A 72,089-nucleotide genomic window follows, 5' to 3' on the forward strand; every position below is an offset into this window, starting at 1 on the left:
GTACTGTATAGCTACTCCATATTGGACTACAGTATGCAGTTAGTACTGTCAAACTAGTCTATACTGGAACTACTCTCAGGAAAGAAAAATCTGTGCCATTCTTACCTGTATCATACTGTACTTACAATACTACAGTACAGTACTATACCATACTACCTTCCTGATGCTTGCCCATTACGCGCGATCACAATGTGCAACACTGTCGCAATATGGTCAATATATTTATTGCATCATCCACGGTGAGTACATCGTTCCAAAAACTCAGTATGCCTTGCGCCAACTCATCCTTTTTGGAGGGGCTCACGACTTTTCGGATATGGTCCTTCAGCTGATGCCAGACCATTTCGATAGGATTGAAGTCTGGCGATCTGTCATTGGAGGGGGAAAAAAATTACAATTAGTTAAAGAGATACAGTACACAGTAAAAACAGTGGGAAAAAATGAGACACGTTACCGCACTTACTCCGCTGGCGTCTTCACCCAGTTGATACCGTGCTCAAGAATATGCGCTGCTGACGCGGTGTGCTTCGGATCGTTGTCCTGGTAGAAACAGTGACCATCTGGGAACTCACGTGTGATGTATTCCACAATCTCAGGCACAATTTGCTCTTGGAAGAAAGCTTTATTCATGATTCCTATAACAAGAAAAGAAAAGTGCTGAAAAAACTGCACACTAGTACAGTACAGTGCATAACGGCAAAAGCGTGTGACTTATTTTACCTTCAAAGATGACAATGCATCCTGGTCCACGCCTAGAGATGGCACCCCACACATGCATCTTCACTGGGTGTTTTGGACACGGCTTCATAGATATGCGACCTTTTTTGTGGAATGCAAAGGTGGCAAATCTCTCCAGCGATACAGTAGACTCCTCAGTGAAGATGTAATCCTGGAAAGTTTCTCCACTGTCGATCCATGCCTAGGCCTGGACCACTCTCTTGATCTTGTTATCGTCCCTTATCATAGGGTACGCTCTGTAATGACAAGGAATAATTTTATAGGTAGAGTACAGTTTCTTAAACAACACTTTTACCTCCTGTACTGTCCAGTACTAACCTCACACGTCCATATTTCCATCCAATGCTGCGTCTCATCTTTTTTATGCTGGTCTCGGATACAGTGAGATTGTGATTTTGCTGCTGAGTGTATTTGACCCTTAAGGCACTCTTCTCAACATTCTCTTCACTTATTTTGTCGACCAGGCGAGTTGTCTCCCTACAGTGTACAGAAAAACAACAATCCGGTAAGTTACAGTGCAGTAGGCCACAAGTACAGCCCATCATTTACAGTAAAAATAGTATAAAATGAGATAGATCTACACAATATATAGTTCTATTAATATGCAGCAATATAAACAATAGATATACAGTATTATATACTGTAGTTATATAAATATACCGAAATAACTATAAAATGAGATAGATCTAACCAATATATAGTTCAATTAATATGCAGCAATATAAACAATAGATATACAGGCATACTCCGCTTTAAGGACCCTCACTTTAAGTACACTCGCGAGTAAGTACATGTCTCCAATAGGCAAACGCCAGCTAACGCATGCGCCTGTCAGCACGTCCTGAACAGCAATACCGGCTCCCAACCTGTACCGAAGCTGTGCGCAAGCAGGGAGACTATAGAGTCTGTTACAAATGCGTTATTTACATCAGTTTTGCACGTATATTACGATTGCAGTACAGTACATGCATCAATAAGTGGAAAAAAGGTAGTGCTTCACTTTAAGTACATTTTCGCTTTACATACATGCTCCGGTCCCATTGCGTACGTTAATGCGGGGTATGCCTGTACAGTATTATATACTGTAGTTATATAAATATACCAAAATAACTATAAAATGAGATAGATCTACACAGTATATAGTTCTATTAATATGCAACAATATAAACAATAGATATACAGTATGATATACTGTAGTTATATAAATATACCGAAATAATTATAAAATGAGATAGATCTACACAATATATAGTTCTATTAATATGCAGCAATATAAACAATAGATATATACTGTATTATATACTGTAGTTATATAAATATACCGAAATAACTATAAAATGAGATAGATCTACACAATATATAGTTCAATTAATATGCAGCAATATAAACAATAGATATACAGTATTATATACTGTAGTTATATAAATATACCGAAATAACTATAAAATGAGATAGATCTACACAATATATAGTTCTATTAATATACAGCAATATAAACAATAATAGATATACTGTATTATATAGTTATATAAATATACTTACGCGTTAGTTACCGTTGGTGTCCTCGGATGTTGTTTGGTTTTTCCGTGTGCATGATAGCACACGATGGTTGATGGCACAACGAGGCCAGAAGCAGCTACACTGGCGACACATTTAATTGCACTGCGGCCAGATCCGCAAGCCGGGAGATTTCCCGGCTTGCTAGTGGCCGCCCCTCGGCGTGCCGCGCGTCATAGACGCGCGGTCACGTGTCTTCGGGAGCGTGCGCCCCCTGCACGCACGTCCAGGGGCTCCCCGAGGGAGCCCTGGTGTCCCGCGATCGCGGGACAGCGGCAGGGGGTTCCGGGGGACCCGGCGGACCCGGCAGCGGGAGGGAGAGCGCCCCGATCGGAGGGCGCTCTTCCGCTGCTTCGGCGCGCGCCCGTCACACTCGGGCGCGCGCCAGGCTACTGCTGCGGCACAGAACGGGCAAATGCTCGAATAAACTGTGCCGCAGCAGTAACCAGCGTTGGATATCTGCAATTCGGTGTCTGCTCGTGTACATCTCCTTAATTCTCATGCTGAGATCATTTGAAATCTTTTTAACAGGCATTGCTGCGAGTAGAAAGAAATACAAACACAAGAATGTATATTCGATGTTTAGTCGATGTGTATTCAATGTGCAGTGAATCCACAAAATGGATGGTGTATTTATACGGTAATGACCCACATTAGAGTACGCCCACTTTCAACACCTCTACCTCGTCGCCATGCATAAAAGGTTACACACTTTGCATAGCCCACTACTCGATAATCTTTATCTGAACTTGCCCTTGTCCAGATACTCCATTGTGCCATCTGCTTCCGTGGATCAACCCCAATTCTACGGACGCAAGAAGCCACTCGCCTCTGCCGTGCCTATAACACAGAAAAAGCGAAAGGCGGCAGATGTTTCCAAGCCAAGGCCAAAGCGACAGGCTAAGGCCAATAAAGAAAACCTTCTGCTGACCCCAAAGGCTAAGGGTTTTAATACACGTAAGCATTATTATGTCAAGAAGAAATTTGGTGATGTACACTCAACGCAAAACAAATGGCAGCCAACCCATCGAACCCGCAGGCCACTTCCTCGTTTATGCTTCGATGACTCTGCTGCCGCTCTCCCGGAAATCTACAGCCATACTTCTCCACTACTCATCCACGACGCTGCCGCCGCTCTCCCGGAAACCCACAGCCCATCTTCGCCACTGCTCTTTGACGCCGCTGCCGCTGGTGCCCCTGAAATACACGGGTCACCTTCTCTATTACGCTTAGACGACTCTGCCGCTTCTCTCCCGGAAATCCACAGGTCACCTCCTCCATCCTTCTTCAACGACGCTGCCGCTTCTCTCCATGGAACCCCCATCTCATCCTCTGTAGCACCCATCCACCCAGATGTCCACAGCACGCCATGCACAAGAACCAGCTCGTTAGACCGCATTCTGAATGGGTTAAGTGTGGATATCCCCGGGAACTCTACTGTGCTGGTAAAGATAGATCTGCTTTTAGAGACTATGCTAAATAGGGATTAACAGATGCAGAAGATGGATCAACGGATGGAGAAGATGGATCGACGGATGGAGAAGATAGAGACTGACATAGCGGGGATACATAATTTTCTCGGTGTTCATGCCCCTGTATCCCCGACACCGGAGCAGGAGGGTGGCATGGATGTGATGAATGGGACCTTCGACCACCTTCCAACACCAAGCGCACCCCCTCCACTAGAAGAATTTGTGTACATGTATGCTGTTGAGGAGGAGGATAACATGACAACCGACAACCGTCAAGACCATGCCAGGAGACAACACGGCGACCAAGACAGGAGGAAAGCTTCCTCCCAGACAACCTACCCTCGCCTGCCGCCACAAGCACACCCGCTCACAGAAGAACACCCGCTTCCAGAACCCAACCTACATACGCTTGCATCGATACGATGCCCGACATCATCCTGCGCGAACTGCCACCAGCACTCAGGGAGAAGTAAAGGGTGATGAGTGCTGGTTTACCCCAGAAGTATGCCATGTTAATTTTTAAGCACCACGCGTCCTACTTAGTGTACTGCGGGTGGGCCAAAAATGTGAACTCCGAAGGAAATCGCGAAAAAAGGGCGCTTTCTGAAAAATTAAGAACGACTATTGTGGAGGAATTGTGGCGCTATTTTTCAATTTCAGATCCTTTAATGAAAATCGTTCGAGACTCCATTAATGGCATTTTGCGCCATACAAGGCATCGGCCCTGGAAGGACAATCTGGTGGGGATTGAATTTGCGTGACTGTTCAACTGTTGTTTATTTTTTGTAAATGTTTTTGTAATTGTTTTGACTTTCTGTACTTTAATAAAGGAGATGTTGCGTTTTTTAAATTTTATGAATAAAGATTTTTTTTTAATAACACCATACTGTTGTGCTGTACATGTTTTGACTTTCTGTACTTTAATAAAGGAGATGTTGCGTGTTTTAACTTGTATTAATAAAGAAATGTTTTTCCTTACTGTACACAGGACCTGCACAATTCCAGTCCCAGAGGGCCGCAAACAGGCCCGGTTTTCAAGGTTATCCTTAAAACCGGGGCAGCTTGCGGCCCTCGAGGACTGGAGTTGTGCATGCCTGACTGACTGTAAATGTTTTGACTTTCTGTACATAAATGTTTTCACTAGCAGTAAACCATACACCTGTTGATGTTTTGAATTGCTGTATACTTAAAATGTTTTTACATTTTATTTGTAAATAAATGTTTTTGTACTTACTCCACCAATAAAAGAAAATGTTGATTTGTTTTAAATTGTTCCATTGTCTCCTTTTATACTGTAACAAAATACAGTGTTTCTAGCACATACAGTACAGTACTGTCCAGGCATACTGTACTGTATACTGTAGGCATGCTCAGTACTGTACATCACAAGAGTATTACAACATTACATGCTGTACGGGTATAGAATACACATATGTACTGGAATACATGTAGAATAAATGCATACTTTTTATTTTTTGGGGTTTATTATACAGTATATATAAAAAAAGTATTGTATACGGTCTTAAAACAACAGCATACTGTTTCAGGTTTTCTATGAAGCTGTCAGTTACAGTATTCTATCCTAATCAATAACAACGGCCACTAAACTGTAGACTCCGGTACGTGGTTTTTAAAATCCTATTCAGCAATGTGCAGGCATTGTTACACAAAGAGATATTATCCATCGAAATCCCTCCATTTGCCTTTTTCCGCATGAGATGACAACGTTTTCTTTTCTGAGGAAAAAAAAAAAGTTAAAGTTTTACTGTAATGGTCAGTCCGTTCCCTAAAGAAGTTCCCAAGGTCAGTCCCACCAATAATTTTCTTGGGGGGGCATCTCCTGTTCACATGCGCATGCGCCTACCGTCGATGTGATGACACGCATATGCGTTTCAAGATGGTTCCAATGCGCATGCGCCTAGCTTTTCACCAATTGTGCAGTATTTACTGTAGAAGCTGCTCAGGCAATGATATTGCTTACAGGAGAATCGCTTGACTTTTGAATCGCACTGATATTGATATTTCAAAAACAGAATAAAATACGGCAACATTACTCACCGTAGACTTTGCCAATCAGCTGGCACCGAGCCACTGCCAGTCCCGTATTCTTGATCATACACGTCGTTGACAGGTGACAGTGGGACTACTACACCTGTAGTCAGCTGATGAGGCTGGAAATCGCTTAGGTACATGCAAGCTTGCTCGAAACTGTACGCGAAATCCGGCTCAGGCTGCAGGTATCCGGGCGGGGACAGACAGCAAGTGTTGCCAGTCACCAGGTTTTCACTGACGGTTGGACCGTTATTGGAAGCTGCCGCTGTCACTGTCGCATTGCTTGCCAGCGACTGATGTTTCTTAGTTTGTTTTAACACGACCTTTCGCCTTTTGCAGTCTCCATGATCATAGATACGGGAAAAACCCGGTGATACACACCAATACCCTCCAATAACATCGGGATCAATATGAAAAAAACATGGATCGCTACATAACTTTTTCCTTATTGTACGCTTCCACACATGAGCATCTGGCGAAAATTTGTAAAAGTCATAGTTTTTCGATAAAATACTGATAAATTTGAACAACTGTTGCCATCTTATCATCTGTTGCATTAATCGCGGCCCAAATTAAATAAGCGTACGTTCTGTCGGGTTTTTGGAACACAGACTGCAGTTGTGCACTCATGGTGGGACTCTCAGGACAATAACCAGACCAGAAACTGTGCTTGTCTTTTTTTAATATGAAAAGCCTAAATTGATACATTATTGTAACTTCTTCAGTCCCAAGGCCAATTTACAATGGACCACTGTCGTATTTTTTTAAACACCTGCAAGTCGAGACATTACTGAAGCGCATGCTCATTACAATTCATGAAGAATTGCAACCAATTAAATCCGAACCATTATCAATAAACACATCAACCGCGGGTGTGAATGCAACATGAATGCGGTTTAAATGCGGTCAGAATGCGGCATAAACATGGTGAAGTGCAGTGAAGTGCGTGGCATTCGGAAAAAAATCCCGAAAAAATTCGGAGATGTTGGAGAATAAAATGGGGCGCGGCTGTTTGCTGCTCCTCTCGTCCCTCAAACTCGGCTTGTACCTCGACCTCCTGGATCACTCTATTCTCTGACCTCAGCAACGGCATTCACTACGGCTCTTCTATCCTCCGGAACTGGCAAGTACTATAGCTATAGTCTCCTGCCTGGCAATGCAAATACCACACTCCGGACATGCTCCTTCTGCTGCGGGTGCGTGTATACTTATGTCCCACTTCAGTGGTAGGGACAGGTCTGGTCTGCGGGCAGCACTGCCGTAACAGTTTCGCTCGCGGACGCGCGCACACATTTATTTGGCTACTCTTGCCGACCTCCTGGAATCACCAGCAGCTGTCCTGCACCCAGCCTCGGCCTATCAGTGGTCCACTTACCTGTGACCTTACACCATGCCTTCTCATTGGTTCCTCATTGGTTTTTAGTTCAATCAGTCCTAGGCTGATTGCTGAGCATAGTTAGTTCTTAGTTGTGCTTGCTACAAGCCACTTCGTTACATTCGTCTTGTCTCCTTATACTTAGATCCCAGCTTTGTATCCGGACTCCTGACCTCTGGCACCCTTGGACTCGGCTCTCTCATCGGACTTCTATTCTCTCCTGCCCACGACCCTGGCTTTGGACTCTGATTACTCTCGACTTCTCCAACCCTGATATGGCAAGTAAATACAAAAAAGACACAGCGCACAACGCTCATAGTGCAATTACAAAATTATATTAACATGAACAAATTATTAGGTGAGTATTGTGCGTACATCAGTGCAGTTAAAACAAGCAGTTTCGGGATATGTTACCCAACGCCTCAAATGACTGGAACAGATGTCCTCACAGGGGTAGAATCGCTGATGGCTCTGTGGCAGGATTTCAGTAGGACAGATGGAAAGCCTCTGTGCGTCCTTGCTCCCCAGAGCATGAGTCGAACGGGAGCTGCTGGCCCATACAGTGTTTGTTCAGAGAATGGCTGAACACCAGTTGAGTACTCTCACTCCCCTCCGTGTGCAGCATTCCTGGTGGATGACGTCACCGCGGGGAGTCGCCGATTTCGGCGCCGTTCAGTCTGTCAGCTCGCGCAGTAGAGTACTGGTTGGAAGGTAGAGCTATTAGCAAGAATGTCCTACGCGTTTCGAAAACAGCAGTTTTCTTCATCAGGCAAGTACCTTCTAAGATCCTACCCTCTCCTGGCCGGACCCGGCCTGCCACGACCACGAGCTGCGCAACCCGGACCCGGCTTCGCGGCCTAGGTCGGTGTTTTCCTATCCCCACCTCAGCCTCGCGGTCTGGTCCTGGTTTGTGGTGAGCACCCGTGACAGCTACCAAATCAATAGGCACGAATCGAAAAGTAGGTAGCTGATACTTAGGTTACTGTATTACTTCATGCTGTACATTCAACAAAATGCGGGGCAACAGGTTGATGTTTAAGACCGTAATTTGTGTATTTTGACAACAGTTCTTGTTTAATAGAGGATCTTTGCTGTGAGATCCTTTCTTTAAGTATACTGTATGCTTAGTCTTTCAAATCTACAGCAAGTCACGGGGACATTGGATCAAGTAAACTACATACCTAGACTCGCATGTTATCTGATATTTATGGCCTCATGCAGTAAGCGCCGAAAAGCAGTTTTTCGCCATTTTTATGCCAAAAATGCCTCGGCGATTCAATAAGCGCCGATAAGCTGCCGAAACCTCAAAAAATCGGCATTTCGTTTTTGCCGAAAACAAGTTTGCAGCGGCCGCGTGGCGATAAGCCACTTTTCAGCACTCATCGCCACTTTTTCAAACACGCTCAATTCTAGAAGCCCCGAGCAGCTTTTCGCAGCTGATCGCCACTCTAGAATTGAGATTTGCTCGCCAATCCGTCCTGGCAACTAAAGTTGGCAAGATGCTGGGGAGAAGTATCGGCACGGGCAGCGGGACGGCACTTAGACAATATTTTGGCCTTTTTCCTGCCTTGGATTGAGGGTCTCCGGAGCTGATATCCATTAGTACCAACACCGGAGACCCCCGGCATGCATCCGAGGCAGGAAAAATGCATTTACAGGCTACTTCATTAATTTAGCGACTAACCGCTAAGGCAATGAAGGGGTTACCCACCCGTGCCAGGTTTATTGTGGCTAGCGGGGGTGGTTGAAGGGGTGTTTGGCCCTAGGTGGGTGTTTAGGGCTTGCGGGTGGACTTAACCCCTTCATTATCATAGCGGTTAATACCGCTATGGTAATGAATGGGGTTAACCCCTCCCGCTACTCACCCGCAAGGCCTAAACACCCACCGTTGGGGCTAATACCCCCTTCACCCACCCCCGCTACCCACAATAAAAAAAACTACACACTACAGCCCCACAATAAACATATATATATATATATATATATATATATACATACATACATACATACATACATACATACATACATACATACATATATATACATACATACATATATAATATATATATATATATATATATATATATATATATATATACATACAGGAAAAAGAAAAGACTGTGCCTAGTATATCTGGATGTAATGACTATTATGGTGTATAATTGGATGTTGATTATATACAGTATGAAACACCTCTAGTGTGTTAAAGAATAACCATAATATGATGTTAAATACTGACAAGTCTAAAGTGCACTAGATCAATATATACTGTAATGTATTACAATACATATACCAAAATAAAAAAATGTATGGATAAAAATAAAAAACAAAATAAATGGTTAAAATTCAAGTGATTGAAAAAATGTCCATTTGAAACAATCAGATACCAAACCAATGATGTGATCTGGAAAAGTCTGACAATGATTTGTCAAGATACTGGCAGCCTTCTTCTTGGGCACAACAACCTCCCTTGACAGACCTAACAGAAAAGAAGAAAAAGCGCCAGATCTTACCACGGGGCAGCAGTGGGCCACAGGAGAAAGTCTTACGGCGAAACGGGCGTCGGACTATCTATACCACTCACTTTCCTGTGGCCGACTGCTACCCCGTTCTGACCACCTCTCTGACTGGAGCTTTATTGCTGACACTGCTCTATCTGGTCTGTGTGACTGCTGTGTGACTGCTGCCTGCTGTATACAAGGAGCGGGATGCCGGAGGCTCACACTGCCTCTTACTTACCTTAATTTTGGACTCCCCTTCTCCTCTGGATATCCTGTGCAGCGTCATAGCAAGTATCTGGACAGTATTATGCTCCACGGAGCCCTTGGGCTACTACACACCTTGTCTGCCTTTGCTTATATTGCTTGTTTGCAGTATGATTGTGATAAATCTAATACAGAGTGCTTTTCCTGGTAATGTACAGGTTAATAAAAGCTTCAATCAGACTTAGAACTATGCAACTAATTTTGACAGATATATTATAAATCATTCTTCCTGGTAATGCACAGGTTATTAAGAATTTATATTAGTGTTAGGGACCCTTGAGATGTGGTCTGCCGTGTAGTGGCTCAGGGGCTTACAACACTTTGGCCAAAATGTTAAACTAAAAGACCATTTTATGTAATAGATATCTATACATATATATTTAGGCACTGTACCGTGTATAGGTTTCACTGGATGTGCACTGAGCTCTGTCTGTGTTTCATGTTCTGTCTCTGGTTTTAAATATATATCGCACTCCTCTGTGACACTTATATGCATATATATGTTGTGGTTATTTTGGGGGTTCAATATGAGCTTGCAGGTGTCCTGTATGTTTTAGCTTATATAGCCATGCATAATAATGGTATATTGCTTTCCTCTCTGTTGGCAGTAAGTCCTGGTAAGAACAGGTATGCCAGCAGTAGTTATGGAGGTTTTCCCTCATCCAATGGTGAGGTGCCCTATGTATGGAGGGGAGTGGCTGGATGCTCTGAGTCCCCGAATAGTGACATCAGGGACTGCGCCTGCCTCCTGAAGTATATAAGGCACAACACAGTTAGTTAGTGAGTTAGTGCTCGGAAAGTGTTCTGCAAGTGTTGGACTGAGAGTTCTACAGTGTTCTCTACAGTGGAAGTATGGTATGGCCGGCATAAGGGATTGTGGGAACACTTTGTGACCCTAGTGAAGTAACTAGCGGTCCAGGTTGACCAATCAGCCTGTCTAGCCACTCTGTGTCCAGGGACCTGGCACAGAGAGGGTCTCCCGAGGAGAATAGGGAACCCCACTTCAATTCAGGAGGGCGTACCTGGCGAAGGGACAGCACGGAAGAATGTGCGGCTAGAGCCGGTAGCTGCATGTGGCAGTCTGCCACATCACCGTCTGCAATAAAGATGCCCTGTTTAAAGATACCCCCACTGTGTGAGTGTGAAATTACTCGCAAGTGGATGGCACCACGAGAAGGAGTTCCTCACCAGGACCATCTCCCTGCGGAAGCATAGACCCTGATGAGGTGGAGGCGCTGCACATGATGTAAGTTGAACTCGCACCCACTACCTCAGCTACCTGCCTGTTGAAAATCCCCTACTAACATCAAGCGGGAGACTCAGGAGTTCTGTTGCCTACAGGTGCACCACCAGACACATACACGTAATGGGGGTTGGTTAATAGAGTACCCGGGCCAATGTGAGATTGAGGGGGGATAAACCCGTTACAATTGGAGGCGCTGCTGAGATACCTATCAACAGGACAGGCTTTTGCTAGACACGCTAGGAAACAGGGAAAGTGTATACTGCCACTTTGTGCTGCGTTGGGCAGGGACCGCAGGGATGGTATACCCTGGGAACCTGAGAGGAGTGAGTGGGTCTGGAGAGGGACTATAGCTGTCCGAGTCACCTTGAGGTCACGCTAGGGGTAGGATGCCTGAAGGGGTAGACTGTTAACTAATTGTCAGGAATCCTGGAGAGGGTCTGCACTAGGCTGACTAAGAGAGGTAGACGCCCAAGTACTGCATGGAAGCCCCAGAGTACTCTAGTCCATTCCAGATCACTTACCGAAGGGAGCACAGACTGGGAGGAAGGAGATACAGTAGACACTGAGAGAGTGAGCCTAGCCTGAGGTAGTGCAGATACGATTTTCACATATGTTAGGTACACGAGGTGGTGCACAAGGCATGTTTATTGTACGGATGTGGTAGCTGCCCAGCAGAGCGGAGCTCCATGTACAGTAACCCAGTATACCGTGAGCAAGAAGTGACCGTCGGAATGGAGGATCTACAAGGAGCAGAAGGTCCAGGATGTCGGGAAGAGGAAGGAGAACAAGCTACGGGAGAGACTCTTGTGTGTTTGCTATGGAATGGCGTGAAAGCCGTGGCTGCGCCGTGTTTGTCATGCTTTTGTTCTCAGGATGATACCCCTGTGAATAGTGAGAACGACAGTCTTGCGCGATGGGAGGAACGAAATGGACTTTGTTACACACCAATTAACAAACAGCCAGACGCTACCTCAAATGCAAAAAAGGACAGTACTTACCAAAATGGCGGTTCCCGCGTTCCCGGGACACCGCGTGGGCCAGCTGCAGAAAGCCTTGCAACTCTGCAGTTTGCAAATTGTTGGCCAGGATTGGCGGCAACGAGGAAACTCCACCCAGTTGAGGAGTTTGGCGCGAAAGCTGGAGCCGCGCCCTCATGGACAATGACTCACTCAGCCCCAGTGCTGGGTCAGCCTACAAAGAGGAGAGACATCCCCCTAGTTTCAACCAGGGGGAGTGGTCTAAAGTTCCACCGGATGCTGATGGAGGAAGTGGGGGGAAGGACAGATCACCCATCCCCTGCACTTCAGTTGCGAAGAGCCATCGATCACTACAGACCACTAGGAAGAGTGCTGCCGTTGGTGACTATGGCTGAGCAAGCGGAGAAAGTGTAACAGAGTCCCTTAATATCCACCCATCCCTACTCGGCTCCAGGAGGCTTCCTGATCATCCGAGTGGAAGGTGTGGAGACAGTGGTCTGTCTCTGCCTGCAGTGCAGACTGCCTGGTGGAGCCGTGGGCAGTGAGGCCCGATGCCCTCACTGTAGCCTGCAGTATATGTGGCCCATGACAACCTTTGTGCCGATACAAACTGTGGGGGTGAAACATCCTACCCCGACGTCGGCAGCGGAGCTTCCAGGTGCCCTGTGGAGGGAGAATACCGATTCCGTGGAGCCGGAACCCGACCGGGTTCTCCAGCAGGGGAAGCCCAGTCATCGCAAAGGTGATCGGAAAGGAGCCCATAGACGGTCCCCTACCGGAATACCCCGACCGAACTGCAAAATAGAGTCCTCGGACGAGGAGTGTGCCAGGCTGGCAGAGGCACAGGACTTGCTAGAGGAGTACCATGCTACTGGTATTCCGTGGCGAGATGCCATTCCCCGTGGTGTGGAGACACGAAGCCGTGTGTCTCCAGTGCCGCGACAACCCGATCGCCGGAGTTCCACTGCCGTGGTGACTAGCAGATCGGAAGGAGGTCAATCCACCCCGACCCCGCGGAGCAGTAGGTTAACTCTGTGCCCACTGCAGATCCCGGAGTTGGAAGCGTGCGTAGAGCGGAACCATGGTCAAGCTGGACCGCACAGCAGAAGGGCGTTGCCGGATATCCTCGTGGAGGAAGAGGTCTCGCTTGGGGACCCAACCCAAGATGGCGTCACAGCACGTGCGGATCCCGAGGCATTTCCGGACGACCTGGGCGGTGTCGAGCGGGAGGCAGTGGCGCCTCTACAGTCGACCAGGGGGAGTCGATCCTCTACGGACAGTCGACGGAGCGGGCGCTTGAATCGGAACTCGAGAGGACCCGTTACCGAAGGATCGAATGGACATTATGGTGCATGTGAGTCTGGTGTTGCGGAGGAGCAGGCCGTGACCCTGCCGGCAACTACCGCCCATTCCCGTCCCCCAACCCCGTCCATTCCCAGGGTTAGCCCCCAGGCCCTAGTTCAAACCCCCGTCCCTGTCACCTGTCCCTTTGGGTCGACATCTAGTCTGGGTATGTCAGGGGATTCCCGGGGTCCTATCCCCGAACGGACTGGAAGCCTGGACTGGGGAACATCTGATGATGGATCGGAGGGTGGAGGGAGAGTTTCACCAAGAGGTTCCATTGTTAGCGCGCTGAGTCGTGAGGGCGGACATTGGTCGCAAAGAAAGGAATGGGTTGGGCGATCTGAGGGTACTTCAGGGGTATCCTCGCGCGGCCCTGATGATGATGAGGAGCCGATAGAACCTAGTTCTGAGGAAGCGAGGGAGACTAGGTGGTGGGCACCGTTATACGAGGGGTATGTCACCTGGATCGACCGCACCCATTTTCTGTTAGAGAGGGAGGGGGTGGTTGATCACTGGTAGGCTCCCGGAGATTTTGATGATGAGGCATACCTTAGAGTCCTAAGGGTAAGGTGGGATCGCATCCAGGAAGGCCTTATTACCCCAAAGGGATCAGCAGGGTTGGATGACCCAGTAGAATCGGATGAGCCCCTGTCATGGGTGTTGCCAGGAGCGGCTGGGAAAAGTAAATTGACCAGGACTTGCCGAGCCGAACGGGCTATCGCAGCTCAGTATAAGCGATCACATGGGCTCGAATACCCGTATGTACCCGAACCTCTGAGAGAAATTGAGGAGAACCGAGAAAGGTGGCTCAAAAACGATATTGAGTACTATATTGTTAATAAGGGAGGGGCCATTAAGGGGATTCAGGCCGAGCAGAGGGTTTCCCAACTCATGCGGGTCTGGAAGATAGGACGTAGTGTGTATATGCACAAGGTGCTATACTGTAACGAGCGGGGGTTACCACGAGAATACAGTGTAACCGTTCATGATGCAGCGGGGCGGGAGGTGAAGAAGCCAGACCCTCGACACTATTATTAGGTCCGCAACGAGTGGTCTGCCTTTATTCTTTGCTGCTTACTGCTGGTCGGGAGCGGGTGTTATATCATTATTATGTGAAGTGATAATGTTTAAATACTAAGTTGTGTGTTCTTTTTCAGTGTTTCCTGGAGCAAGGTACACTAAATTTAGGACCCAGCCGGGACGGTGGGGATTCACCAGGGGGAGTATATAGCCATGCATAATAATGGTATATTGCTTTCCTCTCTGTTGGCAGTAAGTCCTGGTAAGAACAGGTATGCCAGCAGTAGTTATGGAGGTTTTCCCTCATCCAATGGTGAGGTGCCCTATGTATGGAGGGGAGTGGCTGTATGCTCTGAGTCCCTGGATAGTGACATCAGGGACTGCGCCTGCCTCCTGAAGTATATAAGGCACAACACAGTTAGTTAGTGAGTTAGTGCTCGGAAAGTGTTCTGCAAGTGTTGGACTGAGAGTTCTACAGTGTTCTCTACAGTGGAAGTATGGTATGGCCGGCATAAGGGATTGTGGGAACACTTTGTGACCCTAGTGAAGTAACTAGCGGTCCAGGTTGACCAATCAGCCTGTCTAGCCACTCTGTGTCCAGGGACCTGGCACAGAGAGGGTCTCCCGAGGAGAATAGGGAACCCCACTTCAATTCAGGAGGGCGTACCTGGCGAAGGGACAGCACGGAAGAATGTGCGGCTAGAGCCGGTAGCTGCATGTGGCAGTCTGCCACATCACCGTCTGCAATAAAGATGCCCTGTTTAAAGATACCCCCACTGTGTGAGTGTGAAATTACTCGCAAGTGGATGGCACCACCGAGAAGGAGTTCCTCACCAGGACCATCTCCCTGCGGAAGCATAGACCCTGATGAGGTGGAGGCGCTGCACATGATGTAAGTTGAACTCGCACCCACTACCTCAGCTACCTGCCTGTTGAAAATCCCCTACTAACATCAAGTGGGAGACTCAGGAGTTCTGTTGCCTACAGGTGCACCACCAGACACATACACGTAATGGGGGTTGGTTAATAGAGTACCCGGGCCAATGTGAGATTGGGGGGGGGGATAAACCCGTTACACTTATATTAGTTACATCTAGCTCTGGCATTAGAGAGTCATTCTTATATGTTTTCTCCCTTGTATTCCCTGCTGAACTCACTGCTATACACTCCATATCTATGGTGGACACAACTTTTGCATATCCTAGACATTTATCATTTGTCTCTCTCTGGTTTATTACATTTGCCAGGGTCTAGCTGCCATCATTTGGCTGTACAGCATTTAGGGTATATAACTATTACATTATTTATTTTTGCTCTTTTTCTGCTCATACTTGGGTTTTGTGTAGATGCTGGTAATCATTCAGTCATTTGTACTATTCTATTTTGTTGATCGGCCGATCTTCACTGCATTTCCAGGGTGTAAGGAATCTGGTGTCTAAGCGCCGTCAGCGCGACCATTACTCACCTCCCATCGGTACTCAGGCGTCCAAGCATCTGCAGCGCAATTCCCACATACCTCCGTTGTCTGCCACTGGCACTCTGGCTCCTCGCCATCACAGGATTGCACCAACCGAAGAGGTGCCTTTTGAACCACAGCCTCTGCGTGTGTCCCCAGCTCCGCGCTCTATGAGCACACGTGCATCTGTCTCTGTCCCCATGCGCATACGTGCGTCAGCCACCGAATCCACGCACACACGCACGCCAGCCCCAGACGTTATGTGCATGCATTCCCAGCTTACAGAGCACACGCCTAACAGTGCACTTTTAACCACTGCTCCTGCAGTGAGGCGTCGCCCCCAAGCATCACACAGTTCCATGCAAATCAATGATTACACTCAGCTGGGCTGTAACACCGCCCTCCTATCAGGGAGGACTCCTTGCAGTACTCCAGGCCTGCCCCCTTTTCCCATTGGCCTGCCCAGCTTTATTATGCCTGTGCTTCCCATCACTCGTCGCTCGACATAGTTCTGTATGGAAGCATTTGACTACTCTCTCAGTGACTCCTCAGATATTGACGCGGATTGGACGACTACCCCCTCTGGCTCTCGACTTCGGCTCTACTTGGACTTAGTGACTTCTGGCATCCCTGTAACACGGCTTATACCTTCGACCATCCGCAACTCTCCTATCCCTGATCTTGGCAACGGCAATAACTACTCCTCCTCTACTACCGGTACCGGCAAGTATTGTCTTCATTACTATACCTGGCCTGGCAACACTAACACCACACTCCGGACACGCTCCCTTTGCTGCGGGTGCGTGTATCCCTACGTCCCACCTCAGCACAGGGGACGAGCCTGATCTGCGGGCAGCACCGGCGTAACACAGGGGAATTTTCTTTCCTCTGGATTTGCATTATTATACCCACGTATATTGCATGCTACATATTTTGGGTCTCTACATATATATTGTGTATCTCTTGGATCAGCAGTGTTCATTTTGTATGTGTTTAGGTATATTTTAATATTTTTTGTGTTTTGTGTTGCTAATAAAATCCATTTTGTATTTTCACATATTTTTGTTGTGCTTTCAACAGACCCTCTTTTTTTATTTTTGTGTTTATATATATATATACATACAATATACCACTAACCCCCTGTGCAACCCAAAAAACCTATACCCCCTAACATACAGTACATATATGTAATTTTGGGGATGCACAGCAATGATACTATAGGCCGGCAGTGGACCTCGGGTGTTCCCCACAGGTGTCCCTGCTTGCCTGCAGTACCAATTCTGTGCCCCCCCAAACAAAATTTCAAAACACAAAAATACTTATAAATAAATACAACCCCCCGCCCCCACCCCCTAACATATACAGTATAGTAATGTGCAAAATTACTATTATCCACATATGGATAATAGTGCATGTGCCCCCGCTAAGGTGATTAAGGGGTTTAGGGATATTAGAATGTATTTGCAATGCATTTTTCTGGCAACACAGGACATAGGGAACTTGCAGTTTCAAGAGAAGGATGACCATCATATTTGCTATGGTAAGTAGAACTGTATATATTTACTTTATTTATGCTTCATGGCTAATGTTGTGTTTAATAATGGGCAAATAATCTATTTTTCATATCTGGATAATAGTTATTTTGCCCATTACTGTACTGTATGTGTTTGGTGGGGAGGGGGGGGGCGTGTATTGATTTATTTAAATGTATATGACATTTTTATTTTTTTTGACATATACTGTAGGGTTGGTTCCTTAGGTCTGCGGGGACCTCTGGAGACCACCTGGGGACCCACGAATGCCCACGGGTACCACCTGTGGGCCCACACATGGGGGACACCTGCAGGGAAGAATTGGGGGCCCCACAGCTGTTGGGGCCCTGCTGACCTGCAGGAACCACCCAAGGGCCCCAGACCCCATGGGAACCACCTGAGGGCCTCAGACACCTGTGGGGCTGACCCGGGGACCCCCAGACACCTGCATGCCCATCTGTGGACCCCATTTGGGGCCCACGGTGACCCGCGTGGACCACCTGGAGGCCCACGGTGCCTGGCGGAGACCACCCGAAGGCCTCCAGACCCTGGAGTACTGGTACACTGTGGGGCCTGCGGACACCCGTCTGGACCACCGGGGACTTCCGTAGGTCTGGGGTATTAATCCTGTATTTCAAATAATAAATCATATTTTATGAGGGGCACAGGGGGTGGGTGAGTTATGTATTGTTTATTAAATATGGTAATGTTTATTGTGTGGCTGTTCTGTGTATTGTTTTTCTCGTGGGTTGTGGCGTGGGGGAAGGGGGTATTGTCCCCAAGGGTGGTTAGGCCTCACGGGTGGGTAGTGGGGGAGGGTGTTTATGCCTCCCAGTGAGTTTAACCCCTTAATTACTATAGCGGTTAATAACCGCTAAGGTGATTAAGGGGTTATGGGACATTACATTGGCTCTTTTTATTCTTGTGTATGTTTTGCAGCACCGGAAGGGACATGGACGGTGATGAAGATGATGGCCTTCATCATGGCAGCCGGGCAAGGGTGACTGCAATATGTATTTATTTTTTAAATTCTTTATGTATTTTAAATGGACAAATGCACTATTATGTGGATAATAGTAATTTTGACAATTACTATGCTGTATGTGTTAGGGGCGGGGGGTGTATTTATTTATAAGTATTTATGTGTTTTTTAATTATTTTTTGGGGGCACAGAATTGTTACTGCAGGCCTGCGGGGAACACCCGAGGGCCACCGCCGGCCTATAGTATCATTGCTGTGCATCCCAAAAATTACATATGTGTACTGTATGTTAGGGGGTATATGGGGTTGTTGTGGGCACAGGGTGTGTGTGTTGTATATTGCAATGTTTATTGGGGGCAATTGTTCCCAATAAACATGATATTGTGCCTTAACTCCTTCATTGCCTTAGCAGATAGCCGCTAAGGTAAAGAAGAAGCATTAATATATTTTTAATAATATTGTGCGGAAACAGGGGGTCTCCTGAGCTGAACTCTCTTCCCATGAGCGCTAAAGGCCATGTCTGTACATACTGTGCTATATGTATGCACACACAGCTGTCTCTCACACATACTAATACTCCTTGTTTTTCCATCCCTATACACCAATAGGGACCACATAGTATCTACACACACTTTTAGTTATGCTACAATCTCTCACATTTCCACACCTACCCACACCATTTATATTAACTCCCACTTCACACACACCTTTTGTAAAGCACTGTATACACTGTGGACTCTCCATTCATTTATATTCACACAGATACACACACACACTCTTACATCACTACCTTTCAGGAACCATTTAACACCTCTAGCCATAAATCACATCCACACCGGGGGAGGGACAAGCACAGATAACATTCCAATAGACACTGTTGTTAAGTTTACCTTTTGCTTGCTTCATTCGTTGTAACATCGCCGGAAGAAGAGATCAGTGTATCTCGAAAGCTCGGACAAATAAAAGCATTTCGTTAGCCACAGAACGGTATCATCTATTTATTTTTTGATTATTGAAGCTCGGCTAACACGGTACTGATACCTCTACATGTATATATTTATATATATATATATATATATATATATATATATATATGTAGCCATGCATAATAATGACTGCATACATCTTCCCTGTTGGCAGTAAGTCCTGGTAAATACAGGCCTGCCAACAGAAGTTATGGAGGTTTTCCCTCACACCCTTGTGTGGTGCCCTGTGTAAGGATGGGAGTGGCTGTACAGTATGCTCTGAGTCCCTGGATAGTGACCTCAGAGATGCGCCTGCCCCCTGGAGTATAAAGGGCACAACACTGACAGTTAGTGTTGTTGTTGGTTGAGAAATAGTAACCAGAAGGTACAAGATTGGAGAATCACTTTTGTGACCCTAGTGCAGTAACTAGCGGTAGCAGAGTGATCAGTTAAGTTTGTCTACGCCATACTGTGTCCAGGGACCTGGCACAGCGGTGATCTCCCTAGGAGAAAGGGAATCCCACTTCAATACGGGAGGGCGTACCTGGCAAAGGGACAGCACGGAAAGATGTGCGGCTAGAGCCGGCAGCTGCATGGGGCAGTCTGCTACATCCCTGTATTCAATAAAGATGTCCTTGAGAAAAAGAACCCCACTGTGTGAGTGTGAGATTACTCAACAGTGGATGGCACCAAGAAGGAGTTCCTCACTAGGACCATCTCCCTGCGGAAGCACAGATCCTGATGAGGTGGAGGCGCTGCACATGATGTAAGTTGGACTCGTACCCACTACCTCAGCTACCTGTCCTGATGACATCCCCTAATAACACCAAGCGGGAGACTCAAGAGTCCTGTTGCTTGCAGGTGCACCACCACACACGCCTTGTAATGGGAGACTGGTTAGACTACACGGGCCAATATGAGATTGGGTGGGTCAGGCCAGAGGGAGCACCCGTTACATATATATATATATATATATATAATGTGTGTATGTGTAAAAAAGCAGCAAGCACTCCAATGTAGATATCCAGAAAGGCCTGGTGCTCGTCCCATAAATAATGTAAAGAGTACGTTACCATCCTGCAGGGCAGCAGAACAGCAAAGAGAGACAGCACTCAGAGCTAAGTAAGCAGAATACTGTATTGAAACAGACACAAAAATCCGACGTTTCGATCCCCAGAGGGATCTTCTTCCTGGGGGTATGCGCAGAGGATCCCTCTGGGGATCGAAACGTCGGATTTTTGTGTCTGTTTCAATACATTGTTTTGCTTACTTACCTCTGAGTGCTGTCTCTCTTTGCTGTTCTGCTGCCCTGCGGGATGGTTTCTCTCTCTCTCTCTCTTTCTCTCTCTCTCTCTCTCTCTTTCTCTCTCTCTCTCTCTCTTTCTCTCTCTCTCTCTCTCTCTCTCTTTCGCTTTCTCTCTTTCGCTTTCTCTTTCTTTCTCTCTCTCTCTTTCTCTTTCTCTCTCTCTTTCTCTCTCTCTCTTTCTTGCTCTCTCTTTCTCTCTCTCTCTTTCTCGCGCTCTCTTTCTCGCTCTCTCTTTCTCGCTCTCTCTCTTTCTCTCTCTCCAAAATTTTGCAAAAAGATCATAAAAATAAAGTTAATGAGTAATACCACCCGAAAGCATAAAAATATAACCTATGTACCTGTCATACAGTTTGATGTAGTCAGGAAGGAACCATCACTTAGAATGTGTGTCCGGTCATAGATCCTGTAAATTGGGGCCATATTTGACCTCATTGCTGCTCCGCATAACTATAGTTAAACATTGGATAAGAAGCAAAAATAATGTTTGTGAAGAATAAAAATTCTGTAGGTGGACCATTGTAACAAGCAGAAATAGAAATGACTGATTTGAATTAAGGATATTGGTGGAAAGACTTGAAACATCAAGCATCACCAGAAAGAGAGAGAGAAAGGCCACATAACCAGTGAAGTTTAACATATGAAAAAAAATTGTTAGTATGGGCAATATAGCTTGGGATTGTTTTAATGATAGGTTGAAGGTAAAAATCTACTAACTGAGATAAGTGTTGACTTAATGACCCTATGGCAGTTAGGATTGGCCGGCTGGGGGATTCTCTAAATATTAGTGTATTTTCAGCACAATATAGATAATGGGATGTTTCTGTAGCACAATAGGCCTTCCCTTGTCTGCAGGGTGGAGGACATTAACTGTAACTGGGTGGAGGATCGTTAACGTTACTTAAATTCTTAACAATATTTAACTCATTCTCTTTTGATAATTAATTAATTTATTTATAAAATATTTTACCAGGAAGTAATACATTGAGAGTTGCCTCTCGTTTTCAAGTATGTCCTGGGCACAGAGTTATGATGACAGATACATGGTTACAAATACATTGTTACATTAAGTGAGCAGGGTTATACATTATATACAAGATATTGCACGCACAGTTAGAGATAATATATATTATAGACGTATGTAGCAGTTACAGACCAGATTAAAATGTGAGACAGCTTTAGTTTTGAAAGAAGTTAGACTGGTGGCGGCTGTGAGAGTCTCCGGTAGATGGTTCCAGTTGTGAGGTGCACGGTAAGAGAAGGAGGAGCGGCCGGATACTTTGTTGAACCTTAGGACCATGGACAGTCTTTTGGAGTCAAATTTCAGATGATAAGTGCTGCATGTGGTAGGGGTGAGGAGCTTGTTCAGATAGATGGGTAGCTTGCCCAGAAAGAATGTGAAGGCAAGACAGGAAAGATGAACATTGCGCCTAGACTCAAGTGATGACCAATCTAGTTCTTTGAGCATTTCACAGTGATGTTTGTTGAAGTTGTATTGGAGTACAAAACGGCATATTGAATGGTATCAAGGGTATCAAGTTTGCTATGGTGAGTTTGGGGTGCCGAGCCATATACTACTCTATGTCCATATAGTCTATAATTCGCATTAGCATCTGCTGTGCGATATGCTTTCTGACCAGCAGACTTAGGGAGGATTTGTTCCTATATAGTACATCTAGTTTGGCATAGGATTTGGATGTCAGGGTATCAATGTGCATCCCAAATGTTAGATGGGAGTCAAACCATAAGCCCAAATATTTTAAACTAGTAACAGTAGCTAGGATGGCTTTAGTGTTAGTTTTGATCTGGAGCTCATTCATTGGAAGCTTTAAAAATGTAGCCTTGGTCTCAAATACCATTGTTACAGTCTTGTCAGTGTTTAAAAACAATTTGTTTTGGGAAACCCAATTTTCAAGTCTCAAAAAGTCAGATTGAAGTATGTGTTCAAGGTCGGAGAAGCTAGAGCTATGTGCATATAAGATTGTGTTTGAAAAATCTGGGGCATTCTCCTAGTAATGCAACATTTCTCTGACATTCCTGCAGAAAGACTAATGGCCCATCGGATTAACACAGCAGGGATCCCTGGTCAGTTTGAATGGGACTGCCAGGGACCCCCACTGTGTTAATCCGATGGGCCATTAGTCTATCTGCAGAAATGTCACAGAAATGTTGCAGCATTACTAGGAGATTGCCCCAAATTTTCCAAGGCAAGTGTAAGAATACTCGTGGCTGCAACTGTACATGTGTATTGAAGCTTCCTTACAAGCTGTGGGAAGATCATTGATGAACACTGAGAAGAGTAGGGGCCACAGAACAGAGCCTTGCAGGACACCACAGGTGATATCCAAGGGGTTGGAGTTAGAGCCTGAGATGGACACATGTTGGGATCTACCTGATAGGTAGGAATTAAACCAGTTTAAAGCATGCTTCCCCTTTCCAGACCACTGGAGTTTGTAAAGCAGGATAACATTATCAACAGTATCAAAAGCCTTTGCAAAAATCTAGGAATATTGCACCAGTGAGTTATCCCGTTTCATTCCACACTGGATTTCATTGCAAACTTTTAGGAGGGTAGTTACCGTGGAGTGTTTGTGGTGAAAGCCAGATTGGAATCGGCTAGGGAAATTTGTCTTGGTATAGTAATCGCTTAATTGGGAGTGAATACATTTTTCCATGACTTTGGATAGTATTGGGAGAAGAGAGATTGGCCTATAGTTTGAGACAGTTTTTGTCCCACTTTTGAAGATTGGGACAACTCTGGCAGTATTCCAGATCATAGGGATATGGCCTGCAGAGAGAATAGAGTTGACTAAGGAAACAATAGGTTTGGCAATGGCTGGGGCACCAAGTCTTAGGAACTCAGATTGCAGTAAGTCAGGGCCACACTGGCTGCTTAGTTTTAGTTTGAGGAGCGCTTGTGTAATCTCCTCTTCAGATGCTGGGACAAATTGAAAATTGTGTTCAGTGTTGGGAGAGGGTGGAGCTGTAGGGGTACTCTCAGTGTGAGGTTCATGTTTGTAGTTTGGGTTGCGTTTTGCTACTGTTCATAGCACACCCCACAAAGTATTCATTGAATGCATTTGCCATGTCAGTTGGATTTGTCAGAGTAATATCCTCCTTAATGATATTACATAGTTGTTGATGGCTAGAAGGCTGAAATATATTGTTGATAACCTTCCAGAAGTTAGCTGGGTTTTATGAATTCTGGTGAAGATTGTCAGAGTAATATTGTGCTTTTGCGTGCCTTGTTTGCCTTGTGCACATATTCCACAGGCATCTGTAATTATTAAGATCCTTGGTAGTCCCAGTTACTTTGTAACTTTTCCACAAGGGATCCCTAAGATGGTAGAGCGCAATAAGGTCAGTTGTAGCCCTGTACTCTTATTCTGCGTAGTGGAGCATGGGTATCACAGAGTTTTAGGAGTTCGGATTGGACATAGTCGAGTGCAGAATCAGGGTCGGGAATTAGGTCGATTCTGTACCAAGGGCAGCTGGTAAGATCAGCCAGAAACTTTTGTGGGTTAAAGTTTTTAAATGTTTTAGTGAGGAGAACTTTAGGGCTTGATTGAGGTGATTTAATTTTTCTTACACAGTACATTATTGCATGGTCACTGAAAATGTCAGGACTGGATTCTGCTGGGATTAGAGGAGATAATCTAGTCTAGCAGCTCACCTTTCTTATTCTGAGAGGAAATTGAGCCAAGAATCTGGGTGATATCAGTCAGGGACTGTAAAGGGGCTTTAGGGGGCGGTAGATGCCAGAAATCAGAATGGGTTTAGAAAAGGTAGGCAGATTTTGCTAACTAGGGTTTCAAAAGATTTTGGGCTTGGGGGGCAATTTAGCAGCGTAAATTGTAAGGTGTCTGCAATATAAAATAACACCCTTCCTCCTCTCTTTGACATATCTTTCCTAGAAAAGGAGTATCCCTGAATTGCGATATTTTCATCAAGAGTTTTAGGGGTTAGCCATGTTTCTGTGAGAACGATGGCTTTGGGTTTATGCATAAGGCACCATGCCCTTAGTTCCTCCACTTTGGTCAGCAGGCTCCGGATATTTATATGGGCGACAGATAGACTTTTTTGGAATTTGAAGGGGGTATTCTCAGTTGTATGGGACAGAGTTGAAAAGGGAGGACCTGGTTAAGTTCAATATCACCTGCTAAAGAGAGTAACAGTATGAGTAAGGCGTTTGGTAAGATGTATAAACATCTGTATAGATGGATTAAAGAGTGCCTTTTGGTGCCAATGCTTGTGTACTAAATGGTGCCATGGGGGATGCGTGCACCAGGGGGTAGCTAGATTTTTGGGGGGGTGCGCGGGCGGTGCCAGAGGTCCAGCGCTCTTCCCCAAGGCATTTAAATTAAATGCCGGGGGACCACGCGAAGCCTCTGCAACTACCCTTACCATGTTCCAGAAGCTTGGTGTCAGGCCTCGGCATGGCAACGCGGCATCACATGATTCCGCGGGGTCATGTGACATCATGGTTGCCATGGTAACATGACGTCACACGACCCGCGGCATCATATGACGCAGCGCGAGGTAAGGTGGGTGGCCGCTCTAACTAAGGAGAGCAGGCAGGGGGGGGGGGGGCGCAAATAAAGCTTGCACAACCCTGGACTAATGCACTATCTAGATTTGTTTCAGTTTTTTTTGCAGAAGAAATCATTCAGCTTAAGTTTGCAATGTCGTTTACAGTGTCACTTCCCATTCAGAAGGTTCCTGTCTCAGTTTCAGTAAGTGTATGGGTAGATACATTGTATACCACTGCTGTGAGGTCTTCTGCACTTGGTTTTGGTAATAGGGGTTTTGTGCCCCATTTGCTCAATAATTGTGTGTCCAAATCATGTACCCAGAAGTGATATTTGTATTTACTATACACTGTATAGTGGAGGGCTTTTGTCACTTTTTTTTACCCACCATAGCTTGTTTTGTACCTGGCTATACCAACTTACCAGCTTCACATTACATGTAGGCTGTTACCAACTGATAAGACCCAAAAGGTTGAAACACTGGCCTGTGAGTATTTACTTGGTGTAACGCAGGCTGTGCTGCAAAAGCTGTGTAATAAGCTTATAGGGGTCCATGTTAAAATGGACAAGAGGCAAAGAGTGACACACTGTGAGTGCTCATTTGCATGTCATTACCCAGAATCCCTGTCTGCAGTAGAAGCATTGTATGCTAAGCGATAATGGGGAAAGGCAAGGTTGCAGATCTTTCTGAGACATGCAAATGTACCCACACGTGGCATTTTTATTTTCTATACACTTTATGATAGAGGGTTTTTGTCTCTTTTTTTTACCCACCTTAACTTGTTTCGATGTACCCCCTGAAGCAATGGCTTGTGTGTCAGAAAAATCAGTATGTGAAGTCTGTATGGGACTGGCAATATATACTGGACATCTTCTTTTCGGAAAGCATTGTTGCCGGTCTGTCTGGTTATTACTAAGACTCAGTAAACCCTTAAATACTTTATATTCCTTGTAGTCTCTTGTCACTTGTTTAAATTTGGCTTTTTTATATTTGTCTACCCCTTCTAAGTAGCTGTCTACAGTCTTCTGGGTTTGGGTGAAGTATATCTCTTTTATCTACCTACTGTATTTATTTATTTATAAAATGTTTTACCAGGAAGTAATACAGTGAGAGCTACCTCTCGTTTTCAAGTATGTCCTGGGCACAGAGTTATAACAAATACATGGTTACATTAAATGAACAGAGGTTATACAGTCATTTCACAGACATTTCATGGACAGATAGAGTTGGAAAATTGGGTACAGGGGATAAAAGGCTTGTGAGTTTCAGATTGAAATAGAGCAGTTTTAGCATCACCAAACATCAGCGAACGGCAGCAAATGGCTCACACCCTTTGGCTGTATGACATATGCACTCGCTGATATACAGTATGCCATTACTTATTTTGCTACGGTGTGCTCTCTGACAATCGAGTCTACAGTATATACTGTAAGTAAGAATTAGGCTTTGATCTAAATGAGAAGAAAGCTTTCTCTTCTTTGCTTAGCTACAGTAAAGTTGCCTTGCACCAATGTTAATAAAAGAGCAAGTCACTAGCTGTTCTTTTATAATGGTTAGCCACTAGATGGAACACTTGTGCAACATACAACATGAATAAGCACACGGTACCTGGTACCATACAGCCACTGACGACTCCATGATGATTCTGCAAAATGATCACTTTCACATTTTGAGGAGATATTGAGTTTACATTATCCTTTTAAAATATAATTTTCCTTCCATTTGAAACATGATTCCAAACCCTTCTGTTGAAATATTGTTTCTTTAACTTCTCTCAATGTATGATTGAAACAAAATTAATCTTCCCCATTGCATTGTATTTGTACTACAATTTAGAGGTTTTTTTTGCTGAACACTATTTGTGGGGAATTGATATTTTCTGCTACTAAGTATATATGGATGTTGATATACACCAGGAATCCAAATAAAATTATTTGGATGCTTTCAGCATGTAATTACATGTAATTACAGGACACGTAACTGCACAGTCCCTTGAAGATGTAGATGACCAAATATGGGCATAGAGCCTCCCCTCATGATGTAGAGATCCATATAAGGGTATCTACATCACCAATGGGGAGGAAAGTACAGTACAGCGCTGCACCTCTTAGGCTGCGGTCCCAGTCACTGCTACAGCGCACACCTCGGCGTGTGCTGTGCGTGTAAGCACCGCCCCTCAATGGGGCTGGGCCCAGTACTCACCTTCCCGCTGAAGGTGCAGCCGCGCCGTACTGACAGGTTTTTTAACTCAATGAAATTGAGTTTAGAACTGGCGACGGAGGTGTGGCCACGCCCCCGCCGGCGGTCCACCCAATGAGGGGCGAACCAGCCGTGTGAGGTCCTGGCCATGCCCCCACAAAACTCCCACCACGCCCCCTCCCGTCGCAATCTTTCTCTCTCTTTGGAGGACAGCAGATCGCGATTAGCACTGTGCACGCACCGCCCCCCCCCCCCCCGCCTGGCGCGCGTGCCACATTGCTAACGCACGCCTGGCGTGTGGGGGGGAGATGCGCGGGCACAGTGCTTCACCGCAGATCATGGTCCTGGGAGCGAGGGAGAGATTGCGACGGGAGGGGGCATGGTGAGGGTTTTGCGGGGGCATGGCCATGACCCCATGACCACACGCGGCTGCTTCGCCCCATTGCCCATTGGCTGAACCGGAGGCGGGGGCGTGGCTACGCCTCCGTCGCAAGTTCCACATACAAATAAATTGTATGTGTAAAAACTTGCAGTACAGCGCGGCTGCTAAATGTGCGCGGACACATATAGATAGATTGGGGGCTGTGCTTGTGCTGTAGAAGGCACTGGCCTTAGCCTTACCTTAAGCGCTGCGGGAACACGGCTCCAGGTGGAGAGATGAAGATACTGCTGCAGATGGCTGCGCAGTTCATCTAAAAGGTGAGTAACAGAATTTTCTCCCTGCAGATGTCCCATTTAAGTGTAGGATTGATGCTGCAGGTCCAATTCAAATGCATGGACCCCCGCAGTGTTAATCCTTCCGGGCTGTAAACTTGCTGTTTTTGTGGCCGCAGAAGGGCAACGACCGGACCCTAGGTTTCTTCATTTTTTTTCCGCGGTCACAAGGACAGTATGTCTTGCTACATCTGTCCCATACTTATGTCATGCAGTACAAGTTTTGTCGTTATGGGGGATATTCTAGTAGCTGCGAGTTTGTCCTTGTCAAAATCATATCATTTAGGTTACATCTATAAAAAATGACAAGCCATGAAACAGCCAATCCATGCAGGTGGTACTTTGTTCTGTTTTGAAGTGTAGTTAACATAACCTTGCGAGATAACATATCACATGCACCATATTAAGCAGCCATTTGAGACAATTTGTGTCAGTGCTGCAGTGAGTCACACTGGGCTAGGAGCTTGGTGGTAGGTTTTTTGGGGTGATTTGGTAGCAAATATTGAGTGAGTTGTCTTTGGTACGTTGGTTTATAATTGTATTTTGTCTTGTCAGTGTGTTTTCTTGTAGTGTGTTTGATAGTCTTTCATTGTTTCTCCTCCCCCCCACTGTTGTCTGTGGGAGTTTGGGAGTGACATGGAGGAGGGTGAGTGGGCATGGGAGTGGGCATGAGCATATGAATGAGAAGAGTTTGTGTAGGAGTGGGCGGGAGAGGAGAGTGTGAGTGAGTGGAGTGGCAGTGAGCATGACCGGAGTGGAGAGGTGAGGAGTGGAGGTAAAAGGAAGTAAGGGATAACGAGTGTACGGGTTCAAGTCCAGGCTTTGGCTGGAACCCGCCCTTACCTGGCTGCTGTGGACACTATCAGGTAATAACCACAACACAAGTACAGTTTTAAAATAATGCATCACCTGAGAAATATTAAATGTAAAAATTTACATCAATGGACACACTAGCATTTACCTTTGAAATATATTCAGTAGTCCTCGCTATCCATTGTTTCACTTTACAACGAATGGCATATCCAACGCTTTACAATGCAACCCTATGGGCCGTTTTTGACGCTATCCAACGCTCACCGCCACTGATTAACACGGGACTCACTTTACAACGGTTTCACTATTCAACGCTACTTCCAGAACGGATTCCGTTGGATAACCGAGGACTGACTGTACTGTACATCAGGGCCGTCTTAACAGCATTATAGGCCCCCGGGCAAAGCAGTGCACTGGGCCCTGCCAACTCTCCGCTACAAGTCGTAATTTTTCTCCTTCTACCGAGTTAGCGGGGATTTGAATGTGTAGGCGGGTGATTGGAAAATTAGTGTTAAATTCTGGTCTGTGCATTGATTAGCATGGGGCCCCTATGCTCGTGGGGCCCCGGGCAACTACCCAGTGTGCCCATTCATTAAGACGACACTGCTGTACATGCTGTAGCAACATATTGGTTTCTGAAGCTTCTGATTGTAGCAGTTCTACTGATAAACCAGTACTGATATGACTTACACAGTGCATGAGGGTTTAATAATATGCTAGATATCATAGCAGTTCATTTATCATATGACAACTATTGAATATGATAAAGTTTGACAAATGTTATAGAGGACGAGTGAGCTACACAAACTGTGATGTATTCTGTAACATCATCACCAAAAAACTGAGCTTATCATTGTATCATCTCTTGACAGTACTAAATGATGTCACAAATGTATGTGTTGCAATATGTATTGAATATTTCTTGGGCCCACATTTTGCAATGGTAATCTATAGTAACATAATATGATGATTTGTGCTCCTCTCTGCAGCAAGGCCCAAAAGCTCAGAGAAATCACAAATCTGGCAACAGATCTGGGACCACATATCTAGCCTGAGAGTGACACGGAGCTGCACCGAGAGCAGCAAGAAGCATTAATCTGAGATCAAGAGGAAGGTGAAGACTCATATGGAAGAGTCTCGCAGACAGCTGTGCATGTGGCACCAGAGGAAGTCCATCAAGAGCGCCGCAGCTGAGCCAGATGGATGAGACGCTCAGCAGAATTCTCTTCCCTTAGGGAGTTTTTGGCCTTGAGGTGGACCGGGACATCGGACCCCTCAAGATCAAACCGGAGGCAGGTGAATTCCCAAACCCTGAACCAAAGTCATGTGCCCACACTATATTTATGAACGATACCTACATCCCCATCGCCTTAATCTCCATATCAAATACAACCTGATGATGACATAATAACACTTTTAAAAGTTTGATAGTTTCCCATTCCCCTTTCTCTCCCCCCTCTCTTTTTAATTTTTAAAATTCCTGTTTTCTTAGGCCACCCTAGAACAGGGGAGCGCTAACTTTTTCAGCTGCGCCCCCCTGCCTGCTCCCCCTTGCTCTTGTGCCTCCCTCACCTTGATCGGCGTTGTCAAATGACGCCGCTGGGTCACGTGATATGACGTCACATGGCCCCGTTGCCATGGAGATGGACGTGTGACATCACTCCACATGGCACCGCGGGGTCCTGTGACGCCGCATTGCCATGGCAACGCTTCCCTGCAGCTCCTCCGAATCCCAGTAAGTTAGTTGTAGAGGCCTCATGCGATCCCCAAACATTTCATTTAAATGCCTGGGGGAAGAGCGCGGGATCTCTGCAACCGCCTGCACCCCCCAGACAAATCTCCCACCCCCCCCAGTTTGCGCACCGCTGCCCTAGATCATGGTAGATAATTTTCATATGTTCATCTGATAGGTGGTTTGTTTTTTAACCATATTTAGATACCCTTATATTCGTATACCCAATTTTATACTCGCCTATGGTTAGAGGTTAGAATGTTATTGTGCATTATCAATAAGTAACTATATGTCCTGTTGTGTATTCATCTTACTGTGTGTTTTTTATTTGTAATCTTTGGATGTAGAACCAATGGAAGTTCCCTTTTGATGATAGTCACTGTAGAAGTTTTAAATAGAATCAATCACTGTAAATATGGGTCACAGTATCTAGATGTTTATTTTTATGTGAGAAAGCTACCCTACATAAGTGTAATTTGCATAACTTTATTTACATGGCTCATATTTTAAGAAGGAGAAAAACTAGAAGAACACTACTGTAGGTATCAAAAAAGTAGAAAGGATGGTGCGTATCCCATAAAAAAGATTATTTATTGGTCATGGAAAAACAGGGCAATGGAGAGCCCTACCAAAGTTTCACGCTTCACAGAGCGCTTTCTCAAGGTATACATATCACAACTTTATTAACATATATATATGTGGGAGTGTCTTGCAGAGCGCAGTTGCGCGTGCACTTAGTGCCCCAGTGAGGTATACAGTCAGAGCCATTTGATGACGTGCTCTCTCCATGCCCCACGGCCTCCATTGACATTGAGGACTCTCCCTCAGTTGGTTACTGTGCAAGCGCGCACTACTGGGGGTTGCTAGACCACGCATGTCTCCGGATTGGTAGTTGGGGGAGGAGTTAGTCACTGTCATTTCTGTGTCTGAATATACTGATTAGGCGTATACACATCAGAAGACCATTAGCAATCAGAGTGGGTGGATCGCATGTGAGCTGTGAGTATTGGCTGGTTATGTTATTCTGTGTATATATATATAAATATATATATGTTAATAAAGTTGTGATATGTATACCTTGAGAAAGCGGTCTGTTAAGCGTGAAACGTTGGTAGGGCTCTCCATTGCCCTGTTTTTCCATGACCAATAAATAATCTTTTTATGGGATACGCACCCTCCTTTCTACTTTTTTGATACCTACAGTAGTGCTCTTCCAGTTTTTCTCCTTCTCTACTAGCCTACCCCTTGGACGGAAGCACACCTGGGGACCCCTCACCTTTGGATCGCATGGACTGTGCAGCACTCAGAGTGAGTCAATCGCTTGCTACATGTTTTCCTGTTCAGGACTTTATTTAGACAATTGGTACGTTATAGGGTGTTATTATGCTCAATCTTCCTGGTGTTATTGTTAACAACAGCGTCACTTATTAGTGAGATTACCATCCGGGACTGCAACCCAGTACCTGTCTTCTATTAAGTTTATGTTTAGGGGTCCCCCCTACAAGTACCTGGTTATTCATTCATTCATTTATCCTACTGTTGGGGTCTTTAGCATTATGCAGTCACATGGTCATATTTAAAGAGCCAAATTAAGCATTATGGTCTCAATTATCAAGTAACCAAACACCAAAACTAGTTTGTAAAGTCATATACATTTAAGGACTCAGTTGTCCTTTCTTAGTTGGCAGGCTTATTAATCATACGATCAGGAATATTCTAAAACGATACTGTACGTTTGTTCAATTACGAAAGGCTCTCATGTGAGATACATTTTAATTGGGGAAGATTTTCATAAGAATTACATGTTTTGTTTTCTTATTGCATTTCCATGCTTTACGTGCAAAACTGTACTCACAGATCAAATTCTCTCTTAACAACAACATGCAATGCATAAAGCATAAGAGGATATGTTCACTTGTTCAAGATCCTGGCACTGCTTTTCCAATCAAGGTTACCCATTCCAGAAATAATGCCTCAATCATACTGTAAGTCTGTCACCATTTGTAAAATCTCTGAACTGCTGTCATCACCTGTGGATACAAACACACCCAGCACTAAATCACGGAAACATGCTCCACAAAACATCATGTCAATCCCTATAGTTTATCAGGCTGAAAAATTAATCTCTACCATCAACATCAAAAGAAAAGGATGAGGGTGTGTCTAACTGTGAATCATAAAATTAGAGCCACACCAAAAGTTATTGTTTCGCTTGACAACAAATAATTATCTTCTGTATTTTTCATAGAAATGGTTGTGGGAAATCATGCTACCCAGTCCGTTTCTAGTATGTACAATGGGTTTGAAGTGAGGGGGTAGAATAGTTGCTCTGCCCATTTGGTGCTACAGGTTTAGTAATAATTACTGTTTCTGTGACCGCACAAAACCAAGAACCTTTCCCTAGAATGTATTTGCATGTCACAGCCCCTGTGACTGCGACTGCCATAGTACTTTGCAGTAACTATAGGTGGTGCTAGTGTGTCCTTAACCTACATCCAATGCACAGCATTCCAAGGTCATTGATACTGTACAAAACAGTATTGCTATTGTACTGTTCTGTGTAAAGTAACCCACAAGGGACATATCCTTGCTCAAATAAAGCAACCTCAGAGCTCTGAGAATCCAGCAGAGAGGTAATTGCAGCCACTCAATGAACTAGTCTCCACCTGGAGTAATGAGAGCTCTGTAAAAAGCCTGATGTGAGAAACAGGAGACAGATTCCTTAGCTCACATTTGGGCTGACAGAAAGAGAGTGGAGAAGCCTGCACACAGACACCGTCTTGAGCACAAAGGCTGTGGTGAGATCAAGACACCCAGACACACAGAGACCTATATTTCCTGGACACAGAGGACCCAGGAACCTAAGAGACTGACATGGAGGACCGCCTGCTTAAGGTACTTCCTGAGACTTTAGGGTGATAGGTTGGTAATGGGAATATCCATCCAGTCCTGCAGATAGGGTCTGGGAAAGAACGTTAGCCCTTACAAAGGGATAGGGGTTTGTTATTTTGTTGTTTTAGTATGTTTTGCTTGGATAAAGATAAGAAGGAAAACACCTGGGCACTGCGGATTTCTGCTTAGAAAATTTATTGTGAGCCAAAAAGTATGACGTTTCGGCCTCAAGGGCCTTTCTCAAATGCAAATGGCATATAGACAAACAACATTAAAAGACTTCTTAAATAGACCCCACCACATGTGTTCATAATTGTCACTGATTATCCTCCATCTCTGATTGTCCGTCGCTTCTAGTGATGCCTGGGCTGCTTTTTCCTCTCATTCGTTGTATCATCCTTTCCATTAGATCTCGCGATATCTGTGACGTAATCACAAGGCGTCTTCCAACCTCCTGCTGCTATGATGCGGATGACGTCATCACGTTTCTTGTCCGACGTCGTCCCGCCTCCTGGGGGCTCCATTTTGCCCTTCCTCTGATGCACTTCCTTCAGTCACTCCAGATGTGTGGCGGAGCTAATGATCCCTTTCATGCTCCGTGGTGTGTCCTCAGCAATGGGACCTCCCCTTCACTCGTCATAACTCCTCCTTAGTGTCTCTTTGTAAGGCAATCCCCTGCCTTCTCCAGGATTTGTATCCTCAATGATCGAAGTCTCCCCTGTGTACCTCCTATACAGGGTATTTAGTGAATAAAGAGGGGTTTTAGAGAAACATCCATTTTGCCCTTTGCATACTAGGGAGGACTCAGTGTACAATATTCAAACCCTGAACAAATTAAAATCTGCATTTTCATTAAAGATGCTTAGCATTTATTTAAAATAAAAAAAACTCCATAGGGGTAAAAAATATATAATATATCCCATATGAGCAGAAATACAAACCAAAACATTAATTTAAGACTTCCAGCAGCAGCAGGTACCAGGTCACCTCTCAGTGAGGAAGCAACCTAGGGATAGATTATCATTGAGCCCTCTTGGAAAAAACGTATCTAACGTAAATATCCAGAAGGCTTCACGTTGCAATAACAGGGTATTCCTGTCCATCCCTGACAAGCTATTTTTTACTTGTTCGATACCCATTATTTTGAGTGAGGTTACGGAATGCCTAAATTCCCTACAGTGTCTAATCAATTCAGTTTCTTCAATTGCGTTATTGATCTTGCTTTTATGCTCTATATATCTTGTTTTCAGCATGAGTTTCGTCTTACCTATATAGCTCAGACCGCAGGGGCAAGTAATCTCATAAATGACAAACAAAGTTGTACAAGTTATCCTCCCTTTGATTTTGTATTTCTTCCCACTCCTAGGGTGGGTGAATTCAGTACCCGTATTAAGGCTGTTGCACACTGAACAGTTGCCACAACGGTAGCAACCAGACCTTAGAGTGTCCAATAAATGGGGTACAGTGTAGGCTTCCTTTTTGTCCGCACTGATCAAAAGATCTTTAAGATTTTGTCCCCTCTGGTATGCAAACCTTGGTTGTAATTTACAGGCCTCCTTATGAATACTGTCACTATTTAGGACCTTCCAGTGCCTCAAAATGCTCTGTCTTATTTTATTTTGATTTGATAAATTGGGGAGTGCAGCATCATCCCACTGTTCTGTAAGTATTGCCTGGATAAAGAAACATGCTCAATAAAGCCAAGATATAATTTCACCCAAATTGGACTCCATTATTTATACCTCTGCACACATCTCTTACAAGTATGTAAAGATGAAGTCTCCGGGCTGGAAATTCCTCCTTGAGGCTCCCTCGGGGGAACCAAAGCCGCATTGTGGCATGGTTTACCACTGTGCCAATCAGTGAGTAGAGGGGTGAGGGTAGTTGCTCTGGGGAGGGTGGGTAGGCCTCCGTGGTGGGTAGAGGGCGTGGGGGAATATCCCCTTAATTACTCTAGTGGTTAACAACCGCTAAGGTGATAAAGGGGTTAGTAGCCAGTAGTTACAGACAAGACAACGAGGATTCTAAGGCTTGCCTTAAACTAGCCCGGTTACTAGCTTGCCTTAAGTACCTTAAACTAGCCCGGTTACATGCTGGGTACATGCTGGGTGTAACCTGGCTAGTTTAAGGAAAGTTTAAGGCATTTCTGCATTGACTAATGACCCATCGGATTCAGTTTGAATGGGACTGCCAGGGACCCCGCTATTAATCTGATGGGCCATTAGTAAATGCAGAAATGCCTTAAACTTGCCTTAAACACGACCCAGAATGTACCCAGCATGTACCTGTTTTTTTTTGGCGATTGCCACTGGTTTATGTTAGAATATCCGTCGGCACTACAGTATAAATTAAAAAGAAATAACTAAAAATTAAATATATGGACTAGGTATTGATCGTAGGATTATACACTAATAGTCATACTCATAATAGTTTATATCAAATTATGAGAGTAATATTCAAACATTGAAATATTATTGAGAGTAGAAAAAACATATATGTATTGTCAACAATGAGAAGGAATCACTTCAAAAAATGTTTCAACTCCCAATCAATGTTCATAAACCTGGGAGCTAATGTCCCAAGTGTATAAATCCAATGCATCTCGCGACAATTGAGGAGAGATTCCCTATCTCCTCCTCTAGGAGGACTTTGTATGTGTTCAATAGCACTAAATGAAAAAGTGCTAGTTGATCCCTTAGGACAATTGGTGAAGTGACGAGCGACTGGGAACTTATCTTTGTTTTTAATTGTTCCCTGATGTTCACTTATCCTTATCTTGAGAGTTCTTATAGTCCTTCCAACATAGCTACTCCCACATTCACATTTCAAGATATAAATAACATAATTGGTGTTACATGTCATGAAAGTGTTGATCTTATATCTTTGACCAGTATGTATATTTCTCAGTGATTTGATGGGTGACGCATATCTTCAAAAATTGCAGGTGCCACACCTAAAAAAGCTACTGGGAATGTTGGTGTTCTTTATTTCCTTGAACATGAACATGCTTGGTGAAAGATGGCTGCCTATAGTCTTCGCTTTTCTATATATATTTCTTGGATTTAAGCGGGTGAATGTGTCTAGAGCTTTATCTAAATGGAGAACATCCCAATGTTTATTATTATTATCTGTTTAGATAAAGATCTTCCCTTTTTCTTTTCTTTGTTTAACTTTTTCCTTTTATTTCCCTCCCCTTTCCCCCCTCCCCTCCTTCCCTCCCTCTTTTCCTTTCCCCTCTCTCCCCCACCCAATCTTCTCCCCCCCACCCCCCTCTCTTCCCCACCCCCCCTCTCCCCTTTCTTTCTCCACTTTTCCTATTTTTTCATTTTTCTCTTTTTGCTTCATGGATCTGGAGACCTATTTACATTTCTTGTATAATATGTTACCATTTTTATATATTGTGGTGCATTCAATTGAAGATAGGATTTGTGTTCTACATCCTTTTAGCAATCTCTTTGTGTCCATTTTTCAAAGTGTTAGTTTTTATATTAAGCCCATGTATCTGTTACTGGGGTTTTCACACCTTTACACTTCAGAGTTTACTCTTCTAGTCATATCTTTTTGGTATGTATGGGATCAAGAGGTACCTGATATACTGTGTATTATAGATGTTAATGTTTGTTAACCATTTCAGATTAACAGCGGGGGTCCCTGGCAGTCCCATTCAAACTGAATGGGACTGCCAGGGACCCCTGCTGTGTTAATCCTATGGGTCATTAGTCAATGCAGAGATGCCTTAAACTTGCCTTAAACTAGCCAGGTTACACCCAGCATGTACTCAGCATGTAACCGGGCTAGTTTAAGGCAAGCCTTAGAATACTCGTTTTCTCGTCTGTAACTATGTATTTTGCTACCAATGGAATTCATTCATTCATAGATTAAATACAATATAATAGTGTCTATTCGTATTGGAGTTGAAATGTTTTAATAATCTTTATTATATCTATACAATATGAGAATTATAATATCAAATTATGAGAATCATATATAATATAACATCTTTTCATGTTTTCATTATTACACTATACAATTATTATCATTATTTCTGTTCCCCCTGTTACTCTGCTGTTTTGCAAGATGTTTTTTATTTCATAGTTATACCTATGATAGTATTGAAGTTCACATTAGGATGTAGATAGATCATACACAATTTGATATATTTCATGGGTAAATGAATATATGTTTTTGCCCGTTATCCATATACATCCTAATCCTTTAATTTCCATTCCAGGTTGTTCGCTGTTTTTAATTACTTTTTTACCAACATATTGTTCATTTCAGGAGCAAGATACTAATTATGTTTTTTGTCTGTCTGTCTGTTTATTTGTTTAGAAATAGCAGCTGTTATTTACACAAACCCCCGGCCCAATGATGTGTGACCCCGAGCTTACTTCCCATTGGATATTCACATCTGCCAATTGGGTTGTTTCAGCCGGTTTCGCGCCACTGCGGTGACGCGTCACACATCAGATGGAGGCGGGTGGACGTCTATATTAGCTGTGAGAGAAGCGTCATACAAACACTCTTTGACAAAGGGCTGTTGCCCGAAACGCGTTAGAGATTTGACCTGCCATTGTACCATGATGTCTACCATGGATTAAAGTGCTTTTAATTCTATATTAATTGGTGTTTAGCCCCCATTCTTATTCTGTGCTCCGCTTTTTTCCTTGTGGAATCCTCCTGCTGTCCTGTTCATTAAGCATGATGCACGCCGACGGATCAACCGCCTCAGAACTGTGAGTACTCCTCTCCTTCATACAATTGATTGGAGGATTATTTATTTATTATGGAACGAGTGCCATTCTCCAGGGTGACGACATAGGATAGTGGTATTCTTTCAGAAATCTGTTTGTTTACATTTGACTCTAGCCTTGGAGTTCATACACCACTTGTCCCCACATAAATGAGTTAAATAAAGGCACATTGGATTTCATGAGACTCACGAGGCTGGATAAAGGTGGTTCCCCTTATTTATGATCATCACTCTTCAAGACATGATTGTATTATAGTGTCTCAATATTGCTGAGCACCGAACTTTGCAATCTTTCCTATTTTTGTCTATCACGTGAGATGGCAAGACAGAAGAGTGACGGGGGATGCACTGATGGAGGTTATCGGTCTAGGGCAGAGTCCTCAATGAGTTATTCAAGGAATACACAACAATCGCAAAAAAATTTTGCACTCTTCCCAAAAAACGCCAAAGAACCAGGAGAGGGAAAAGAAACAGACGGAAGACAAAAACCTCCCAAGAGAAAGAGGAACTCATAGAAAATACAATTGTTAATAATGTTATAAATCTATCAGGAGAGGAACTGTCAGCAGCAGAGATATCTCTCTCAAACAAGGGTCTCCAATACGCACCTACTATGGACTTCAATTTATTCGATATGGCGATCGATGTCCATAAGTTCGTGCGTAAATTAACTTTAAAAAAAAAAATTCATCATGGTTGTTATCTAGATAGTTTTCTGCTGAATGTAGACACTTCCGACCCACTCCCTGAGGGGGATCATCTTTCTGATTTATTACCATCTGGTCCAGCTGCCCATCACTCCCCCCGTGGCTCGTCTTTCTTCCTTCAGGGATTTTTGTACCCTGAGGGATATGGATGATCTCTGGGGTAAACAGGGTGGACAGCTGGACATTTCAACCACTCAATCTTTCAGTGAGTGGAGTTCTCATCTTAAGAAAGGTTCCATTTTCTATCCCACATTTGCAAATGGTCCTTACATCACTATGTTTGAAAATTTAGTGATTAGAGATCATCGTCTATTGTTGCAGGGGTTCTCTTTTTTTACAGGGTTTGTCAGTCAGGACAATCTCAGCAAGGAAGAAAGGTTGGCAATAAAATTGTAAGGTCCCGCGCTGCAAGGACTCCCACTCTCGGCTCCCCCTTACCTTCTTCCTCCGCTGCCCTGAATCCCCGGCAGCATTCCTCTGCCGTCAGCGTCACCCCCGTGGCTGCTCCCTCACTTCTGGGTCGCGCGCGTCATCCTGACAGGCGCGCGGACCCAAGCCTCTCTTACCTGGTGTCCGGAGCCTGGTCCCGCCTCCTCGATTCAGGCATGTGCTTTCCAGCCCCAGCTCGACCGCGTCCGCCCCCAGGCTTCTCTCTTCTATCAGGGTTAACCCCTGGACCGCACCTCCGCTCCTCCCTTTCCCCTGATAGGTCCCAGCCCACTATTTAGCCTGGTATCCCCATTCCTTCAGTACTCTGCATAGCTACTGTACCTTGGTGCTGTCTGCTTCTGCTTGGCTCTCTTGTGTTTCAGTCCCTGCTCCTGTCCCTGGGTATTCTGCTGACCTCCCTGGATTTCGACCTTGGCTTTGAACTTAGACCACGCTGCTCTCTGGACCCCTCGGATTTGGCTTTTGACCCTCTACCTCGCTGTCTTCTATATCCCTTGGACTCGGCAAACGGACCTCTACGACACAGCTCTCTCCTCTCCTTGACCCAGGCTTACGGACACTCTACCACGCTCCTCTCTCTACTCCTAGACCATTGGCTTACGGACTTAACCCTTCTACGTCGGATTTGGCAAGTACCGAACTATTCTATTTTTGTTCCCTGGACCAGCTACACTACTTCCACACTCCGGCCGCGCCCCCATTTACTGTTAGGTGTGTGGTATTTGTCCTTTCCATCTCAGTCCCGGGGCCTCGTCTGGCTTGTGGGCAGGCCGAGCGGTACAAAAATCCCTTCAAAATAATTCTGCATTGGTTTTCAAGGGTGCAGATAGGAAGGGAGCGGTGGTAGCGCAGAGTAGGACGGATTATCTCAGGGAGGCTTACCGCCAACTTGATGATGTTTCCTCCTACTCTGTACTCCCAAAGGATCCAACCAATGCATGTTTGAGTTCATTACTGGACCTGTTAGATCTAAGTAAATAACGAAAGTACTATCCAAGGATGAAGTGGGTTTCATTCTCAACCCAACCACAGTCATCTCTATCTTCTACCATCTCCCTAAGATCCATAAGACATTGGTTGACCCACCTGGCTGACCAATAGTCTCTAGTAGTGGATCTTTGGGAGATGGACTCTCACGCTATATAGATATGTATTTACAACCATATGTTAGACAACTGCATCTTTCGTCCTTGACTCTGGTGACCTGCTGATGCAAATTCGGCAAATAGGGTGGAAAAAGTGCTACATTTGGGTAGCGCTGGATGTCAACTCTCTCTATACAGTAATTAGACATGACCTTGAGTTGGCAGCTGTACAGCATTTTATAGAAGGTCCAACAAATTCTTGATTTAATACAACCTTCATTGTGGAAGCAATCACATTTTTACTAACACAATTATTTTTTGTTTGAGCACAAATTTTATTTACAATTAAAAGGCATGGCAATGGGGATGAGTTTCACCCCCTCTTATGCTAATTTATTTATGGAGCGGTGGGAATCACAATTTCTTTATAGTAGCACCAATCACTTTAGAGATAATATTATTTTTTACAAACGTTATACTGTATATTGATTTAATTTTGATTTGGAAAGGAGATGTTAACACGCTACAAACATTTTTTGAGTATGTTAATAATAACACTTATGATTTGAAATTCACTTTTAGTTTTAATATGCAACAAATTAAATTCTTGGACCTCCTACTTTATGTAGCTCTCAACCAACAAATACAACCAGATACCTTCAGGAAGGAAAATGCAAGGAATTCATTCCTGAGGGCAGACAGCTGTCACCCACGGTAATTAATGTCAGGGATTCCACACTGAAGGGATTCCGTGATCGGTCTGAGGAGCTGAAACAAAGATTTGTAGAGAGGGGTTACACACCCGAGTCATTACAAATTGCTATAGATTAAGTTTCCAATATGGATAGGGAATCCCTTATTGGTACTATGGAGTCGGGATGAAGAGGGCTGACGAGAGAAGGGGAAGGGGGACCAAAATGGACAATCCTGATCTGCCACTCAATACAATAAATGGAGCTATCTGGTTAAAGCAATTTTAGCCAAGCATTGGAACCTTCTACAGATGGACGCAGGTTTAAAAGAATATGTTGAACTGGGCCCCAAGTGTGTTTTCCGTAAGGCCAAGACAATAGCGGGATATGTTTCACACAGTGATATATCAAAGAATAGACAGAATAACAATCTTGAACAATCTTGAAACCAAGGGCTCATTCTGTTGTGGGGCCTGCAATGTATGCAGGTACATGAAACCGTCTCAATATTTATTTTCCCACAGTCCACATTAAAAGTACAGAATTAATAGTTTTATTAACTGTAATTCTAATTTTGTTATTTATCTACTTAAGTGTGGCTGTGGGAAGAGATATGTGGGAAGAACTACGAGAAACTTGCAAACTAGGATACAATAAAACGTTAGATTAATTAAGAAATGTGACCTTTCACATCCTGTTTCAAATCATTTTTCTGAATGCACAGATGGAGGAATTAGTAACTTTAGCTTCATGGGGATAGATAAGATTATACAGAGAGAACGAGGGGGAGATATGATTAATCTTCTTGCTCGCAGGGAATCACAGTGGATATTCCTGTTAAAAACAAGAGCCCCTGAGGTATGAATATTGAATGGAATGTGGGACATTTTCTTAGATAATCATGATACCGAATGTGCGAAGGACTTTTTCTCTCCCCATATATCTATATCATTTATGAAGCCAAATTTATGATGATCAATATGCAATTTAAGATTTTCTCTTTTCTCCTTTTTCACATATGTGCGATTTAAGATTCTCTCTCTCTTTATACTTGTGCGATGTAAGACTCTCTCTGTATTTTTGTATCCATGCGACACAAAATTTTACTTGTTTTTGATTTTTCACTCTCTTTCATTAACAAAGTCAGTTCCTTGGGGAGTGTTCCCACACCATATGTTGGGTCAATACCTTTGGACGACTGGTTGTTGATGTTTCAATGTATGTGTAACGGGTATTCCCCCACCCAATCGCATATAGAGTGTATGTGAGGGGAAACCTATATGTTACCAGGTGTGGTGCAGTACCTGTTAGGCTCACAGGAGGTCTGAGCCTCCGCTAGTGAGAGCCTGGGGTGGATCCTCTGGAATGATCTTATAATTACAGCGCCTCCACCTGTGCAGGATTCTAGGAGTGTAGAATGTCCCCTACACAGGACCCACATATATGAACCACATACACCAAGGTATATATAACACAGGTTTACTTGCGCAAAAAAAATAACATCACATCACATCATACTGTATAGCAACACAGCCATGTTACCCCCTGCCACTAGCTGGCAGCTATAACCTTGCCCCTAACTGGGCTATACCTTTACACCCCCTTCCCAACCCCATGTCCAAAGAGTCCAAGCCCACCCAAGTGTGTGAACAGGCCTGTCACATGTGAGGAGCAAGTTAAAGTTGGTGCACATGTGGAAGGTTGTAAATACCTGCCCAGGTGTCTCTACACCTGGGTGTCTTCGCAAAGGGTCTACTGGCGCCGCTTGGTCCAGCACTGATCTGTACCTCCGCGTGGGATGGGGTCCCGACGGACGTCCCACCGTAAGGACAGTCTCTGGATCAGCAACACAGCTTACAGGAACATGCAGCAAACCCTTTCACTGGGTCCCTGCACTAAAGAACTACACAGGGTCTCTCCCTGCTCTAAGGAACTGCATAGAGTCTCTCCCTGCTCTAAGGAACTGCACAGGGTCTCTCCCTGCTCTAAGGAACTGCACAGCTGAAGGGGCACAGGGTCATTACCTAAGGGCCTGTCCCTGTGAACACGCACCCTCACTAGTGGGGAGTCAAGGCCTCAGCTCTAGCCTGGGGATTTCTGGCCTAGGGCAGAAGCTCGCAGCTCTCTGCCCCCCTTCCTTCTCCCACTGTCTCCTTAGCCTGACTAACTCATGTGCTTCACAGTCTGCTTCCTGACTCTGTACACAACAATGTATCCTTCTCCAGCAGGAGAAGTTGCAAGCTCTATTGGCTGTCTGGCTGCCTGTGACCAAGGTGAAAGTGCAGTCCCCAGAGGCTGCTGGGAATTGTAGTCCTTTATGGCCCTCTTTAACATTGGGGACACATATGCGCACTATAATGGCTGCCGCTGATCGCCATGGAGCCTGTGCAAACCTGTAATGGCCGCCGCATCGCCCTAACTGCACATGCATGACTTCAAGGGGTCCTTTCTGCCTCCCTACACTTTCCTGCGCTAGGTGTAATGGCCGCCGCGACTGCAAACGTGCACCGCGAATGCGCAAACGCGCACAAGATGGCGACGCCCTGTCACTGATGCCGCCGGGAGCTGCGATCGCCCCTGCAACTGCCTGACATGGTGCGGGGGTACCCGCTACTCTGCGCAGGTGAGGAGGGCCAGGAGGGACCCTGCTACATATGATTCAGGATTTTCCTTTCATTATATGATTAAGATTTTCTAATCTTCTCCATTATTCTTTATGTCTCTCTCTTGTGGTGAAAAAATTAAACTAAAGACATATAATCAGCGCTCAAACCTATAAACCCTAACCTATATACTAATTAAAATAAATAGGTGCTCTACAAACAAAAGGGGATCCCCTTTATGGGAAACCCTACATGTGATCCCTCACAGACTATTTTGATAGAATGGGGAATGGCTGCCTTAGGAATATAACAAGCCTATCCACAAGGCATGTATACAGAGCATGAACAACAAAAAACAAAAAAACACAAAGAACATACAATACAAACAATGATTCCCTGGCGCACTGACAGATATTAAACCTGACAGGAGAATGCAGTCCCATGAATCAAATGATGATAAAGGATGAGATCCACAGTCCACAATGTCCCGTTCCTTTTAGCTTGGAGACTTGTCTGGAAATGAAAACAAAACAAGCATTGCGCAGAACCCTATGGTCAGTTCCGTACACCCCCACCGTTGCTAGCTACTTACTTAAAAGTAGATAGAAATGGGCCTCAAAAGGTTTCTTTACTCTCCTCACGGTTGGCTCCGACTTATTTCTGCTGCTGGTGACGTGATCCTTACTTCCAGCGTCAGCACCACCATAGACCGAGTGGAAACAAGAATGGGCGCCAATAGTGTAATACCATAAACATTTATTGCTAAAATAACAGGGTAAAAAACATGCACTCACATGCCGTAATGCCCTATGCGTGTCCTAGAATGTGCCGTCCGCTTACATGGGAGGATGCCGAGGGATTGCAGGAGGAGGCTGGAGTCGGCGTGGATCCCCGCTTCGTGGCCGTGACTCGGAGCGCCTAGTCTCTCCTCCGATGACGTTCCCCGCCAATCAACCTTTTCTCCTCTCAATGGGTATGCACGTAGTAGCACGTCCTGGAAGCTCCACCCTACGCGCGTTTCGTGACTCTGACGTCACTTCTTCAGGGATAATGGAGCCGTGGGGGCACTGAAGGTTATTTGTACACTTGTGCATAGCTACCGAGGGATTCCCATTGGATAATTGTCATCACTGGGTACTCCTACTAATTGTCCACTTGTGAATGTTGAAGGGCAATTGTATACAGCTGACTTAACCACTTCATGCCTGGACAGTAACAAACACCTTATACATACACTCCAGCATAATTGTGAATCATATAAGTAGAGCACTTCGCAGTTGTAACTTAGATAAATTATTTTCAGATGACACAGATGTAGAACACATAGATGTAGACACTGAGAATTTAGATATTAAATATATAATTTAATACACTATTTAATAAAGTAGAAAAACTCCTCACACAAGAAATGAGGCAGATCTGGGAAGTGGTAGCATTGAGGAAATATATAGAGAATAAGAGAATACCAAGGGGACTTAGGGTCCTCAAGGTACCCACTCTAGAAACTGAGAATGAGATCTTTATGAAAGAGTGGAATAATCTCCTTGACACATGTGCATTCGGTTTAGTCAATTTATCTTTCCAGTACAGAACAAAATCCCTAGAAGTTTTGGATAAAGAGATCATTGAAATCCAAGAAAAATTGGGCCATTTCTCCGAACTCAAAGGGTACAAAGTACTAGATGAAAAAATTTCACAGAGAATAGAAAAATTGGAGAAAGAGGTCATTAGTTCAAAGCAGAAAAAATTCATTAGGGACAAAAAAGATTATGAACAGAATAGACAAAGAGACTGGAAAACTGAGAAAAAAGTTAACATTGTAGAAGATACATCCATAGTTGAGGTCAAATCCACACCGATTAATAGTAAAATGATATTAAAGGAAGATACCAAATCAAAACCAAAAAAAGACAATGATAAAATGGATAAAACAACAAATAAAAAGATGACATCTCAAAGACCCTACATGGGAGCTAGGCCACAAGCACCTGTAAGGGATGATCACCATAGATACCATGGCCCACCACGAGGAGGGTATTTTAATGGTAATGGTAGATATGGGCATCATGAGTACTACAATGATGGACCCAGAGAGTCATTTAGGGGTTATGATAATAGTGTATTTAGATCTAACAACAATTTCAGACCCTATAATATACCACCATTTGATCATGAGAACAATCAACATCAATTGTCTTTTTTAGACCACGACAGGGAATACGATTTCCCCTTATGGAAGAACAGCGAGATAGAAAACCCAGTGGGGAGGCAAGACACCCCCAGGTCGGCGAGACGCAAAAGAATAGAGGATTCAGAGGAAAAAGAGGCGGAAGAAGGAAAGAGAAAAAAATCAGAGCAGCCAAGCCATCGGTAGAGGTTAGCAATATATTCAATATCAGCAGTTATAGAACCACTGAGGTTGAAGAGAAAGTTTTGTCTAGAGGCCTTAATTTCGCTCCCTCTAAGGGACCAAACATGTTTGACCTATATATAGACACCCATAAATTTGCAAGACGATTAACATTAAAAAAGTACTTCATTAAAGATGCTATAAGTAGGGAGGTTATCCAGGACAATAATAAAAGCAGTGAGAATAGAGATATCTCCACCACTCAATTTAAAAGGCCCTCAGTGTTTTACCCCAAACACATTAAGGGAAATTTCTTAGAAACATTCACTGAACTGGTCATTCAGGATATGGAAAGGGCAACTAGTGAGTTTAAAATCCCTAAACACAATTTGAGTAAACTGGAAAAAGATGCAGTTAAGAGTTTAGAAAGCAATAAACAAATTGTAATTAAGTCTGCAGACAAAGGGGGAGGCATAGTTATCATGGACTCTGACTATTATAAGAAAGAGTCCTTGAGAATCCTAAGTGATGGAACCACATATAAAAAACTGCCGTGCAATCCATCTATAGAGTTTAAGACAGCACTCCAAGAATACCTGCACAATGGATTCTTGGATGGAAATATTTCCAAAAGCGAATTGGAGTTCTTGGATATACCACAGCCAAGGATTCCAATTTTCTATTTTATTCCAAAGATACATAAAGATCTTTGGAATCCCCCTGGACGCCCCATTATATCGGGGATAAAATCATTGACATCCAATTTGTCTCAGTTTATCGATTCTACTCTGCAGAAATATGTCCCCAAAATCTCGTCATTCCTAAGAGACACCACACACGTACTAAATTTGGTTAGGGACCTCAAATGGGAAGATCATTACATTTGGGTCACGTGTGACGTGATGTCTCTGTATACCGTCATTAATCATGACTTAAGTATCAGAGCAATTAGAAGGGTGTTAAATCAAGATGACAGTCTTGAACAGGGATTCAGAGAATTTATACTAGAGGGGATACGTTATATCCTTATGCATAATTATTTCAGTTACGACAATAGCTTCTTCCTCCAAATATGTGGCACCGCCATGGGTACAAGGTTCGCCCCCAGCTATGCCAACATTTTTATGGGCATGTGGGAGGAGGAGTATATCCAATCCGGCGGCCCATTCGGGGTGAACCTTGTACTATGGAAACGTTATATAGATGACGTGCTATGTATCTTGGGTGGAGGCACAGAAGATCTAGGGAAGTTCAAAACATATCTGAACAATAACAATATGAATCTAAAATTCACATTTAACACCAGCGCATCAAGTATAGACTTTTTAGATCTTACATTATTCATTGAGAAAGGGTCCATCGAGACCAAGACATTTTACAAAAAGGTAGATGCCAATACCTACCTTTTGGCATCCAGCCATCACAACCATAGATGGATTAACAATATTCCCAAGGGACAGTTCTTAAGAACCAAAAGGAATTGCTCTCAACCAGAGATATTTGAGATGCAGGCCAATGACCTTAAAGATAAATTCATCCAGAGAGAATATAATCCCAATAAGGTTGTGAGGGCTTTAGAGACTGTAAAAAGTGTCAATAGAGATGACCTTATTTGTATGGATAATAAGAGACCAAAACAATCAGATGGTGTTGAGTTTATTCCCTTTATTACCAAATACAATGGAATGTCTAATAAAATAACACAAATAATCAAGAAACATTGGGGCATTCTACAGGGTGATACAATCCTAAAATCAATACTACCCAAGCACCCTCAGATAGTTTTTAAAAAAGCTGACAATCTAAAACTTAAACTATCCCCGAGCTGTCCGTTCAATTCCATGAAAGCACATAATACAACATGGTTAAAGGAATTGGATGGATTTTTCACATGCGATAAATGCATTGGCTGTGGGTATAGCTCCAAATGTAATCAATTTCAATCTAATGTCACGGGGATCAAATTCCCCATTAAGTCTTTCATCTCCTGCAAGACTCCTTTTGTGGTCTACCTGTTAGAGTGCCCATGTGGACTACAATATGTAGGGCGAACAGGTAGACCATTGAAACGACGTCTTGCAGAACATGTTTACAATATTAAAAGGGGTCTGGAGACACACAGTGTCTCCAGCCACTTTTAAAGTAAGCATGGGCAAATCCTGAAGGGTTAATTTGCAAAGGGATTGAATGTCCCAAGCAGAATTGGAGGGGGGGTGATAAAATAAATCTTATATCCAGACGCGAAAGCTACTGGATATATACCCTTAAAACCATGACCCCGAGAGGACTCAATATTGAATTTGACTTGGCAGCATTCTTGAGGGATAGTTAGGTCTGTATACTACTGATATTGGATATTGCAAAACCAGGTTATCTGATTTTTTAAACCAATATATTCTCTTTCCACATCTGGGTCCTCTATGCTGGCATTGGCATGGAGTTAGCCTAATAGCTATCTTTCAAATTATAATTGCATCCAAAATCCACAATGTCGCTAGTTACTTTTTATTAATTATTTTTATATGCAATCAGCTTATTGATTTTTATTGATGTATTTTTATTAGATGTATTGGCATTAGAGTATACTAACTATAGCCTATACTGCCATTTTTATATGTATGATTCACAATTATGCTGGAGTGTATGTATAAGGTGTTTGTTACTGTCCAGGAATGAAGTGGTTAAGTCAGCTGTATACAATTGCCCTTCAACATTCACAAGTGGACAATTAGTAGGAGTTACCAGTGATGACAATTATCCAATGGGAATCCCTCGGTAGCTATGCACAAGTGTACAAATAACCTTCAGGGCCCCCACGGCTCCGTTAACCCTGAAGAAGTGACGTCAGAGTCACGAAACGCGCGTAGGGTGGAGCTTCCAGGACATGCTACTACGTGCATACCCATTGAGAGGAGAAGAGGTTGATTGGCGGGGAACGTCATCGTAGGAGAGACTAGGCGCTCCGAGTCGCGGCCACGAAGCGGGGATCCACGCCGACTCCAGCCTCCTCCTGCAATCCCTCGGCATCCTCCCATGTAAGCGGACGGCACATTCTAGGACACGCATAGGGCATTACGGCATGTGAGTGCATGTTTTTTACCCTGTTATTTTAGCAATAAATGTTTATGGTATTACACTATTGGCGCCCATTCAGACAAAATAAGTGAGGAGAATGATGAGAAGAGTGTATTAAGGGTCAAATACACTATGCAGGAAAATCACAATCTACTGGACAGTACAGGAGGTAAAAGTGTTGTTTAGGAAACTGCACTGTACCGCAAAAATTATTTATTCCTTGTCATTACAGAGCGTACCCCATGATACGGGACGTAAACAAAATTAAAAGAGTGGTCCAGGCCCAGGCATGGAGCGACAGCGGTGAGACTTTCCAGGATTGCATCTTCACTGACGAGTCTACTGTGTCGCTGGAGAGATTTGCAACCTTTGCATTCCACAAAAAAGGCCGCATATCTTTGAAGCCGCGGCCAAAACACCCCGTGAAGCTGCATGTGTGGGGTGCCATCTGTAGGTGTGGACCAGGATGCATTGTTATCTTTGAAGGTAAAATATATCAAATATAATGTAGCTTTATGCACTGTATTTTACTAGTGTAGCCTTACTGTATGCACTGCACTGTACTATTGTGCAGTTTTTTGAGCACTTTTCTTTTCTTGCTATAGGAATCATGAATAAAGCTTTCTTCCAAGACAACATTGTCCCTTAGAGAGTGCAATACATCACACGCGAGTTCCCGGATGGTCACCGTTTCTATCAGGACAACGATCCGAAGCACACCGCGTCAACAGCGCATATCCTTGAGTGCGGTATCAACTGGGTGAAGACGCCAGAGGAGTAAGTGCGGTAACCGTGTCTCATTTTCCCCCCACTGTTTTTACTGTGTACTGTATATCTTAAACTAATTGTCCTTTTTTTCCAATGACAGATCGCCAGACTTCAATCTGATCGAAATGGTCTGGCATCAGCTGAAGGACCATATCCGGAAAGTGGTGAAACCATCCAAAAAAGACGAGTTGTTGAAAGGCATAATGAGTTTTTGGAACGATGTACTCACCGTGGAATGCTGCAATAAATATATAGACCATATTGCGACTGTGTTGCCCATTGTGATCGCGCGTAATGGGCAAGCATCAGGAAAGTAGTACTGTACTGTAGTATTGTAAGTACAGTATGATACAGGTAAGTATGGCACATATTTTTTCGTTCCTAATAGTCAGAGTATACAGTAGGTACAGTTTTTTCTTTACAGAGAGAGCAGCACCAACCACCTGGATACATAGTATTTAACAGTAGTCAGAGTATACAGTAGTTCCAGTATAGACTAGTTTGACAGTAGTACAGTAATTGCCTACTAACTGCTCAATTTTTTTCTTTCCAGAGAAAGCAGCACCAGCCATCTACAGTAGTACTACACATCACACAATGCCATAATACAGTACGCACATAATCGCACTAATTTTTTGTTTTCTTGTCGTTTCAGGAAATAAGGGTGGCCTGGGGGGAGGTGGGGTGTTGTGTCCAGTCTAATCTGTTGGTACAGTAAAATGTACAGTATATAAACAGCAGTAATGTTGTACACAAACCTCTCCTCTCTCAATGAACTAATGTACTGTACACAGAATAAGGAACAAGATAAAGACGGAAAAAATTATATTACTATATATACTGTATATATATTATACATTACAGTATATATTATTAAATAATATTCTTATAAATGTGCATTACTTAAGTTTATCCATGTTTTGCAAATGTTTTCTAAATGTTTATCCAATTTCAATCTGCCAGAAGAACTTAATAAAGACTGCATTATGTATTATTCATGATTATTTTTATATTTGTATTTTTTGGTTCCTGATAAAATAAAAGAAATATTTATTTACATTCCTGCTAATCATAATCATTGACAACACCCACCCCTACAGTACTCCAATGAAAAAGAATGAATGACAAAACAACATGAGTCAGTTACTGGTTTTTTTAACTCTCAATTCTCACAATGCTGTGCAAATCAGATTTACATTTCAAAATCGAGAAGGGATTTTCCAAAGCGTTACTGTAAAGAAAGCCTCAAAGGGTTTGGGGGGAGGGTGGGGTGAGTCATGTGCAGTAATCAGCTAGCTCCCATCTCAAAGAGGATTTGACGCAGGCGCAGTGAGGCTTTGTAGCTCGGCCATGGACGGATTAAGAACACAATGGCAATATTCAGAAAATTAACGACTCTGTGGAGGGGGGTTGGGTGACTCATGCGCAGTAAGCAGCAAGCTCCCATCTCAAAGAGGATTAGTGTACACGCAGGCGCAGTGAGGCGATTGACGCTCGGCTAGGGACGGATTAAAAACAATGACTAACTTCAGAAAATGAATGACTCTGTGGAGGTGTCTGTCGATAAGAGCTTGTGTGTGCGTGGATGAGGGATGAAGGATTAGTTGTGCAGCAGTTCAAAGAAATTACATAGAGTAGAGTACAGTACAGTAATTTCAAAAGGCAGTTCATCATAATACTGTAATGTGATCCCTACACCACCAAATACTTTACATAAAAAGCACACAAATCAACCATGTGCAGGCAAACGCACAGATTGAATATCGTAATATCAAGATTGTTTTTGCAGGCTTGTGGATAAAATAACAGTTAAAAATCATAATTAAATCTTTTTTTTATTGGGGCACTCAAGCAAGCAGTGGTGGGTGAAGTTACAGGCGCATGAGCAGGAATCAACTAGCTCCCATCCGAAAGAGGATTACACAGGCGCATAGAGAGGTGATGCTCTGTGCAAATCAAATTCAAGAAGGGATTTTCCAAAGCGTTGCCGTAAACAAAGCCTCAAAATTCCCATCTCAAAGAGAATAATACGCAGGCGCAGTGAGGCTTTGTAGCTCGGCTATGGACGGCTTAAGAGCACAATGGCAAGATTCAGAAAATTAACGACTCTGTGGAGAGGGGGGGTTGGGTGACTCATGCGCAGTAAACAGCTACAGTAGCTCCCATCTCAAAAAGGATTACACACATGCACAGTGAGGCTTTGTAGCTCGGCTATGGACGGATTGATAAAGAACACAATGGCAAGATTCAGAAAATTAACGACTCCGTGGAATTTCAAATCCTTGAGCTAGCGTTCGTGGGGGTGGGGGCTACAGGGTACAGCTGCATGAAGTTCAAAGCTAAAGACATACTTTAATTTCAAAAGGCAGTTCATCATAATAATACACCCCCAAATACAGTACGTAAAAAGCACACAAATCAACCATGTGCAGTCAAACGCACAGGGTCGCAGTCAAAAGCTACAGCACAGATTGAATATCGTAATACAGTAAGATGGTTTTTGCAGGCTTGTGGAGAAAAAAAAAAAAATTACAACAACATTTTTTTTTAAATTTTTTTGATCACTCACTCAAGCAAGCAAGCAGTGGTGGGCGAAGTAACAGGCGCATGCGTAGTAATTACCTGCTGTCAAGCAGGAATGTGATTGAAACCAGACACACGTTCAAAGGAATGGTATGGGAGAGATGTACTGCATTGTAGAGAATATAAGAAATTGAAATACCCTGCAGTGCAGTTAATTATCCTGAGCGAGGGGAGAGCGCTGTATATGCCGAAATGTGACACTGTAACAGTACTGTACACGCCTACTGTCGCGGCCAAGTTTATTCGAGCATTTGCCCGGTCTAGGCCGCGACAGAAACCGATCGCCCTCCGATCGGGGCTTCCCCCTCTCCTCTCCGGGTCCGCCGGGTCCCTCGGAACCCCCCACCGCCGCTCCCACATCGCGGGACACCAGGGCTCCCTCAGGGAGCCCTGGGCACGCGTGCAGGGGGCGCAGGCACCCGATGACGCGTGACCGCGCATCGGTGACGCGCGGCACGCCGAGGGGATTCGGCTAGCAAGCCGGGACATCTCCCGGCTTGCGGAACTAGCTGCAGTCAAATTAAATGTGTCGCCACTGTATGCGTTTCAACAATTTTCAAATGAGACATACTGTACAGCAGTACAGCACTGCAAATGCATGTATACTTTAAATATGCAAATTTACAATTACTGCGCGCGCACACACAGACTGTGTACTGACGTAGGTTGAACCGCGGAGGTATTAGACTTCCAAGACAACAGCTCGCAAACGCCCCCCTGAGTTTTTACACGGCATTGCAGTATTGCAGGCGGCGAGAATAAAATGCTAAAATGACGAGCGCTAAAATAACGCAGTTCACTCCGGGTGAAACAAACAGAAAACCGCACCTAACCGGGATAATCTGAGAGCCGCGGATCTAGCCGACTTAGACTCAGATCGGCCGCCACTGTATGCGATTACTGCATTGTGAAAGTAAAGGTACTTGTTATTTTACATCCAGTGTGTATATCATTGTATTGGTGTCCTGTGAGGGGCAACTCCCACCTCGTTGGGATCCACCCCAGGTCGAGGCGCTGCATCAAGTAGAGGTAATATATCACCTCAAGCTCTCCGTGGCAGAGGCTCAGGCCCTGCGAGCCAACAGGTTAAAAACAGCATTAGTAGCCTTTCTGTGTTCAAGGGGAAACAGGGCTACACTTACATTCAGAGAGTCCCTGCCAGAAGGCTGCTAATAAGGCTTAATCATTCCACCCAGTCTCTGCGGCAATGGTCCTTAATTCGAGAGCGTACCTTGCGACAGACCTATTATCCTGTGAAATATGGAAGAGAGCGGAAGCAGCAGTGACCTTTCAGCCTGGGGTATCAAAAACCTGTTTAAAGTCCTGTTTAAAACGTGCAAAGTTTTGCGTGAGTTCAGGTCTTAGCTCCCATGCCAATGCGTCCCCGGTAAGCAGAGCAATAATGTATGCCTCTTTTGATCTATCAGAAGAAAAACGTGAAGGAGTTAATTCGAATTGTATGTCACATTGATTGAGGAATCCTCTACAGCCATGGGGGGTCACCCACATAATGATTGGGTGTAGGAATATGGGGTTCCAGGGGTATGGGTATCTCTGAGGCAGGAACAGAGAAAGTTGCTGGCCTGATAATTCTAGACTGGGGCTGACATACAGACAAGGTGGAGATGGTCTGTGTAAGAGAATCTATCTTATTCTCAAAATATTGGAAGCGCTCAGCAATAGAGGCTAAGGCTTGGCCCACCACAGGGTGGTCCACGTTCGTTTGGCTAAGCATACTGTAACACTTGTGCTCATCACAAACAAGATGGGACCCCAGTACTGAGGTGGGAAAGTACAAGACAATGCACCCACAGCAGCGGGACCACACCAGGAGGGTGGATAGTCAGTGTAGCCGGGCCTGGGTTGGAGAGATTGGGTTAGTGAGAATACTTGTCAAGATCCAGGGGCGGAGCCAGTGGGATGGTAATGTCTGTTTGCCGTGGTCTAGGGTTAGAGCCTGGAGAGGTCTAGATTGTCCGAAAGTCGAGGTCAGGGATGGACATGTGCGGTTAGTCAGAGGCAAGCCGAGGTCTGGGATGGAGAGGAGCGGGTAGTCAGAGGCAAGCTGAGGTCTTTATCCAGAGGGGGTCCTATGATCAGGCCAGGTCGGTACACAGAAAGCAACAGAGAAACAGCAGCAAAGCACTAGCAAGGTAGTAGCAAGGCAAAACAGTACGCAGGAACACAAGGTCACAAGAGTTATGATCAGCAATGACTTTGAGCATGAGCAGAGTATAAATAGGAAGTAGGAACCAATGGGACAGGAGGCGGAGTGGAGGCGCGGCCCCAGCGGGAGCCGCGATAGGCTGCAGGAGACAAGTGCCAAGGAGTTAGTTGCCGCACAGCTGGGGAGTGGTGCACAATGTCACGTGAGATTCTCTCGTGCGTGGCGCATCGGGGGGGGGGGGGCAGAGCCAAGCTCCGTGTCAGTCCTAAATGAGCTACGCGTACGTGCACGCTCTGTAAGCAGAGCGGGGTTGTGCGCATGCATTGGTGCCAGTGCGGAGCTCTGTGCAGGCACAGGTAAGGAGGGAACACGTCACAAAGGATGTGTTCCCCCGATTCCTTACAGGTGTGTGCCCGTTGGAAGGGGCCAGAGTGGGCCGTGACTACGGGGTGGTTCCCAGACCCCGAGCAATTGAGTGCCTCGATAGCCCACCTCGAAGAAGGGCAATTTAATATGTTCACGTTGGTCTTGTCCTCCTGGCCTGAGGAAAAACTGGTAGAGGCCCACTAAGAGGGGTGCAGATCCAATCCTGGGCCGGGAGGTGTTGGGGCTGATGATGGGAGCCTGGATGCGCCCATGATAGGTTTATGCCTTCAAGGTCCTTTCCCTGAGGACCCCTTAGCTACTTGGGACAGTGTCCGTTACAGGATATATTTTGTGCCGGAGCGTATACTTACTGTTTACTTACTGTACATATACCCTTTGTTGTTAGCATGTTCCCTGTTCTGCATATTTCCAATAAGAGGTTAGTAATTTTTTGTGGTAAAAACAGTTTTCAAATTGTTGTCCTGGACATGGCCATGTGATCCCTGTTGGCTTAGGCATCCTGCCATGTGTCCCAAAGAGGAAGGCACGCTTAGAGGCACGCGCCCTGCCCTATTCCTTGGTCTACGAATCTCAAGGTTTTCCAAGGGCACAAGAGCTTAGGAATTCACGAATTCCTAGATGCTTTTTTACTTTGTTTTTCACACCCCCTCCCCCCCTCCCTCCTCGATAATTTTCCCAACTGCAGTTCCTGGGGTATACTCGATAATTCACCTTTCTTGGTTTAAGGGCCCCATCTGGGGCTATCGCCCTTGCTGTTTCCCACATAAATGTCATGAATAGTATTGTCACATAATGTAAAGGGCTTAACTCCGCCAAAGGAGACTCGCATGACTGATTATAAGAGAATGAGGGGAGCGGTCCTATTTCTCCCAGAGACACATTTCAAAAGAGGAAGAACTATCCTTCTGTGATAAACAGTATACTCAATCTCACCACTACACAGCCCAGGTGAAAAAAAGGGGTGTCTCAAGCTTGATAAATCATAGAATTCCCTTTTATCCAGTCTTAACAAAGGTGGATAATGATGGCAGATTCCTGATTTTAGTGGGGACTCTTTACAGCAAAATATAACATTAGCTAACGTTTATGCCCCAAATGAAACGAGTGCTAAATTCTTGTCCAAATTCTTTAATATACTGGATAGGGTTCCGATAGGATAGAAAATACTAGGTGGGGATTTCAACCTACCAATAAACACAGTGCTGGACAGTCATGTCCCCCAACAACCGTAAGAAAGAGTATATTGGAATTCTGTACAAGGGGTTGAAAGCTCTCAGATGCCTGGATGGAGCTAAACCCACTCCTTAAGTAATACACCTTGTTTTCCCCTCCCCATGGAACATATTCCCGTATAGACTATATTTTCGTGTCTTCAAGTCTACTCCACATGATAACCCACACAAAATCCATAGTGCTACCTGGTCAGACCACGCTCCAATTGAATTAAAATGTTCCAACCTAAATTTAAGATCACGGAACTCCCAATAGAGGCTAAATGAATCCCTTCTAAAATTCCAGAGATAAAGAAAAAGATTGAGGAAGAACTGTCTTTTTATTTCCACACAAACAGGGATAGTGTTCCCTCTCCATCTATCTTGTGGGAAGCTCATAAGGTGACTCTAAGAGGTACTCTGATGGGTTTCGCATCGGGGAGGAAAAGGGAGAGAGAGGACAAAAATACTTGACCATACAAAACTACACCAAAAAGACGATTTGGCCCCAACCCTAGAGAAGCTAAACGAGGCCAGGGCAGAATTGAGTCTTTATCTTACCTCACAGACCGAGTAATTACTTCCTGGTCAAAACGTAAATTCTATGAAAAAGCCAATAATCCTGATTCAATGTGGGCTGCCAAATTGAGGAATAGTCACCCATCTCATAATTTACTTGCCATAAGACAAAAATCAGACTACCTCACCTCCACCCCAATACTAATATCCAAGGAATTTCAATCCTTTTACTCAAACCTATGAGACGAGCCAAAAACTACTGGAGGACTTTCTTTGTTTGGCCACATTGCCTTCTATCTCTCTGGAGGACAAAAAAAATGTTAGCTCAGCCAATTAAAATAGATGAGGTGCTCCTAGTGATCAAACGTTTAAAATCAACTAAGGCCACATACCCAGATGTGTTTTCAAATCTCTATTACAGGAAGCTTTCTCATATATTAGCTCCCCATCTACTTTCCCTCTTTAATTCTGTATTCACAAATTCTGGGTTTCCCTGTAATATGCTTCAATCCTCTATAGTCCTGATCTATAAAGAGGGCAAAGACCCCACCTCCTGTTCTAGCTACAGACCAATCTCTCTAATTAATTTGGATTTAAAAATATTCTCTAAAATTCTGGCAAATTGGTTGAACATTGTTCTCCCCTCTCTGGTCAATCTAGACCAAGTGGGTTTCATACCCGGTAGGCAGGCAGGCGGCGGACAATACTAGGCAGACCATAGATCTGATCGCGCACGCCTCCAAAAATAAGATCCCATCAATGGTCTTTGGCCTGGATGCTGAAAAGGCATTTGACCGAATAGATTGGTTATACATGAGAACAACTTTACAAGCATTCGGCCTAGAGGGATCATTTTTAAACGCGTTACACGCCTTATATACACCTCCCATAGCAAAGGTACTGTGTTAGGCATTTGTTTGCTGAGTGCGCTTTCTGCCTATGTTTTTCTTTGTTTTGTGAGTTTCCTGCAAAGGAGCTCACTTTCTTTTACGGGTGTGGAGTCCCTCCGGCAGACAGCTGCACGAGTTTAACCCTATCAGTGTAGCATTACAAGTGGGACAGCACCAGCGCGGAGTATTATATTTGTACTGTGTTAGGCATTTGCCTCTGATACATTCCCTATAAAAAGTGATACCAGGCATGGTTGTCCTCTCTCTCCCTTGCTCTTCGCACTCTGCATGCACCCTCTCGCAGCCAACATTAGAAACAATCCAGGCATCTCAGGTCTGCAGGTGGCTGACCAGTCGTACAAAATCGCGCTTTTCGCGGATGATATTCTCGTTATTATCCAAACCACTAACGCGGCTACAAAACCTGTTTTTCACCCTATCCCTGTTTAGAAAAATGTTGGCATTCAAGATAAACAATAACAAGTCAGAGGCCCTTAATATAAACTTATCTAAAGAGGCAACTAAGCTTATTGCCTCAACTTTGAGTTTAAATGGCAACCAGATGCCATTAAATACTTAAGAGTCTACATCACTAAGGATTATAATACACTATAGCGAAAACTACCCAAGAGTCCTAAGGTCACTAAGGGGGGTCATTAAGACTTAGGGGGCTATGCACTAAGCTCCGATAAGTCACTTTTAGACTGCAAAGTGCTCTTCGATCATGATTTTTGGCTCAACCCGATGCACTAAGCTACGCAAACAGGCACTTTGCGGTCTAAAAATGACTTTTTTCTGGAATTTTTCCTAAGTCCAACTTTGCTCGATCGCAACCCTGTTTGCGTGAAATTCTGCCCTTAAGCGGGATGCACTAAGCAACGCAACCTTAGCAAACGCGAAAGTTGCGTTGATCAGAACACGTCAGGTCAGAGTAGACGCAAAGAAATCTGGACATAGAAAAACCCATACAGCAGGCCGGCGAGTGTCCCCGGCTGACCCCGCGGGGGTCCCGACGGAGCCCAGGGGTCGCGCAGGTGTCCGCGGCTGACCCTGCGGGTGTCCGGGGGTCCCCGGCTCCCCAAGAGGGTGTCCCTGCGGGAGTGCGGGGGGCCCTGCGGGAGTCCGGGGGTCCCCGCGGCCGTCCCGGGGTACCCGCGGGCCAGCGGTACCAATGTTGCACCTCCAAAAATAAGAAACAACAATTCTAACTAAATACACCCCCCTAACACATACTATACAGTAATGGCCAAAATTACTATTATCCAAATATGGATAATAATGCATTTGGCCATTTTAAATATATATAACATTCAATAAATACAGTCAAAACATATTACATTTACCTTTTACAGGCACCCACGATGAAGGCCGTCTTCACCCTCATCTTCATTCTGCCCATGCCCCTACGGTGCTGCAAAACATGCACAACAATTACAATAGCCAATGTAATGTCCCCTAACCCCTTAATCACTATAGCGGTTATTAACCGCTACAGTCATTAAGGGGTTAACCCACCCTCACCCACCACTCGGGAGGCCTATATACCCTCCCACACTAACCCCCCACCCTGTGAAGCCTAACCACCCTCATCCACTACCCACAAGGGAGGCCTACCCACATACCCTTGGGGCCAATACACCCCCCCACCCCCAGTACCCACAATAAAAACAATACATTGCCCCACAATAAACATCATTCTATTGATTAAATACATAACCCATCCCCTGTGCCCCCCCATAAATACATGATTTATTCTTTTACATACAGGGTTCATACCCCAGCCCCACGCGAGTCCCCGGCAGGCTGGCGGGTCACCTGACAGACCTACAGGGTACCAGCAACTTGTTTCACACAGGTTCTGGAGGCCTGTTGGTGGGTCCCGCCAAGCGCCATGGCCCACAGGTGGTCTCCTTGGGCCACAATTGGGTCCCCACGGTAGGCCCGCAGATGTCTGGGAGCCCCGGGTCAGACCCACAGGTGTCTGCAGGGCCTCGGGTGGTTCTCACAGGGGTCTGGGGAACTCACGAGTGCTCACTAGGAGTCCGCGGTGCCCCCACGGATGTGGGACCACCGCTTCATCCCCGCAGACTATGGGTCCGCGGTGCCCCCACAGATGTGGGACCACCGCTTCATCCCCGCAGGTGTCACCCATGGAACCACCAGCCTGATACCCGTGAGATACCCGAGGAGACCGCAGGTGGTCTCCAGAGGTCTCACGCAGAACCAAGGAACCAACCCTGAATGTAAAATAAATAAACCGGACCTATACATACATCCCCCCCCCAACACCTACAGTACAATAATGTGCCAAATAACTATTATCCAGATATGGAAAATAGATTACTTGCCCATTATTAAACACATAAAACATGCATAAATCAAAACATGCATTTTTAATCTTAAAATCACCACAGTGCATGTTAAAATAAATCCAGCAGCCATTGCAAATATAAAACAAACAAACTGCAGCTACACAAATGTCTATGAAATGTCACACAATTGCATTGAGTGTGTACATGATGCAATTAATCTGTGCATCATATAACACTATGCAAAATATATGTAACAATAAAATACACTATGAACAATGTCCCCTAACCACCAATGCCATCCTGAAAATCAATTAGAAACTAACCAACATCAATACAATTAGCATCAATCAATTAATCCATTTCCTCAAACAATTAAAATACAATACAAATCAATTATATAAAGCCAAACCATTGCCAAAACAATTCTAATTTAAAGTAACCACCATCATTCTAATCTTACTACCATAAAGAAGCCATTAGCTAAATACAAATTACATTATTCACAACAATGACAAAATAAAGATGCTAAATACATTATCCATACATGAAAAGAACCTAAACATGAGCCAAACAATCAATTATTATCCCTGTATGTCTATCCATACAGATAGATAAACATAACATACAGGGGCAATAATACAGCATAAAATACAATGCATTTATATACAAAATTCACATACAATACACCCATTCAGGGTCCGTGAATGTATTATATACATAGATACATTAACGGGCATTAAATGGGAGTGAAAAAATAAAAGACATGAATGAAAAATCATAAAAACCTGTAAAAGTAAAATTAATAAACTTTTATTTTGTTTACTCACCATTAGATGCCCAATCACCGAAATCCAAGCGACCCGGAAGCACAGGAACCAATCCACAAGTAAGCCATAAAATAAAAAAACATAACAAATCCACGTCTGTGTCTTATTTCTTATTTGGGGTCTTCTGGGGTCTTCTTCCATCTTCTTCCGTCTTCTTCCATCTTCTTCCGTCTTCTTCCGCCTTCTTACGCCATGCCCTTGTTCTCTTCTTAGGAGGGGAGATATTCCCTCCTCGGCGACTAGCTTCAAAATGAGGCGACATAGGCTTTTATAGGCCTATGACGTCACATTTTGGTCAAATGTTTCCCACGGTCCTGATTGGGCCGTGAAAAACATGTGATTTGGCTGAAGAAAAAAAAATGATGACTTCATTTATAGGCAATGAAAGCACAGCCAATCAGAATGGCTTTGCTTCAATTGCCTTTAAGATGACGTCATTAAAAGAAACATGGCCGGTCTCACATGGTACAGTAGCCAATCAGAGTGTGGGAACTCCATCCCATCTCTGATTGGCTCTAGTAGACTATGTGACAGAGGGTTGGGGGAGAACACATGTGACGTCTTTGAAAGCCTGTTACATGGTACTAGAGCCAATCAGAGTTGGGATGTATTTCCCACACTCTGATTGGCTACCGTACCATGTGAGACCGGCCATTCTGATTGGCTGTGCTTTCATTGCCTTTAAATGACGTCATCATTTTTTTTTCATCGGCCAAATCCAATGTATTTCACGGCCTAATCAGGACCGTGGGAAACATTTGACCAAAATGTGACGTCATAGGCGTATAAAAGCCTATGTCGCCTCATTTTGAAGCTAGTCGCCGAGGAGGGAACATCTTCCCTCCTAAGAAGAGAAGAAGGGCGTGGCGTAAGAAGATGGAAGAAGATGGAAGAAGACCCCTGAAGATCCCAGAAGACCCCAGAAGACCCCAAAGAAGAAAGAAGACACAGACGTGGATTTGTTATGGTTTTTTATTTTATGGCTTACCTGTGGATTGGTTCCTGTGCTTCTGGGTCGCTTGGATTTCAAGGAGTGAACATCTAATGGTGAGTAAACAAAAGAAAAGTTTATTAATTTTACTTTTACAGGTTTTTATGATTTTTGATTCATGTCTTTTATTTTTTCACTCCCATTTAATGCCCGTTAATGTATCTATGTATATAATACATTCACGGACACTGAATGGGTGTATTGTATGTGAATTTTGTATGTAAATGCATTGTATTTTATGCTGTATTATTGCCCCTGTATGTTATGTTTATCTATCTGTATGGATAGACATACAGGGATAATAATTGATTGTTTGGCTCATGTTTAGGTTCTTTTCATGTATGGATAATGCATTTAGCATCTTTATTTTGTCATTGTTGTGAATAATGAAATTTGTATTTAGTTAATGGCTTCTTTATGGTACTTAGATTAGAATGATGGGGGTTAATTTAAATTAGAATTGTTTTGGCAATGGTTTGGCTTTAGCAATTGAATAGGGAATTGTATAATTTATATGTATTGTATTTTAATTGTTTGAGGAAATGGATTAATTGATTGATGCTAATTGTATTGATGTTGGTTAGTTTCTAATTGATTCTCAGGATGGCATTGGTGGTTAGGGGACATTGTTCATAGTGTATTTTATTGTTACATATATTTTGCATAGTGTTACATGATGCACAGATTAATTGCATCATGTACACACTCTATGCAATTGTGTGACATTTCATATACATTTGTGGAGCTGCTGATTTGTTGGCTTATATTTACAATAGATGCTGGATTTATTGTACAATGTGGTGATTTTAAGATTAAAAATTCATGTTTGATTTGTGCATGTTTTATGTGTTTCATAATGGGCAAATAATATATTATCCATATCTGGATAATAGTTATTTTGCACATTATTGTACTGTATGTGTTGGGGGGGGGGTGTATTGGCCCCAAGGGTAGGTGGTAGGCCTCCCTTGTGGGTAGTGGGTGAGGGTGGTTAGGCCTCACGGGGTGGGGGGTTAGAGTGGGAGTGTATGTAGGCCTCCCAAGTGGTGGGTGAAGGTGGGTTAACCCCTTAATGACTGTAGCGGTTAATAACCGCTATGGTGATTAAGGGGTTAGGGGACATTACATTGGCTATTGTAATTGTTGTGCATGTTTTGCAGCACCGTAGAGGCATGGGCAGAATGAAGATGAGGATAAAGACGGCCTTCATCGTGGGTGCCTGTAAAACGTAAGTGTTAAATGTTTTGACTGTATTTATTGTAATTTATATGTATTTAAAATGGGCAAATGCATTATTATCCATATGTGGATAATAGTAATTTTGCCCATTACTGTACTGTATGTGTTAGGGGGCGGGGGGGATGTGTGTTGTTTATTGGGGGCAATTGTCCCCAATAAACATGCTAATGTGCCTTAACTCCTTCATTGCCTTAGCGGCTATCCGCTAAGGTAATGAAGCTGCATTAATGTATTTTTATTAATAGTGTGCGGGAGCAGGGGGTCCCCTGAGCTGAACCGCATTGATTTCTGCCTCAGAGACCCCCTGCTTCCCGAGTTACAGGCCCCCGGTTTGGGGCATCGGTGCCAGTGCGGACGCCATCTTTATAGAGCCCACGTCGCGTCTTGGACGCTATAAAGATGGCGGCGGCACTTGCACCCGATGCCCCATACCGGGGCCTGTAACTCGGGAATCAGGGGGTCTCTGAGGCAGAAATCAATGCGGTTCAGCTCAGGGGACCCCCTGCTCCCGCACACTATTATTTAAAATACATTAATGCAGCTTCATTACCATAGCGGATAGCCACTACGGTAATGAATTATTGTTTATTGTTATGTGTGTTTTAATACTAGTGTAGATGTGCAGGGGGTCTCCTGAGCTGAACCGCATTAGTTTCAGGTCCGAGGACCCCCTACTTCAGGAGATATAGGCCCCTTTATGGGGTGCCGGTATCCCCTGCAGAATGTAAATAACCCGGTCACGTGACGCGGGAGCTTTAAACTGCAGGGGATACCGGCACCCCATAACGGGGCCTATATCTCCTGAAGTAGGGGGTCCTCAGACCTGAAACCAATGCTATTCAGCTCCGGAGACCCCCTGCTCATGTACACTATTATTAAAATGTATTTATTTAGTGTACGATCGCCTGTAACAGTCTTGCATGGAGATAGCAAATCTCCATGCAAATGTTACATGCGGCTTTTTTTTCTATCAGCTAGCGTATGGAAAGGTTCAGAACGCTAGCAGGGGGGAAAAGCATCACGTACGCTGTGGCTGTTCTGAGCTATTTTGAGCAGGTACGTTAAAAAATGGCCTCAAGGCCTTAGTGCATCGCGTCCCTGGTTTCACTTTTTAACGAACCTGCTTTTTGGCCAAATCAGAACGCAAAGCCATTGAGCTTAGTGCATAGCCCCCACAGTCTGGATACGGAATCTCACAGATTGGACGGATTTACTGCATAAAAATTAGTCTTCTCCCAGGGCTATTGTATCTCTTTCAAACTTTACCTATACCAGTTGTGATTAAGGAAATTCAGGCCCTTCAGTCTCTGATAACCAAATTTATATGGAACAGGAAGAAACCCAGGATAAAAAGACATTCTCTTTATACCTACTGGAATTGGGGGACGGGCATTACCTTGTTTACGTTCATATTACAGAGCTGTCCAGTTCAGTCAACTAGTTTTCCAGCCCGTCACTTAGAAGATGGGTATCCCTTGAATACTCTCTAATCCAACCAGGTGAACTCAAAAACTTGATCTGGTCTCCCTAAGTGAAAAAAGCCTAAGCAAAACTAATAATACCAACAAGCGCTAATATGTTAACATTTTGGGATGACCGGGACTAGGTTACTCTCACCTCCCAAAATTCCCTAATGACCCCTTTTATAGATAATCCTAATTTCACTTCAGGTTTAACAAAAGGAGGATTGAAAAGGTGGGTCAAAGCGGGTATTATCATATTTAAGGATCTGGGCCCAGATCTAAGCCAAAACCCTTTGAATACTTCCAGAAGGAGAAAAATATGCCCAATAAAGAATTTTTACACTACCTACAACTACAAGCATTCTACTCCAAATCCAGTCCCTCTAAGCCCTTTAACCAATTCAAGTCCTTGTGCATGCACAATTTAAGATCTCTGGCCTCATCTCACAAATCTACGGTTACTTAGTGACCTCTACTCCCTCAGCCCAACAAAAATGTAAATATAGGCTGCATTGGGAAAAGGACCTGGGCGAGGAACTCGAGAAAGAGGAGTGGGAAGAAATACTGGAGGCAGCGGCTAAAAGGTCGATCTGTATCACCGTAAATGAAAATTCGTACACAGTTTTGATGCAGTGATACCTAACCCCGCTTTACATCTCCAGGTTTATCCCAGGCTACCCACCCGTATGCCCAAAGGGCGGTGGAGGCATAGCCTCCTTTATCCACATGTGGTGGACGTGCCCAGAGGTCTCAACTCTTTGGAGAGAAGTGAACACATGGTTGAGAAGGGACCTAAATATGGACATCCCAGTAGAGCCATGGCTATTCCTTCTGAACAGGCCTCATCAAGACCTATCTAGACAGGAGAACAAGCTTGTGACCCACATCATGGCCACGGTAAGATGCGAACTTGCAGCGGTCTGGAAGCAAAACATAGTATCATCCATACCCAAGATAAAAAACTAAATATGGTTTATCTGTCACATGGAAAAACTGACAAGATTCTTAAATGATTCCTGCTCTAAGCTTCAGCGGGTCTGGCATCCATGGATCCTGGGCGCTGTCACCCCAGGAATAAACTCCCATACAATCATTTTGTAGCAAGAGAGGGTTGTCTTTCCAGGACTTTGGCCGCCTGGGTTTCCAGCTTAGGGTTTCGGTATGGTTGATAATAGTCCGTGCTAGATTGTTATTGTCGCTAGGATGCTGTCGGCATTCTTACTCTATCCATTTTGTTTTTATGTACTCAAGTTGATGTTGATGTGACCCAGAACTGTAATAAAAAAAAGAGAAGCACAAAAATCACCAACAAGGGGAAGAGACAAATTTGTCACTTCTTCCTCTATAATATTGTCCTCTCCTCTGTCAATCTACTACTAACATTCTAATGCATGCCTACTGCTCGCGTGTGGATTATTGTAAAATACCGCTTTAGCCATGTGTAAAATTGGTGTACATATCTCTCTCATGCTGTGCAGTAACTCCTGTTAAAAGGGCAGGGTTGCCAGTAGTCATCATGGAGGTTTGCCCTCAACCCCTGTGATGTGTAAGATACACTGGCGACACACTTTATTCGAGCTTGGCTAGTCCCACGAATTCGGGTATACCCGGGTGTATTGAGGTTTGTGACTGTTTTCTGCCCGAGTGCATTGAGTTATTTTCCAGCAGGGATTAAAGCATTTTATTCCCGCTGGCTGCAATACTGCACAGTACATATATATATACTGCATTACAATTCATGAATTTATGCCATCTGGTAGACACACGAAGCATTGCAGCCTATTAAATCCTAATCATTATCATTTAACAGATCAGCCGCCCATCAGCCAGGCATGAACCCAGGCTGGGAAGGCAAATGCAACGGGGCTTGTCAGAGGTGAGGAGCGGCGCATTCCAGGTATCTGCCAGGTACATACCGGGTATTTGCTCGAATAAAGTGTGTCGGTGCAGCAGTAGCAAAGGAAGTGACAGCATGCTCTGTGTCCACTATTAGTGACACAGAGGTGGGTCTTTCTGGAAGCTGATATATTACACAGCACTTCCTGAAGTTAGTTGTTCAAGTGTCTACAACAGTGTTGTAGTGTGGGAGATGAGATCCAGACAGTGCAGGTGTCTGATGTAGGAGCTGTGAGGCTGTGCAGCTGAAGTGGCAGAGAGACAAGCTGCTTACACACTTTGTCCAGGGATCTGGAACCGCTGTGGTCTCCCTTAGGGGAGAGGTGGACTAACCAAGCTGATTAGAGTGGAGGAGCAGAAGGAACCTTCCTCAAGATGGTCAGCCTGACAATATGCGACTAAGTACGACCGCGATGAGGACCAGTCTGCCAGAGGAGATGACATTAAAGATGCCCTGGTTCAAAAGATCCCTTCTGTGTGAGTGTGGAGTTATTCAGCAGAAGGATGCACCAAGAAGGAGTTCCATCAGATACTTCCCCCTGCTGCCGTAGGGATCCTGATGGGGTGGAGGCGCTGTACCAAATGTGAGTAGGACTCAGAACACCACCTCATACGCCTGTCATGGTGATATTTCCCCAATTCCAACCAAGCGGGAGACTCAGGAGTCCTGTTGCCAGCAGGTGCACCACATATCACACATCCATGTAATTGGGGGATTTTCTTACATATGGGTCAGGATCAGAAGGGCCCAGGGAAAACACCGTTACACTGCTAACAGGCCTCTGTGCCTCACAACTTTCTGCAATCAACACAACTTCTGTTGCTAGAATAATTTCACTTCTTCCCAAAACAGTATCCATTCATCTCCTCATTAAATCCCTCTCCTGGCTTGCCATCACATTTTGGATCACTTAAAAAGTTCTTCTCCTTACTTTTAAGGCTCTCCACTCACCTGTTCCTTCTTACATATCAGCTTTGATCTCTCACTATGCCCCCACTCGTCTCCTGCACGCTATCGCTCTCTCTCTCTCACCTTAAATCTCTCACAGCCTCTCACTGCCCCTTATCTATGGAACTCCCTCACACTTAGTATATGCCAAGCACCTTCTGTCCCCAACTTCAAGACAAACCTGAAAATACACCTTGGATATTACTTGTATATTTTGTATACGTAATTAATTGATTTTTCCATAGGTTGTGTATTGACTTTTTATAATTTTATCCATATTTATAATTTCATTCATATTTTTGTCTACTTCGGTCTTATATGGTTTTTGTATATTCCATTACCATGCAATTTTTGTATATTCCATTGTTTTGCATTTTTCCAATGACATGATTCCAATGCTTTGAACTAATACAATTTTTCTATGTTTCTTTGTGTCTACTATGAGATCATGTCTATACAAGTTTCTTCAGGTAGTATAATACAAGATATATTTAGATCTACATTGTATAGATTTTATTCAATCTGAACATAGAGAAAAATACCTTCTAACAGTGTAGTTAATTGTTTAGTCTATTTAGATAATATTGTTTATATTTTAATTATTTTAGTATTTGGTAATTGGTAATTGTATAAAGATTGTATGTCTTTTTTATAATTAAATTTAAGCTAGTTAGTATAAATTATTTGACAATAATTTAAATTTTATTTTCATAAGACCATTATGCCTAGATTAGATATTTGTTTTAGGACATATTTATGCCCTTTAGACCAATGAATATAGAGAAATCCACCTACAGTAACGATCAATTAAGACAAATGAACACATAAGATATCATAATATGGGCAAATAGTATTGACTCCTGAGGAAGTCATCCATGGCGCTACACGTTGAGTCTTGGATCTGGAGAGAGCTATGGCGTGCCTGTGGAGAAGGATTTGCTGTTGTTCAGTGCAAGGTGCATACACCAGATGTGACATCTACCAGATGTGACATCTACCGGAAGTGATGTCAGACACTGGAGGAGGCGAGCGATTGGAGCCTCGCTGTCGGAACTACACCACCGGAATAAAAACAGAAAGGCTCAGTGCAACATACAGTACAAAGTGACACAACATGCAGTACATATAGCTACCGCGACACCTGTCGTGCACTTGCACTACATGCTCGTATTGCACATAAGATATGTGAGTTGGATTTCCACACATTAGCACTTTTTAATATATTATATTTTAATGTACTACACTACAGTATGTCCTGCATTTCCTTTATTTGAGTGAGCTGTGAGAGAATAACACAAGAGAGGATCACAAGAGGGGAGAAAATACTTTACCCCAAATATCTAACCGATGCGAGTTAATCTCTGACCCAATCCATGGGTACATTGTTCTTCCTTCTACCAACCTAAAGAAACATCTATGTACAGTCCTCAGATAACACTCCCTTTCTTCACATACCCCTTTAACACACTACACCTCCTTGGGAACACCTTACAATAGCCAGATCAATGGAGAGGACTGAGGCTAACAGTGTTCAATTCTCTTTTAGAGCATATTTCACTCCCAGTATTGAGTGTGACTGTGGTTACTAACTTTCATTCTCATTTATATCTTTGGAATAAAGGATTAATCGTGCAATTTGTGTGCCCACAATGCATTGTTTTTATTCATTGTGACAGGAGGGGGTAACCAGGCTACACAATAAAGGTTTAAGCCCATCTGGTTACCCTGAAACCGTGGGTTCCTTGGCAGCTACATAGCACCGCAAACCAGAGATAAAATTTAAAAATAAAATGGCCCTTGCTTTTCCTGTTTACATGCTCCCTTTGCCCTAAAAATGTAAAACTTCTTGTGTGTAAGTTTTATGTGGGATATTTGTGTAAAATGCAATTATTTTGTTTGCAGGAGTTCGGGGGCCAAAGTTACTGGTGGTCCCCTAATTCTTCCCTTGTGCACTATTTGCCGGTACGCGGATGGAATTTCACCGGGGCTGCCCAGTGTCCCCCAGACTCCTGGTTTTCGAGCCCAGATATCCAAGATCCATTTCCCGCACAGATATGGATCTCCCCAAGACATATTGTGTATTAAGAAGCATGAATGCAGTGGGCAGAGCAGGCAGGAAGTCCCCCCCCTCAGAGTTATCACTGGCTTGAGGGTTCCTGAATCCCTACCCTGGACTCAGGGTATCTGGGCTCATATGAGCCAGAACACACGGGTATTAGAAACTATCAGCAAGCAATCAACGCAAGACAGCGACTACTTCATTAGATGACTTCACTTCGTGACCAGATCAAGAACATCAAAGACTACGTTGAGGGATCCTGCTCACATATGCCCGTGTGAGTATCTATAGTATTATCATCTCCCACCTATTGTATATTTATTTATTTATTCATTCATTCATGCCTCTCACATGCGCTCATCTCCACTCTTTTCGCTAACATACCAAGGATTAGGGATAGATCCTATTTTGATTGAGCTGCAGTATCACCAGGGCCAGTAATACCTTCTGTCACTCTGAGCCTTGCATCGTTCTTCAACTAACGCCACCTTAGGGGCTCCAAAAAGATTCATTTGAGGGAGCACCACTGTCTTTTTCCTTTTTTTCCCTTATATTGTGTATTAAAACATATTTTATTATGGGTTGTGCATTTACTATAAATGTCTATTCAGTCAGCCCAGGCATATACTAAGGTGCCAGAGAGTCTGGATAGACATCGTAGTTCAAAGAGGAGACTGGGTGGCGAGAGGTGAGGACCCTCTGGTTTGCCAGACTCAGTGGAGCCTGCCCAGTAGGTGGCAATGGGTTGACTAGGGAAGCGGCAGAGTGTCGGTGCTTTTCCCATTGGTCAATTCATATATCCCGCCCATGGGGCATCCTGAGCTGACTTGGCACGCCCCCTCCGCTAATGTCAGCCAAAGGATGAGCCCCTACTCCTATTGGCTGGCAGGGAGGAATTCCCACGCTCTGATTATTCGCTCCTTCCCACCTCCATGCTGAACATAGAACAGCGGAAGGTATGTAAGGAGAAGCCCCAGTCAGAGAACCAGACGATCCTGTGTCTTGGGCCAATGATGCAAAGGCGGGGCTTTCAAAGTTGCTCTTTTGCGAATAGCCGAGCAACCGCTTCATTTTTGGAGCTAAGAAAGCCTGCCAAGCGGGGACTAAGTCAGACGCGAGGTCCAAGTTCTCATTTTAGAACGCAGCGATCGCGGCTAAGGTTTAGCTGAAAAGAGGACCAGGAGAGCTGGGTGAATTTCCTGGTCAGGGCGCCCTGACGCAGGCGCCCGGCACCTATTTTAGCCCAGATTTCACCCCAGCATCCCAGTAAGAGTGTATATTTCCTGTATCTTTGTATTTCACTGTGTGTAAGTGGGTTTACATGAATTAACCTCATTGTTTTCCACTACTTTGTTTTCGCTAGTGAATGATCCCGGTATAAATTTGTTAAAAGTCCTGGTCTGCCGTGATACTTATATTATTACTCACCAACTCTTCATTACAGACAATATTGCTATACATTATTATATATACATTTTTCTGACTTTTTTTCAGTTTTCCCTGGCATATCTACATGGATCCCTGCACCTAGAAATATTCTTCTTGGCATCCCTCATCTCCGCAAACATGTGAAGCCTGCTAACAAAGATGAACTAGAGAAGGGAATAAATAATTACTAGAATGAATGTCTTAGTGTAGAAACTTGCAACAACTGCATAACCCATGTCAATAATGTGGTACGGCCATTATTGGGGAAAAAAAAGGGATCGTAATAGGGACGTAGTAGTAATAAATCATTGTCTTGTAATTTTGTAATTGTCATAAAATGTTTTATGTTTCCCATTATATTTTATGTTTCCCATTATATTTTATGTTTCCCATTACAGTATCTGTGAGTATGGCAATCACATTTTAGTAGGAGTTTATCTACAGCACATCTGATGTCAATGGTGCAACATTCAATACAAGGTGTTAATGGTTGACTATTGTTGCCTGTTCCTGTAGATTTACCTGTATTAAACTTGCATAATTAAGCTGCATTACACATTTAGTAGTTGTTCAGGACATTCTGAATAGCAACTACAGTATGACAAAAAAAATCAGTAAACAAATCATTATTATTAAAAATAATACACATGTGCAGCCGTGAGAATCCAACAGTGACTATGGCAAGGGGGCATCCAGGTGATACTACACTGTGTTCGCTATCACAGGAAGACAAAGGTTCATAGGATAGTCCAAAAGGTCAGAACCAAGTACGTAGACTACTATATACAGTTTTTCGTCTCGTGCTTTTCATTGAGTATGTACAGGTAGTCTCTGTACTCTTTTTAATCTTCCTGATTTTTATTTTCACAGTGCAGCAATTCAGCTGGGGGATGAGATTAGCCTGGACAATAATGAACAATCTGCTATAGAGGTGAGAAATATTCTGCATCACAAGCATGATATATAGTGTCTGAGTCCAGCATCTATATATATATATTTGAAAACGTTGTATATTTGCTGTG

Source organism: Ascaphus truei, chromosome 8, assembly GCF_040206685.1.
Source record: "Ascaphus truei isolate aAscTru1 chromosome 8, aAscTru1.hap1, whole genome shotgun sequence".
Classification (NCBI taxonomy): domain Eukaryota; kingdom Metazoa; phylum Chordata; class Amphibia; order Anura; family Ascaphidae; genus Ascaphus; species Ascaphus truei.